This window comes from Lycium barbarum, chromosome 1, assembly GCF_019175385.1.
Source record: "Lycium barbarum isolate Lr01 chromosome 1, ASM1917538v2, whole genome shotgun sequence".
NCBI lineage: Eukaryota > Viridiplantae > Streptophyta > Magnoliopsida > Solanales > Solanaceae > Lycium > Lycium barbarum.
In genome coordinates, this window is record NC_083337.1 from 144,286,014 (window position 1) to 144,358,102 (window position 72,089).

General features: G+C 36.1%; 1 protein-coding gene and 2 pseudogenes across 1 annotated transcript; 1 reads left to right on the plus strand and 2 right to left on the minus strand.

The window, feature by feature from the left end:
* Positions 1 to 33,828: 33,828 nt before the first annotated feature.
* Positions 33,829 to 35,667, minus strand: LOC132611958 (premnaspirodiene oxygenase-like). Its single transcript, XM_060326334.1, has 2 exons — positions 34,729 to 35,667; positions 33,829 to 34,633 (listed from the first exon to the last, which is right to left on the minus strand). Exons 1-2 carry the CDS (start codon positions 35,665 to 35,667, stop codon positions 34,013 to 34,015), a joined length of 1,560 nt encoding a protein of 519 aa, XP_060182317.1. The 3' UTR covers positions 33,829 to 34,012.
* An 18,079-nt stretch (positions 35,668 to 53,746) lies between these two features.
* On the plus strand, positions 53,747 to 55,507 carry LOC132615536 (acyltransferase Pun1-like; annotated as a pseudogene).
* A 304-nt stretch (positions 55,508 to 55,811) lies between these two features.
* LOC132612026 (premnaspirodiene oxygenase-like) lies at positions 55,812 to 58,246 on the minus strand (annotated as a pseudogene).
* Positions 58,247 to 72,089: the final 13,843 nt, after the last annotated feature.

The window sequence follows — 72,089 nt, forward strand, 5'->3', positions numbered from 1 at the left end:
CGTGAACAGGACAGGTTCGTCCAAAAGCTCCTCAAACGTTCGAATTTCAAACAAGCTTGAGGAGATTTCAAACTTTTAAGTTTCAAATCCCGCCCAATTTCAAACCTCAAAAACCCTAACAACCCCCTATAAATAATCATTTTTCGGAAGTAGAAGGCAGAGTTCGGGGATAGCTGAAATTCCCTATAAATAGAGTTTGTTTTAGCCGCCTTGAAATTTCTATTTTTTTTTCATCACTATATCTCGGGTATGCATTTGAAATATCGAGGGGCTTACAAAATATAACTGGGTTTCAACAAAAATCCAATTTGCAGTTGCGACTTCCGTTAAGTCTACATTTAGTTGCATTTCTTTTCTTGTTGAGTTCAAGTTCGTCGTGTTCGAGCATCGATCCGAGACTCCCACACCCAGTTCACTGTACCCAAAACAGGTCGGCGATTCCCCCTTTTTCCTTGTAGTACATTTTCATTTTCTATTTGATGCATATGTGATTTAATTTTTGTAGCTGGTTAAGCTCTTGGGTAAATTCTATTCAGTGTAGCTCTAGGCCTGCTTAGCATGTTAATCATGTTGTTTGTTGGTAATTTAACTTAGATTAGGCACCAAAACTGCCTTATAAGCATATGACCTGTTTGAGCTGAAACATTTAAGTAATCAGTTTTGTTTGAGTTGAAGTATTTAACTTCCATTTTGGTTCATGAGAATAAGACATTTACACATTACTGTTGGAATTACCTAAACGAAATGAATAGGATAAAGACTCATTCTTAAGCAATTAGCTAAACCAAAGTTTCAATCTAGACCATGCACTCTTTAAATGATATCTAGAGTAACTATTCTAACATTTTGTTCCATGTTTGACCTGAGCTGTAGATGTTTCCCAAAACCAAAAGGCCATCGTTTCAAATATTATTTAAGTCATTCCTACTCCTGTAGTTCAAGATTTCTTTTTTCAGTACGCCTAAGTGACTTCATTGTTCGTTGACTAGTATATATTTTTGGATAAGTATAATTTTCCTTTGAGATATGTGTTTGTAACTTTCACGTGTAGTTGTTTGGTGGTTATGTTTGAATAGCGTATGTTGACACCCAATTTTGTCCCTCCTTTATTTAATTTACTCGGGTTTCTAAATTTACTGACGAGCTAAATATTTTATTTTTTACAATATTTTATTGCCACTTTTACTAATATCATTACTTTTATTATTGACATTACAAGTATCACTTTACTACAAATTTTAGATGATTCGTCATCATTTTATTTTTTGTGGTTTGGAATCGTTAAACTAATTACAAGACAACACTTTGCAAAATATTTATTACATATTAATTATTTATTATCTTTACATAATATATATTATACCAGTTATTAAATTAGAAGCCCAAAAATAATTAAATAGCGGAGGAAGGATCAATGCAATATTATTTCCCTACCAAACAACCTACATTTTAATACCCAACCCACATTTTCAACCCATATTCAAATTAATAGGCCAGCCCAAACGGACCAGCCCATACCCGAAATTGACCCGACCCGGTCCAACCTAATTCCCTTATTTCTTCTTACCCTAATCTTATTCTCTTTCTCTCCTCTTTCCTCACCCGCCGCCTCCCTCATTTCTCGTCTCTTTCTCCTGTCAACTCCTCCGCCGCTCCTCTCCCATAAAACCCTACCTCTTCCTCCCTTTTCCCTCTTCTTTGTCATCCTCTCCATCTCTCTTCCACCCCACACCCACGTTCTCTCCACTCACCTCTCTCCCACGTTTCCTTTCTGTCTCCTCACGTTCCCCTCCACTTCACCCGACATCGACCTGCCATTCCCACGTTTCATCTCTGCCATATCCACACATGTCTCCCACGCTCTGTCAGACACTATTATCGCTCATACGCTCCGCTCTTGTCGGATACAAACGAAATCCCTATAAATGGAATCGGGGATTTTCAGTTAGGGGGGAGGGAGGGATATTCAGTTGTCTTTGGGGGGATTTGACTCAAGGTTTTCAGGAGAAAAGAAAAAAAGGGGGAGGTTTTCGGTGATCAAGTCGGGGGGATTTTCCCTTTCTTATTTTTTTTGTCTAGATCTTCCTTTAAATCAGAAAAACCCTTCTGTTGAAATATACGATTTGGGATGGAAATTATCATCGAATAGTTAGCCTCAATTCTAAAAAAAATAACCACATATTACTCTACTTTCACTTTCCAGTTTGAAACTCTAGCTACTTTAATCGAGTTCGTTCGTGTTCGAGCGTAGATTTGACGACTTCGACATCCAGTTCACTGTACCACAAAAAGAGATTGTTGATTGGTGGTTGCCGTCCCGTCTACTATTACCTTGTGCTGCTACTTATAGCTGTGCTAATTGCTACGTTTGGAATTACGCTAGTGGTCGTTGTGTATTGCTTATCTGCCCATTTCTTCGCATGTCATTTAGTTCCGGTTGCAGGGATTGCGAGGAGTCTCGAATAAGACTCAACTTGGCTGCAAGATCAAACAATTATGTTACCTCCTCTCGAGTCAATCCGCTCTAAAAAAAAAGGAATTCTGGGCCAAAGCCCATCACATTGGCAGCGAATAGCAGCAGTCCAAAAGGATTGGGCCAAACAGTAGCTTAGTCGCGACAATCCTAAAAATATACTGAGCCCATTTAATTTCTTTGCTCTTCTATTTTTAATTTTTGTGTATTTAATTTGTGTTGTATGATTAGCATTTTGTTTGTTAATTTAGATGAACTTTAGCAAATTAGTGAAGTTTAGTTTAATAATGGGTAGTTAATTCAAAGAGAAAACTAACAATTAGCTTCATTAGTTTATGTCGAAATTATTTATTATCCATAATATTTATCTTTTAGAATAATTGATTTTCAAAGTATCATGACTATATTTTTTTTGACTAAGGAAACCAAATTATACTTGCTATTTTAGAAGTTTTACACTAACTTAGCTTATTCTAAGAAATAAAAAGGCAAATTAGTTTCAATGGATAACTTTCCACTTTAATTCCTTCCAACACTTGAAATACATATTTGGCTAAGATAACCTTTAAAACTTTATTAAATAACTCTTTTAAATTTTAGTCATTTCCTCCACATATAAACATTACATGTTCCGCTTTCTTTTAGTTTGTTTTTGACTAAAACTCTTTTATGCAACTATTACCTTTCCACAAGTATTATACTTTTGTTTAAAATTTTCAACAACCTTTATAAGTCGTATTTCAAAATAGCATTAAAAGTACTCTTTTATACAAATTATTATTATTTTACAAGTTCTATTTTAAATAGCATTCTTACATATTTATCTATAACTTTAGCCATGCTTACAAAATTACTTTCCTTTTTCTATAATACCATATTTAGACTTAGCCTAATTAAATTTTAGTCCGGTCGGTTAACCATTGTTAATGGGTCTTAAAGGATGCCTAATACCTTCCCTTTAGACTAATTGAACCCTTACCTAGAATCTTAAGTTTCGCAGACCTTAAACACAATCAACTTTAGATAACTACTTTAATAAACTTTAGGTGTCCTAATTCACCATAAATAATTAGGTGGTGACTCCTTAACACAGACAAAAAAATAGGAATCTCCAATATGTCGTACTTCTACTTTAACTCCCGGGTTAAAAAGGGGTGTGACAGCTTGGCGACTCCGCTGGGGAATCACTTAGGTTCTAACCATAACGGACTTAGTTTAAATAGATTTTGTGTGCTTATTTTAATTACTTTATTTGTTTGTTAACTGTTTTTACATGCTATTAATTGTTTGCTTGATATAAACTGTTTGTTTGATATAAACTGTTTATATGTTACTGCTTTAATAAACTGTCATTCCGTTCATATTTCTTCCACTCCTGGAAAACTCACACATATTCACACACTCAAAACGGCTTCGCGGTTCGCGCCCGTTCACTATTAAATTACCTTTTAGTTGGATCGATCTTGTGGATTTAGTCGATCAGCGGTGCAGTCGACGGCCACGGACTTTCCACTCCCAAGTTGTCCGCTTGGGGGAACCTTGTGTCATAGGAAGCCAGTTCTTAGTCAACCTAAGATAGAGCTAAACCAACACCCTTTATTAAGAGCATACATTTCATGACCTAGGAGGTTTAATACCCTTGGTGTATTAAATTCATTAGATGACTTTACCCAAAACGTCCAAGTGGGTTCATGACCCCGAGTGATACCAATCATACTTTATGTGCATGTTTGAAGGATAACTGTGCCTAAATATTGACTATTTGCTCTAATTAATTAAACTTTAGGAAAGAGGGAATGACTGACGTTTCTATGACAGGTATGCATTTGCGTCGGAGTACAACAAATGACGAAGGGCATCACAAATGGAACTAGAAGTTAGGCATAGAAATTTTATTTACTTTATTTAGATTAGGAAACGCCTTATGTTGTATTCATTTGACATGTAATAAATATTACATTATCTTGTACTTTATTTGAGAAATAGAATCTGTTTAATTAATCAAAGCAACGGGATGACATATTATGGCACACTTTACCCTTCAAACAAACGTTAGGCCTACCTCTGGCACAAAGAGGTCACATGCATATTAGGACGCGTTATTGTTTGATATACTTGTTTGACAACTTGTTTGACTTTATTTGATGAATTATTTGCTACATGTCTTACTTGACTTTACGTGATCTTGACTTTACCTAGAGATGTTCATGAGACTAACATCATCTATACTTTATGTTTCTTTTATTTTATTCCCAAAAAAGTTGATTCGTGTTGACACTCGAGCTGGCTGACCATCCTTACCTCACAAGGTCAAAGACATCATCATTACCGCGACGTAGTTGGGCTATTCAAGGAAAAGAAATTATTATGTCTGATCCAACCGCATCTATTTCAACTGGTGTGGAAAACATTGTGATCTCTAGCGATCCGCCCGAGACTTCCGAACACGGAACTGCTATTCAACGGGATGAACATATCGCCCGCCTGACTCAAGAAATTGAGAATCTACGTGGAGAACTAAATCGGGTTAGGGACTTGACCAATTTATCCATCACACTCCAAAGTCCACCCTCTGAACCTACAAACACTGCACCAGACCCACCTCGTTTCCCATCACTCGAATCCCCAGTTCCTGAGCATTTTCCTCCCCGAAACAATGCACCTACCAACAACAACTTACCTCCGATCACCCCCGCAAATCCACCAAATCCATCATCCGCCTATACTCCCCCACAAGGTCAACCACCCACTTACACTAGCTATACTCCTCCACAAAATCAACCACCCACTTACACTACCTATGCTACTCATAATCCATCACCCATCAACCCACCAAGTCAATCGCTAGTGCACACTCCCTATGTTCCTTTGCCCACCAACACTAATCCACTACCCACAACCACTCCTCTAAACCCACCAAATCAAACACCTACAAACACCACTTATAACACACCACCTCCGGTCCAAAACACTCCCATCGCCCAACTTTATCCAACCCAAAATATACACGGGGCACACTTTGTCACCCCTAATGCACAATGCGTTCCTCCGGTATATGCCGCAGAAACACAAGCCTTTACCAATCCAATAACGGTCAGGTTCCAACCCGAAGTAGATCAATACGAAGAAATGGAAAAGGATGCAAAGGCAGGGGCAGATAACATATTGCTAAAAGAGATCCACAGTCTCAAAGAAGCAATGAGAAACCTTCAAGTTGCTAGGGGAACCAAGAGTGTAGAATACGAAGATCTCTGTGTTCAACCTGACGTTGATTTACCCGTAGGCTACAAACCACCGAAATTTGATACATTCAATGGAACAGGCGACCCTCATACACACTTAAGGGCTTATTGTGACAAACTGGTTGGAGTAGGTAGAGACCAGAACATAAGAATGAAACTCTTCATAAGAAGCTTATCTGGCGAAGCACTTACTTGGTATACACAACAGGATGTCCGTAAATGGCGTGGTTGGAGTGACATGGCGCAAGACTTTATGGACAGGTTCAGTTTTAACACCGATATCACGCCGGATAGAGTCTACATGACTAAGTTGACCAAGAAAGTAGCTGAGACATTCCGCGAGTATGCGTTACGTTGGAGATCAGAAGCGGCCAGGGTTCAACCTCCGATGAATGATAGAGAAATGACTGCTACCTTCATTGAATGCCAGGCTGGCATATTTTACGAGAAAATGATAGGTATGATGGGACAAAAATTCACAGAAGTTGTCCGAATGGGAGAAGCCTTAGAAGAAGGAATCAAATCGGGGAAAATTCAGGATCTTATTGCTTTACAAGCAATAAACAAAGCTATTCAATCCGGTTCTATCAACAGGGTTAAAAAGAAGAAAGAAGATGTCACTGCAGTCATGAACATCCAAAGGCGTGAGCCGAGCCAAGCCATTCCATACTTAAGCCACCCACAACAACCTTTCTACCCTTACCACTACCCTGAACCCTACCAAGCTCCACTATCTCCTTACCCTGTCTACAACACCCAAGCTAACTACTACCAACCCCGAGCACCTCCACATCAAAACCCACGTCCGTATAAACCCAACCAAGCTCCAGCTTACCAAAATCGACCACATATTATACCTAGAGCCCGTCCAAACCCTGACATCAAAAACACCCGTAATTACACTCAGATCGCTGAACCCTTGGCTCAATTGTTCGAAAGAATGAAAGCAGCAGGCATAATACAACCGATTGAAGGGAAAATTCCCGAACCTATCCCAAAATGGTTTGATGGTTCCAAACGCTGTGCATACCACTCTGGAGTTGTTGGGCACGCCACTGAAGATTGCTATGGACTTAAAAACAAAATCGAAGACTTGATTAAGGAAGGAGTAATCCAGCTCGCTGAAGCTAAGCCCAATGTGGTCAACAATCCTTTGCCTGCTCACGGAGGTGCCAAGATTTGAAGGAGTCCAGTGCGGAAAGGGACATGTCATCAACTTTTGTCGTTCCCGTGAACAATCCAAAGACAAACACACATGAAGATTACTGTTACAACTACTCACAACATCGAGACACCTACCACACGAGGTGCCGAACCAGGGGAGACTCTGAAGAATTGGACTCGTACTCCGTCCCCGATTTTCCGGGAGTCTTGGTAGACTGAACATGTAGTGAACTTTTCTTTTTAAGCTTGAATCATGCTCAAAACTTTTGTTTGCTTTGCTTCATCTTTTGGAAGCTTAATCGTGAAAACTATGAATGCATTTCTGATTTTTCCTTAATCATCTATTATTGTTATTTTCTACTATAATCATCAAATCTGTCAACTCTACGATTGTGACATGAAATAAACGAACAAACAAACATACATCCCGAGAGAGTAACAACAAAACTAGGGGACAAAACAAGATTCCACTCGAGAAATTGAAATAGCCAATAGGTGATAACATAAGCCTAAAAGCTAGCAATTCAAGAAGAAATCAAAGTACGACATTAGGTTAGACAACCTAGTTTGCAACCTTTCCTTTACTGCGAACTACGCTTGACCTGATTCTTCGGTGGATACGTAGGCAGCCCACATAGGGACTCGGTCATACTGGATTAGAATTTTTGCCATTTACATGAGTAGAACTACGCTGACCTGATTCCCATGGGGGATACGTAGGCAGCCCACATAGGGTTCGGTTGCATTTAGAACAAAAATCCAAAATATCTTATGTTTTACGAACTACGTTCCGACCTGATTCCCATGGTGGGATACGTAGGCAACCCACACAGGGTTCGGTTGCGCTATAACAGAAAATCCAAAAAGTCCTTATACAGGGAAAACCACACAGGGCCTGATTCCCTCGGCGGGATTCGTACACTATCGATATATAGAACCGTCACACCTAGATAAAATCCAACAAACCTTTTTACCATTCATATAGCAGAACTACACCGACCTGATTCCCTTGGTGGGATACGTAGGCAATCCACATCGGGTTCGGTCCCTTTATTAGAAAACCTCAGACCATTCACCACTACGAACTACGTTCTGACCTGATTCCTCGGCGGATATGTAGGCAACCTATATAAGGTTCGGTCACACCGCAACATAAATTTAGTATACCCTTCAGAACCAAAACTGGGGCATATTATTTTTTTTTTGAGAAAAAATATAGAACGGGGACATTGACAAGATTAAGGCTACCAGACAGGAAATATTATAAACCAATGGCTTTAGAAATATCACAGTCCGAAGTTGGCAGAATATTTTACAACTTACATATATTTACATATATCTATACATACATTTACATTTACATATTTCACAACTTATATACATATAGTTACATTTCCTTATATATATACTTATATACCTACCTTCCGAATGAATACTTTCTTTCGATCATTTTCACTACTGGTCAGCTATCGAGATTTGTACGGAGATCATGACATCCAAACAAACATGACAAATGGAGCGCCAACAACGACAAGCTTCGAGTCAACACGAATCAACTTCCCCCTCCCAAACTAAGAATTTTTCTTTGAGTGCAGGAATTAAAGGACCGCAAGATCAATAATCAAGTCTATCAATCACGACGAAAAGCATCATCTGGCTCATTAGGGCCTCATCTCAAAAGCCAAACGGCTTTATTCCTAACCCTATCTTTAATTTTATCACAATAACTTTATGACTTCATACATCTTTTTGCAGGTTAATAACGAATCAAATCAGGATCACGCGTCATTAATTCAGCCTGCCACAATACCGTCGACATCATCAGCCAAACGGCTACGCTATCCCTTCACTCCATACTTTATTACTTTCTTTACTTGCTTTAACCACTTTGACCTGAACTTTACAGGAATTAACATTAATTCTCCGAAGACAACCGGAGGGATCTATCATCAAATCTCCGAAGACGACCGGAGACGTTGCATGGCTATACAGCCTCACATGCATAAGCCGAACGGCTACACTATGACTTTACCCTCTACTTTATCATTCATTCTACCAACTTTAACAGCTTTACCCTGAACTTTACAGGAATTATCATCGAGTCTCCGAAAACAACCGGAGACATAACATCGAGTCTCCGAAAACAACCGGAGACATAGCATCAAGTCCCCGAAGACAACCGGAGACATCATTCGGCTATACAGCCTCACATGCATAAGCCAGACGGCTACACTACGACTTTACCTCATACTTTATCATTTACTTTACCAACTTTAACGACTTTATCCTGAACTTTACAGGAATTATCATTGAGCCTCCGAAGACAACCGGAGACATCATCCACTTTACAACTTTATCCTGGACTTTACGGGAATCATCATCAAATCTCTGAAGACAATCGGAGAGATACCATCAAGTCCCCGAAGACAACCGGAGACATCACATGGCTATACGGCCTCATACGCATAAGCCAGACGGCTACACTTTGACTTTATTCCCTACTTTATCATTCACTTTACCAACTTTAACGACTCTATCCTGAACTTTACAGGAATTATCATTGAGCCTCCGAAGACAACCGGAGACATCATCCACTTTACAACTTTACCCCGGACTGTACGGGAGTCTGCAGCAAAAATCTCCGAAGACAACTGGAGATATCATATCATTGAGTCCCGACAACAATCGGAGACATCACATGGCTACACAGCCTCACCCGCATAAGCCAAACGGCTACACTTTTACTTTACCCCTTACTTTATTGTTGTACTTTACTATCCACTTTACATACTTTAACGACTTTACTTCGAATTCCGCAGATATCATTTATCATCGGGTCCCGGAAGACAGTCGGAGACCCTATTGCTATCACTAAAGTCTCCAAATACAACAAGAGATATTATTTCATCCTCGGCATGCGCATCATTCAAGTCCCTGAAGACAACCAGAGACGACATTGGCTCACTGCCTCATTATAAGCCATACGGCTTCATCCTCATTCCCACACGCATATTTAATATCATTTCACATTCTTATAACTTTACACTTTCAACATTATTATTAAATTTGACATGAATTTCAGTTTTGGCAGAATGTACAACCTGCAGAAATGCAACACAACGTGGAACTTTATCTTACGCAGTGAACTGGGGCAAATTTGCTGAAGAGGAATACCAAACTCACAAGCAAGGGTCACGAATCTACTCTCGAACTCAATCCGCCTATGTCCAAAAACATGTGATACGTAGGTTAATATCCCTTTCACATCTCCCGCTAAAACTCTACTGAACCAACTTTTTTCACAATCTCATATTCCTTTATATATCCCCAGCGTTTCCATAACTCAACACTGGGGCATCTTTGAAGAATTTACACCGTGTCTAGTAGAGTCCTACTTATGGGTGTGTTGTGCACCCCATTTATAATTAGGAGGCTATACGCATATGTTACATTCTTGAACGTTCGCGTCACCTGTCTACGATCCCCATAAGATTATGAATCCACAAAAAACTTCGGAACTACACATGGCCTGATTCTCGTGTAGCCTGAGATATGTAGGCAACTCGAAACTGAGATTCGGCCATAATATTCCTTCGGTCCTCATAATATTTCCCATCAATTTTCCTAAACCGTACTATCTTATAAATTTATATTCGTCGGTCCAAACAAAATTGGCTACTACGTCAACTTCTTCGCCCGGAGATTATTACATCACCTCCGGTCGAAGAGGGGCATCTATTGACACCCAATTTTGTCCCTCCTTTATTTAATTTACTCGGGTTTCTAAATTTACTGACGAGCTAAATACTTTATTTTTTACAATATTTTATTGCCACTTCTACTAATATCATTACTTTTATTATTGACATTACAAGTATCACTTTACTACAAATTTTAGATGATTCGTCATCATTTTATTTTTTGTGGTTTGGAATCGTTAAACTAATTACAAGACAACACTTTGCAAAATATTTATTACATATTAATTATTTATTATCTTTACATAATATATATTATACCAGTTATTAAATTAGAAGCCCAAAAATAATTAAATAGAGGAGGAAGGATCAATGCAATATTATTTCCCTACCAAACAACCTACATTTTAATACCCAACCCACATTTTCAACCCATATTCAAATTAATAGGCCAGCCCAAACGGACCAGCCCATACCCGAAATTGACCCGACCCGGTCCAACCTAATTCCCTTATTTCTTCTTACCCTAATCTTATTCTCTTTCTCTCCTCTTTCCTCACCCGCCGCCTCCCTCATTTTTCGTCTCTTTCTCCTGTCAACTCCTCCGCCGCTCCTCTCCCATAAAACCCTACCTCTTCCTCCCTTTTCCCTCTTCTTTGTCATCCTCTCCATCTCTCTTCCACCCCACACCCACGTTCTCTCCACTCACCTCTCTCCCACGTTTCCTTTCTGTCTCTCACGTTCCCCTCCACTTCACCCGACATCGACCTGCCATTCCCATGTTTCATCTCTGCCATATCCACACATGTCTCCCACGCTCTGTCAGACACTATTATCGCTCATACGCTCCGCTCTTGTCGGATACAAACGAAATCCCTATAAATGGAATCGGGGATTTTCAGTTAGGGGGGAGGGAGGGATATTCAGTTGTCTTTGGGGGGATTTGACTCAAGGTTTTCAGGAGAAAAGAAAAAAAGGGGGATGTTTTCGGTGATCAAGTCGGGGGGATTTTCCCTTTCTTATTTTTTTTGTCTAGATCTTCCTTTAAATCAGAAAAACCCTTCTGTTGAAATATACGATTTGGGATGGAAATTATCATCGAATAGTTAGCCTCAATTCTAAAAAAAAATAACCACATATTACTCTACTTTCACTTTCCAGTTTGAAACTCTAGCTACTTTAATCGAGTTCGTTCGTGTTCGAGCGTAGATTCGACGACTTCGACATCCAGTTCACTGTACCACAAAAAGAGATTGTTGATTGGTGGTTGCCGTTCCGTCTACTATTACCTTGTGCTGCTACTTATAGCTGTGCTAATTGCTACGTTTGGAATTACGCTAGTGGTCGTTGTGTATTGCTTATCTGCCCATTTCTTCGCATGTCATTTAGTTCCGGTTGCAGGGATTGCGAGGAGTCTCGAATAAGACTCGACTTGGCTGCAAGATCAAACAATTATGTTACCTCCTCTCGAGTCAATCCGTTCTAAAAAAAAGGAATTCTGGGCCAAAGCCCATCACATTGGCAGCGAATAGCAGCAGTCCAAAAGGATTGGGCCAAACAGTAGCTTAGTCGCGACAATCCTAAAAATATACTGAGCCCATTTAATTTCTTTGCTCTTCTATTTTTAATTTTTGTGTATTTAATTTGTGTTGTATGATTAGCATTTTGTTTGTTAATTTAGATGAACTTTAGCAAATTAGTGAAGTTTAGTTTAATAATGGGTAGTTAATTCAAAGAGAAAACTAACAATTAGCTTCATTAGTTTATGTCGAATTATTTATTATCCATAATATTTATCTTTTAGAATAATTGATTTTCAAAGTATCATGACTATATTTTTTTTGACTAAGGAAACCAAATTATACTTACTATTTTAGAAGTTTTACACTAACTTAGCTTATTCTAAGAAATAAAAAGGCAAATTAGTTTCAACGGATAACTTTCCACTTTAATTCCTTTACTTGAAATACATATTTGGCTAAGATAACCTTTAAAACTTTATTAAATAACTCTTTTAAATTTTAGTCATTTCCTCCACATATAAACATTACATGTTCCGCTTTCTTTTAGTTTGTTTTTGACTAAAACTCTTTTATGCAACTATTACCTTTCCACAAGTATTATACTTTCGTTTAAAAATTTCAACAACATTTATAAGTCGTATTTCAAAATAGCATTAAAAGTACTCTTTTATACAAATTATTATTATTTTACAAGTTCTATTTTAAATAGCATTCTTACATATTTATCTATAACTTTAGCCATGCTTACAAAATTACTTTCCTTTTTCTATAATACCATATTTAGACTTAGCCTAATTAAATTTTAGTCCGGTCGGTTAACCATTGTTAATGGGTCTTAAAGGATGCCTAATACCTTCCCTTTAGACTAATTGAACCCTTACCTAGAATCTTAAGTTTCGCAGACCTTAAACACAATCAACTTTAGATAACTACTTTAATAAACTTTAGGTGTCCTAATTCACCATAAATAATTAGGTGACGACTCCTTAACACAGACAAAAAAATAGGAATCTCCAATATGTCGTACTTCTACTTTAACTCCCGGGTTAAAAAGGGGTGTGACAGCGTATAAATTTAAACCATTCAGACTCCTCTTTTCTTTTTGTTTTAAATTGGTGACTGTCCTTCCAAAACAATCTGTTGGGCCTACTCGTTGAAGTATATGTGCAACTTTGGTTTGCTTTGTGTCTTGCCCCATTTTCTTTCCTTTATGGACATCTAATCCGAACATGGGTCTGCTACATTTGTCTAATTCCTTTTCTTGTTGCTTGTTTAGGAGTCATTAATATATTAATCATGGGCAGTCCCCTGTTCTAGTTAAAAGCTGTTGGCCTGTTTTAAATTTACATTGTACATTGTTTAGCCTTATTTATTGATTACATACTAATCTTTTCTTTTCGTTTTTATGCTTGACCATCGCATACGAGTCCAAGGGACTCGTCATCTTTCGCATTCGGTGTTGGGCTAAAAGCCCAACAAAATCCTCCTCTCGAGTCAGCCCACCTGCAGCAAAAAAAAAAAAAAAAAATCTGGGCCGAGGCCCATAATAGTGGCAGCGAACAGCAGCAGTCCAAAATGGGCTGAGCCCATTTAAATCATTTTACTCCTCTATTTTATTTTATTTTATTTTATTTTGTGCATTTAATTTGTAATTACACGACTAACACTTTACTTGTTTTATTTGCTTAGATTAGGTAAACCTTAGCAGAATTAGTAGTTTAGTGTAATGGATAGTTAATTTAAAAGAGAAACTAACAGTTAATTCGATAGGTTTCATTCTTGTTTTTTTTTTTTTACTTTACGTTAAAATTTATTATAATACTTATAATATTTATCTTTTTTTAGAATAATTGACTTTCAAAACGGCATGACTACATATTTTGAGTTAAAAGAATCAAGATTCACTCTTACTATCTTAGAAATTTAAAACGTTACATATTTTACACAAACGTTAACTTATTTGAGAAATAAAAAGGGCAAACTAGTTCTGTGGATAACTTCTTCACTTTAGCTCTTTTAACACTTTATCTCTTTTAACACTTGAAACATGTATTTGTTAAAACAACCCTTACATTGAACTAATAGTCTTTCTATAAAAACTTTAAACTTTATCGATATTAATCTTACAATAACGCTTTTAAATTTGTTAGTCGGCATAACCTACTTTCTCCAAATACACGTAAACGTTACACATCCCGCTTCTTTTGGTTTATTTATAACTAAGCTTTTTTTATGCACATCATTATTTCTACAAATTTTATTTAAAATAGCATGTTTATATCTCTATTATAACCTTAGCAATACTTATAAAAATATCTTCTTAAATATTATAAAATATTACATCTACATTCTTAGCCTAATTAAATTTGAGTCCGGTCGGTTAACCATTATTAATGAAATTTAGAGGATGCCTAATACCTTCCCTCTAGGTTAGTTGAACCCATACCTAGAATCATTTGGTTTCGTAGACTTTAAAATAGAGTTGACTTTAGATAAATAACTTTAATAAACTTTAGGTGTCCTAATTCACCGTAAATAATTAGGTGGCGACTCCTAACTTTAATTAACCCCGGAATTACCGGAATGTTATAAACTATTTTGACTCCGGTTAAAATAGGGTATAACAGCTTGGCGACTCCGCTGGGGATACTTAGGTTCTAACCATAACGGACTTAGTTTAAATTAGGTTTTGTGTGCTTGTTTTAATTACTTTATTTGTTATTAACTGTTTTTACATGCTATTAATTGTTTGTTTGATATAAATTGTTTAAGTGTTACTGCTTTGATAAACTATCATTCCGTATCATTTTCCTCCACTCCTGGAAAATTCACACACTTAAAGCGGTTTCGCGGTTCGCGGCCGTGCACTATAAAATCACCCTGGTTTGAATGTATCACTTTGATAAATAATGTAGCATCCACATCCCAAAAGGAGGTGGCACAAGTGAGTAGTGCAGTGAGAGAGCTAGAACCTAAACCACCCAATATATCTCAATGAATTTAATAACATGGAATGTAAGGGGTTTCAATAAGTTGTATAAGCAAAGGGAGATGGTAAAGTTTTTGAGAACTCATAATGTTAGTCTTATAGTAATAATTGAGCACAAAGTAAACAAAATATTTGCACCAAAAATAGTTAAGAAGGTTTTTCCAGGAAGGGAATGGGTTGAGAACTATGATTCAAATGGACAAGGTAGAATTTGGCTACTCTGGAATCCTACCAAAGTAGCAGTAAAAGTGATCCAAAGTCATGAGCAATTTATTCATAGTGTGGTGATAATTGGGAATACTCAGTTCCTGTTGACTGCTGTCTATGGGTTGCACACTGTCATCACTAGAAGATCATTATGGGATGCACTAGAAAGGTTGCAAGTTAAGATGCAGGATCCCTGGTTAGTTATGGGTAATTATAATGCTATAACAGAGGCTGAAGATAGAATAAATGGTATAGAGGTCCAAGAAGTGTAACACCTCGTACCTTAAACTAGCTTACGTTCATGATTCGAGACTTAGAAACCAAGACGGTGTATGTTGAGATGGAAATTTCCCTCGGAATCGATGGAAGTACGTTTTACGACCAAAGTACGGGCCATACAATGATGTACGAGCCGTACAATGGTGGACGTACATAGAGGGGCACTGGCAGAGAGCACTGAGAGTTTGCAACCCAAGTACGGGTCGTACTTTGATGTACGGGGCGTACCTTGAGCCCGTACTTACCCCGTCGAAATTGATTATCACTGGAAGTTTGACCCAATGTACGACCACGAGGTACGGGACGTATATTGAGGCCGTACTTCTCCCGCGTCGGCCAGAACCTATAAATAGGAGGGTTCAGTTCTATTTTTCACATTCCCTCCAACCCTAGGACGAAATCTTCTCCTCCATCCATTGAAATTCACCAAGGTAAATTATTCCAAGCCATCCCAAGTTAATTCTAACGTGTATCCACGATCCCTAAACAAGAATTCATCCTTCTTAACTTAGGGTTTTCAAGAAAACCCATCTCAAGGCTCAAAGGTTGATCTTTTGGAATTCTTCTACAAAGTTCATATTTTTATTACGATTTTGGAGTATTACCAGGTATGTAGGGTTACTATCTACGTGTGGGAACGTCTTTGTTCTTCCCCACGCCACTTCTTTTCATAAAGTATGAAGTTATACGAAAATTAAGGTTTTAACCATGCTCATGATAACCCTAGGTCCGAGTACCATGCTATACTAAGTATTGAAGTATTATTAATCCATTATTGAGTTCTTTATATTTCATTATGATTATTAAGAATCCGTCTGTAATCTATGAAAACCCATACTGTACATTTCATGGGTTCTTACATGCAAGTTATAATTTATTATGCTTATTTTCAAGAAAATTCTCTACATGCTTTACACGTTTTCGTGAAAGACTACTATGAAGTGATATCTATGTACATGCAAGATATGATTTATGAAAACCATGCGCTCAAGTGCCACCTATTTTCATGTTCATGTTTTGGGAGTTGCACAGATTACCGAGAAGGCTTCAATCAGCCTGAAACTACATTAGCCACCATAGGATGAGGATCGCTCCGCCTAAGTTTAGGACGATTCCTTATTTATGATTAGATCCTTTCATGTTATATTTATATCTCATATCCCTGGCAAGGTATGGGATCTCTGCTGGTAGGGTGCAAGTACCAGAACCATGTTGTCAGTTATATTTATGCTCTCCCTACTTATAATGTTTTTACTCATGTTATATCTATACGTATTCATGTTCATGACCAGACTTCAGTTTCAGTTTCAGTCTTTATGATGTTATTTCTATGTCCCATGTTATTTCATCCATTTGCTTTACATACCAGTACATTCAATGTGCTGATGTCCCCTTTTTATTGCCTAGGGGCCTGCATTTCATGATGCAGGTACGGATTTATAGGACGACGCATCTGCTCAATAGGATTTGCTCGTATCAGCCTATTGGTGAGCCTCATATCCTTTGAGATTTAGCCAGTCATTTATTCGATAGTAGTTATGCATTACAGGTATACTGGGGGCCTTGTCCGAGAGATTATGATTTCCATTTCAGATTCATGATAGAGGTTTCATAGACTAGACCAGTCATGTCAGATATTCAGAGTTGTATAGCCATTTTTGGCTCATTCATGTTATTTCCGCACTCATTTTTAAACAAGTATTTTATTGAGTATTGTGACTTATTATGTTTTATAAAGGCTCATCATATTTTCACGTTATATTCAGCTTATGATATGCCTCATAATGATTCAGCAAGTCATGTGGTTTGCTCGGTCACATGTAGTAAGGCACCGAGTGCCGTGTTTCGCCCAGGCTATGGTTCGGGGCGTGACAAGAAGGTGAAGTAAGAGACTTTAGACAGTTCATCCAAAACAATTGATAGGGCACTTGCTAACTTAATTTGGATGATGAACAACTCTACTACTAATGTGACTGCTCTTGAGACAATGTTCTCTGATCACTCTCCACTATGCAGTTCCATTGTAGAACAAAGAAGGGACCATCACAGATCCTTCAAGTTTTACAATTATATGGCTGAGCATCAGGATTTTAAGCATATTGTGAATGAATGCTGGTCCAAACATCTTCCTTATCCCTCTCTCAAACATATGTGGTTGAAACTTATAAATGTAAAATATGGAATGAAAAAACTGAGAAAGACAGAGTTTCAAGGGATAGTGGAGAAGATAGACACAATAAGGCTGAAGCTGACATACATACAAAACTCTATAGCAGATGGACGAGCTAGTACCAAAAGAAAAGATATTGAGGAAAGAATTTGAGAAATGGACTAATATTGAAGAAAGTATCTGGTATCAAAAGTCTAGAGTGCACTAGTTAAAACTGGGAGATTCAAATACAAGGTTTTTCTTTGCAAGTATGAAGAGCAAGGTAGCACAGAATAAGATCAACTGCTTAAAAACTGAAACTGGTGGATTGCTATATACTGATCAAGAAATTGAGAAGGAAATTTGTGGTTTCTAAGGCAAATTGTTGGGGTCCAGAGCTGAGTCAATACCAGCAATTGATCCTGGGATTATGAATATGGGAAACATTCTTGACAGAGCAGACCAGCTGAAGTTGACGAGGCCTATCACTGCTGAGGAGATAAACCAAGCTATCCAGGATATTGATGATGGTAATGCACCAGGCCATGATGGATTTAATGCCTATTTTTTCAAGAAGGCTTGAGGAATCATAGGAAGGACATTACAGATACTATTAAACTGTTTTTTTCATGATGTGGTACTACCTCCTGAAATGAACTGTTCTAGTGTCACTCTCATTCCAAAAGTAAAAAATCCATTATCAGTGAAGGAGTACAGGCCCATCTCTTGGTGTACTGTCCTCTACAAAATTATCTCAAAAATCATCACTAAGAGGTTGCACTATGTTATAGAGAAAATTGTTGAAAATGACCAAACTGCTTTTGTTCCAGAAAGATTAATCAATGACAACATTATCTTAAGCCATGAGTTAGTTAAAAAATACAATAGGAAAAACATTTCTCCTAGATGTATGATTAAGATAGACATGCAAAAGCCATATAATTTCATAGAATGGCCCTTCCTAGAACAAGTTCTCATCAGCTTAAATTTTCTTGATCAGTTTGTAAGATGGATCATGGTGTGTGTAACAACTCTTTACTATGCTATTGTGGTAAATGGAAAGCTATCAAAGGCACTCCCAGAAAAGAAGGGACTTAGACAGGATGACCCCCTATCCCCTTCCTGTTTGTGATGTGTATGGAATACCTAAATAGAAGCCTGAAACTATTGGGTACTGATTCTGATTTCAATCATCATCCAAAATGTGCCAAATTGAATATTGTTCAGCTTGGGTTTGCAGATGATCTACTATTATTTTGTAGGGGTGATGAAATATCAATCAGCAAAGTTTATGACTGCTTCCTCCAGTTCTCAACAGCTTCTGGTCTTATAGCAAATACCAGTAAGAGCTCTATCTATTTTGGGGGGCAAACAATGTGACACAATAAAAAATCCTAGATAAGATACAATTCACTAAAGGAACGTTGCACTTTAGATATCTAGGAGTGCCCTTAAGTACAAAAAGACTTACTGCTATGCAATGTATGCCACTAGCAGACAAGATGCTGGCAAGAGTTATACATTGGACATCAAAGTTGTTGTCATATGCTGGCAGGTTACAATTTGTTAAGACTGTGCTATTTGCTATACAAACATTTTGGGCAGAAGGTACTAAAGGCAATAGAAATAATTTGTGAAACCTTTTTATGGACAGGGGACACAGCAGCATCCAAGAAAGCATTGATAGCTTGGGAACAATTATGTCTGCCCAATGTTGCTGGTGGACTGAACATTCTGCATGCTCAAACAAAGAACAAAGCTTCCATATGTAAATTACTTTGGAACCTATGTAACAAGGCAGACAAGTTATGGGCTAGGTGGGTGCATGTATATTACCTCAAGCAACAGAGCGTGTGGAGTTTCTTTCCCAAATAGACCTCATGGATGCTGAAAATGATATTCAAAGCAGTGGAAACCTTGGAAGCAGCAGGTATTGATGAACAATAAATCACCAGTATCACCACCTTCTCAATTAAACAGGTGTACTTGAAGCTTAAGGGAAACCATCTAAAGGTGACTTGGAGGAGATTGGTGTGCAATAACCAAGGTGCTCCTTGTAGCGGGTCATATTTTTTCGGATTTGTATTTGCACTTGCCTCATTTAAAAAGGAAAGTGCTCTGTGGAAGTACGGTTGTCAATCGTATCGGGAAAAAGGAAAAAATGTACTTCTACGTGGATGGTGCTCTAAATGGACATTGTTTTAGAGTCGCCACCTAACTTATAGGTAAGTTAGGAAAGCCAGTTTGAAAGGGTTCATTTAAAATGATTAAATCTTAAAAGAAACCAATCCATACCAAAGTATGGGTAAGGGTTCTGCTGATCCCCCGGGGAAGGTGTTAGGCACCCCGGTATTAAGGATCCGTAAAATACGGTTGACCTACGGGTTCTAATAGTATGCCTTGTGAATATAAATTATTTTTGATAAAAACTGCTTTTGTCTTAGATTCCCGCAATAAAAAGGTTAGTCATTCATACAAAAAATACAACACTTTCAAGAAATAAAAGTGGTAGGGTTTTTCCCAAAATTGGGTGTCTTGTGTTTCGGACTAGAACACCTAGGTTAAAACCAGAAGGCGTTAACCTAAGTAGAACACCACATAAGCCCACCTGAGTTTTTTAGAAAAAGGTTTTTTAGTTTAAGTTTTATAAAATCATTTTTTAGCATACTATTATTATCCATATTTTAATCATATTTTATATTTTTATGATTTTTAGTCTATTTTAAGATAACCAAAATAGGCCAAGTTATTAAATTAGTCAAACAGTCCAAAAGAGTTTAGATTAGTTCAATATAAGTTAATAATCCCCAGGTTTACATCAGTCCACAAGTTCCAAAAATATCCAAATCAGACCACAATTTTATAAAATCGGTCGTTTTAGTTCAATTCTCATGCTAAATCAGTCCGTTATTTTTAAAAATTGCAAGTTGTATTAATTTCCCAAAAATCGGTTTTGCATAGCATAAAAATTGAGTTTTGGCGACTTTAAACGTGGGATAATCTCTTAAAGGTTCCAATAAACACATTTCATCAATTTTTTCCAAATAAATAATAAGAGATAGGGAGTTGGGCCTACCAAGCCCAACAGAATAAATGCATATAAAATTTATCCGCTCCAAGTTATGCTCGAAATGCTTAGTCCATCCATTGTTGAGGTCGACTCGATCTAGGAAAGTTAGTGGGCCTCGTTGGGGCCCACCAATAAGTTTGGGTGGACAAAAATACAAACGAGTCTACATAATATTAGAATACATCCACAAATTAAACTCGACTAATAAAATTAAAGCCTACAATTATTAGATAGCCAAAAAAGGAATTACAACTCATTGGGCCTAGCCCATCAATAATAATCAACAACATTTAATAATCGAAGTGGCCCAGATAGGAGAATGGGTCAAAAATACAACAATGACCGATTAGGTGTACGTTTGTAAGCAGCAGGCCCAACAACAAGCCCAAAACCACTCTTTTATTCTCATATTTTCTAAGTGTTAAGGCTTGATATACATAGTATACCACAGATACACTCCCCGATTTTCCTTTCGATTACCTTTAAGTGTTAAGGCTACATAGTATATTGCTAATATATGAAGAGCAAAACTTCCTAAAAGGGGCATACCCTCCTTACATATACCTGATGTACTTTACAATATTCACTGGATGTTAAACTATAAAACACTCACACAAATCACTTAAAAAGCTCCAAATTTTTTCCAGAAAACCTCACAATCTTAATGCTGAGAACTTATCTTAACAGTTGAGGTTAGCAATCAAACAAAGCCCTCTATAATATACCAATTTAATGCCAATTTTCAATACATACAAAGTGGAAATGTCACAGGAAAGTTTACTGGATCAAGAAGAGAGATCAAGCAGCCTTAAAACAGAGTGAGAGTATGTCAAATGTTGCAAGTTCAGAGGCACACAGCGCAAACAAGGGCAGTATAATATACTTTTGGTAACCATATCAAGTGGTAGTCGCAGTAAAGGGACAAGAGACAAAGCAACACAAGATTAAGAGACGCAAAAAGAAGAAACAAGCTATGGCATCAGTTATATATTCATAGTTCTGTTTATTTTTCCTCATTTTTCAGAGGGGAATCAACTATTAACAAAGGCACAGTACCAAATTATTCTATCAAAAGTGCCTTTCAGTAAACAAGAAGGCTTAAACCAGTGTCAAAATGTCATTTTAAGCTAGTTTTATTAATCAAGAAAACACTGAAGCAAGTCTTAGGATCCAAAGATCACTTTTATATCAAATTTTAGCTCAAATAGTCTAACTATTGAGCATATTCAGAGTTGCAGGTTTGCAAATATTCCCCAGGTTCTCAAACTCTAGTTTAGGTTCAATCATAAGTCACAAAGGTCCCAACTAGTCTCAAGATCATCTCGGCATATAAGCAGTCCCATAGGAAACATTGCAAAACTTTTAAAATGACAGTTTTAACTTAGTTTCATTCCCAGAATTAAACAGATAGGTCCAAACACAAATGTAAGATCAAGCAAGGTCCTAATAGGAGATAAAAGGTAATTAAAACAGGATCAACGAGTCCACAAGGAGGTAAAAGGGCAGCATGAAGCTGTCCTAGGTGTAAACATGATTCAATTACAGCCACAACAAGTCCCAAATAATAGAAAACTCATATGGGAACAATCACAGGTCTATGGGAGCCTAAACAATGACTAGGAGAGGTTCATGACACTGTCCTAAGTTCAAAACATCATATTAAACATGTCTGGGTTACAAGCAAGCAAACAGTGGTGGGAAATCATATATATGAACCCCAGAAACTTACAAAAAAGTTACAAAGACATGCACAAATAGGCAGATACTACATTGGTTCTTTTAAAGCAGTTTTGACTTCAGTTTTTGGCTTTACACTAGGTTTAGAAAATTCTAAATTTTACAGGTTCATAGTATGGCTTCAAACAGGGAGATTTAGATCAAGCTTAGTCTAACATAGTGGTGTAAGTCAATGTAGGAATTTAAGCTATAGCAACTATCACAAATTCCAAACACTTAGGTAGAACCTTAAAGGGAAAGTTTGATCTAAACCAACTCTCAAGTCCTGGCATGGTCCAACAATATAAGCATAAGAAGCATTTGACAGCCTATGTAAAACATATAGCTAAGGATAATACACAAAAATGGTCAAATTTTTACAAAGTGCTCAGAAGGTTCATGTCACTTCTCCTAGGTCACAAAATGGTGTATTCAATAGCAGTATAGGCAGACAATGTATAGGGATCAACATATGCAAGTTGCAGGATCCAATCATAGGAAAGGAAAGAAGGAGGGACCTGAACTATCACCTATACTTAGTTTCAGAATTCTTTTAAAGGTTCAAATTGTAGTTTTACCTTATATTCCTAACCCCTATGTAGTTTAACAGATAAGGACACTCAGAGTTTTGACCAAGGCAAATTCAACAGAGCATATAGTAGCCTAGACAAACAGCAAATTGGAAGGAAAGGGTAGATCATAGCAGGATCATAAACAGCATGCCACTACCTCTGGACACTAACCTAGCCTTCTATCTCCTAAGTTTTTAAACAAAGAAAACAACTTCTCCCCTTCCTTATTACTTTATTTCCCATAGCAAATCTCCAAAACAGGTGATTAACATACATACCAAAATCAAACAGGACTCAAGCTATCCTTAAAAATAGCAAGACAAGTTACAGATTCATCAAGTTCCTATTTTAACAAATTCTCAGTTTTAGAGGCTTCAATCCACACTTAACAATTTCAGGATCCACAAAGCAAATTAAGTGAATGATTTTTACTTTTCAAGTGCTTAGTAAGATCTAAAAATGACAAAATGTATACAAGTGAAGCCAAACAGTCACAAAAACATACAAATCCCCTTCTTGTTATCTTAACATTCATTTAGTGAAGAATAGAAAAACCAGAGGTTTGAATTTTTTTTAAAGGTTCATAGGATTTCACAGACAGACCAGTTGGTTTAGGGATAGGAAAACTATTTTTAAATCTTTTGAAAAGAATCAATCTTAAAGGAGTGAGAACAAGTTCAACATAGATAAAACAAGCAAACCAAAAACCTAAATACCTTCTAGTTCAATATATTTAGACAGTATAGGAACAAAAAAAAATATTTTAGGTTTAAGAAATCATTTTTTAGTTCAAACTCAGTCCAAGAGGGCCATATAAGATCAAAACATATTACAGCCTCTAAAATTTCAATGATGTGCACAAAACAGACTTATTATCAAATGGAAACATAGACCCAAATTTCATTTTTAGGAAAAGACAATTCTTATTTGAGATCATTTGGTCTTTTCAAAGAGTGTTCACATCATTCAAGACAACATTTAGACTAGGTCTTAGCTTTTGATCAACAAACCAGAAAACAAAGACTATCTCTTAAGTTTTAGAAACAATTTTAGACAAAGACATTGGTAACCAACTATAAACCAACATTAATACCTACACCTTATTTAAATCTTTGTATCTAAGACCAATAACTCAAGCTGAGACCAAAACAAGCCAACACAAGACTAAAAGAAATACAGAATCCATAAAACAATAATGAAACACACAAAAAATGGAAAATAATGCCTCAGAATCTTCAACATAACAGTACCAACTCAAGCAAGTTCATGTCAAAGTCTACATTCTATCGGATAATCAATGTAACAGTAAACAAAACCAAACAAACAACCTACTTTATTTTAAACCTTGTTTTGACCTTAATACCTACTAGGTAATACTAAAAAAGACCTTTAACCTTCGTCATTTTAGTATTATAGCATAGTAACTTAACAAACTCAATAAAACAGTAACTAAGCAGCTTTTGAACAGACATAAACAACATTAAAACATACAAATAAGCTAGACTCTATGGAACAATAACTAAATCAACTTTAAACAATCATAAATGAGTTAAGCATATAAATAAACCAAAGCAGGGACGAAATAAACTAAAATAGAGTATTACCTTTTTGTAGGACAACCTAAAGATCAAATGGATTCAAACTCCAACTTCAAGCAAACAAAAACCTTTTTTTTTATCTTCAAAAATCCCCTTTCTAATACTTCCCTTTATATATATATATATATATATATATATATATATATATATATATATATATATATATATATATTGATTGAATATTTCTAGTATTTTATAGTATATTCATTGACTGCTTATGTATAGTGTATATATACAGTATATAATTTGGTATAGCTCTTAGATTTTTAGGTCTTATGCTCTTGAATTTCAAAAAAAGGCCCTCCCCTCTTCATCTTTCTCTTTCTATTTATAGACTTCACATTTAGGGAATCCTAGGAATGGAAAAATGGACACCTAGCCCTAGATTTTCCCCCCAAAACCCCCAGATTTTTTGTATCTCCCCTAAAATTTGAATTTCCAATAGATAAGACAACAAAAATAACAACTAATTGTACCCTAAAATCCACAAAAAATCTAATAAAAATCAGAAATACTAGGATAGTACGAATACAACAAATTTTGTACCACTCTAACCGTACAATTGTACCAAATAGTACAATGAAGATAAAATCCCCAAATTTACACCTTAACCGTGAAGCATCTAGGAAGTTTCCCTTAGATTCTTTATTTTAATGCATATGGTGCACAAGATGGCTAAGGGCTCTAGGCCCTGCCCATGGCATAAACACATAAACACATAAACAATCCGAGTAACAAACCTAGTAATTCAATTTAGGTATGAAAAAACGAAATTCGAATGAAAATAAACCTGAAAATCGTGAGTATTCATGATTGGGCATAAATGCCCTCAAGAATCTGGCCAAAAATGGCTGCAAATCGCCATGAATTAGTCGTGGTTAAGGAAACCCTAGAAATCGCGAATCGCCTGATGAAGGAGACGTGGGAGTCGGGTGGAATGACACGATAATGTGGCGGTGTGAAATTTGTTTTAACAAACTTCAGACCCCCCCCCCCCCCCCCTTTTTTTTTTTTAAAACATTAAACCTCCCTTAGTTTTAAAATAATAAATAGGAACCTCTCCCAAATTTAAATCAATTAGAAACTATCTCTTACAAATACGCGTATTACTAAGTAAAGTAATTATTTAGGCTAATTAAAATTTAAAACTCGCAAATTTAAAATATTAGCTTTAAAACAAGCCTAATATTGACATAGTTCCGAGGAATATTTTAAACGTGAAAAAATGCGGTCAAATGTTACACCTCGGATTTTCGCACATTAAAGTCGCATCATGAGTTAGTCGACGTAAGTTCAAAAAGAAATTATGTTGAGGATAAAAGGGATTTATTTTATTAATAAAAATGGTTGCAAGAGTCTATAAATAATATTAATAAGTGATGAAAGATTTGGAGGGTGAATGAATCAAAGAAGCATGAGTTTCGTCAAAAGTCGGCAAGTTGGGAATACGATAACTTGTACTTTTGGGTGACATTAGGAGTGCTCCACATGCTAAGAAAGTAATGATACGAAGTATTTGAATTGTATAATGGTATCTTGTTAAGTTTGGAAGTCAAACGAGTTGTAATACGAAAGTCGACAAAGGGCGTCGCAAGTTAAATTTGTAAATTTCACTGAAATTTGGGTCAGATGTCTCGGAGCATTTCCCTCAGTATACTTGGAGTTACGGGGTGATCCACCTATCAAATAGAAGGTATATGAGTCTAGTTTCCAGCGGATTTTACCGTTCATCAATATGACATCGGAGTAGAGAGATATTCACATTTCCGTCCAAGGATGTAAACTGTCACGGGACAGAAAAGCCCAAGGTCGGTGGCAACATAACTTTACTTATATAAAAACACCCCAAATCAGATTGGAACCTCATTTCTCTTCAAAGAACAAACCCTAAACACTCCCTATACTCTATCAAACATTTCTCCATCAATAATAAGCAAATCCAAAGGATAATCAAGTAACTTTAACGTAAGGAATCACGTGGTAATCGTAGAATCATTGTTTCTTCGTTGTTTCGCTTTTCGAAAGAAATCTTCAACTTGAAGAAATCTCTGTTTTGGATTGATTCTGGGAATCTAAGGTATGTTTTATCCTCTTAATCATCTCCTTATGATTCTCCAAGTATTTAATCTAAGACATTTGGAGGAAATCCCATGTATATGAACCATATGAACTAGTATTGATGAAATTGATTGGTTGAGCTGATTTATGTGGTTTAAATGTATTTTCTTGGAGCTGTGAAGGTATGGATGGATTGATAAGGAAGATTAGGATTAAAGGAGAAGAAATATGGTAGTCTTGAATGAAGAAATTGAACTATAAATGACCCTACGAACTTACGCCCGCAAGTTGTTCGACGAAATGTCTCATTGAGTATTTCCATAAGCTATGAACTTGGAATTGATCCCATATTGGTCGTATGATGTATAAAATCATTCATAAGACGTTCGAGGACTCGAGAAAATGTATATAACTCCATCGATGAGGTATGTAGGACTTTCTATTCTCTTTGTGGCATGACTAGATTTCAAATGACCTTTCATTGCAAAGTTATTCCGCTAACTTGGATCGATCGCGTTTCATGATAATTGAGCTGACACATACTCATCTATGACTTGTACCAAATTATGTTCCACATCTCCTTTTGGCTATCGATTAAAAGACTTTCCGTTCAACTTGTGTCGATTATGTCCCAAAATGGTTAAGCTTACCCTCTTCTCATGAATAGCTTGTATTGAAGTACTTTTCACATTTCGTATCTCTCTTGTTTATCGAATGAAGAATGATATTAGTTATGGTGCTCTTCACATCGAAGTTGAGTTGATTGTACTTCCTTTAATTGAGTTAATCCTTATCTTCTTGTCTATTGCTCCAAAGTGACGAACCTCTCGTTAGCACACTCTTTCCGATAAAAGTTGTGTCGATCATATTTCATAAGAGTTTGGCTAACTTTGGCTTCATGAATAATTCATAACAAAATGTTTCCTTGTACTTTTACTTCTTTGGCCTAATGATCAAATAATGATAAACGTAGCGATAATAGTGATAGTCGGAGGATAACGACGATAGATCACTCCAACTCTTTCCATGATATTTCTTCTGAGGTTAGTCTTTCATTGCACTTATATATATGTATTTATTTTTATTACCGAGCCACGCTATAGTCGGCTGGGTAGGCACTTATATGTGCACTTAGACATGTTTCTTTCTTTACCGAGCGTGTTGTAGGTGGCCGGGTAGGCACCTAGATGTATTTCTTTCTTTACCGAGCCGAGTTGTAGGCAGCTGGGTAGGTACGTAGCTGTGCATTGCCACTGATCAGTTGGGCAGAGATGATGTTATGATGATGAGCTCACCCCACAGAGGGATTTATTATTGTTATATGATATGATATATGCCTCCACAGTGAGGAATGATTTTACGGGCATGCATTTACATTTATGTCATGATTATGGTCGCCCTCAGTGGCCTCGTTCAGAGTTTTGGGTTGTCTCTACATCTTTTCCCAAGTTATCTGTATCTCTTATGCTTATGTTATGTTTATGCTTACTGCCTTACATACTTGGTACATCTTTCGTATTGACGCATTTTGTGCGCTGTGATAATGCCCACAGGAATGGTAGATGGATTGTTGTACCTTTCTCAGCAGGATACCAAAGTTCAGCAGGGCTGTTCGCACTCCATTCCCCGGAGTTTCTGGTTAGAGTCATTAAATAGGATGCGTGCATATATATAGAGAGAGAGTATGGCTATGGGTACGTCGGGGCCACTGTCCCGACCAGTTGATGCATATTAGTGCTCTTAGAGGCTTACAGACTATCAGTCAGTGTACAGGTATTGTGTTTGGCCTTGACGGCCTTCTGACTAGTTGTCTTTCTTGGTTGTGGCATTGTTGGCCCTTGTAATGCATATATGTGTTGTTGGGCCTTTTCTGCTTGCAGGTTGTTATGATATACATCTTACTATTGTTATTCAGTGGCCTCGTCGGCCTATGATTCACGTTACACAGTTTAGATATCACAGTTGGTTCACTCAGCCCTTCGGGTGCCGGCCACACCCCCAAGTTTGGGGTGTGACACAAAATGAGCCGTAATTAATACGTTGTTTAAATGAACAATTTTCCCGGACTAGACAGAGCGGGATGAAAGTAAATAACTCGCATTTCTTATATTTGTCAATTTTTCAGGAATAATAATTAAATGTCATTTTTGCAATTTTCTCGGGATTTTTGAAATTTTAAAATTGAAAGGAAGTATCCTTACTCCGTCTTTGACTTGGGAAATTTGAAAAATTAAAATACGCATCTTATGATATGAAAATTAGGTGTCAACACTCCTAAGTGGATTTTTATACTATATTTGGCACTGAACAAGAGACTCTATACCAGAGATAGACTGAAGAAATGGGGGATAACTGAACAAATTGTTTGTCCCTTATGTGCTACAAAAAATGAGACAGTGGAGCACTTGTTTTTCAAATGCAACTATTCAGCATGGGTCTAGGAGAAAATATTAGAGCGGCAAGGCTATCATTGACATGCAATGGAGTGGAATGATGAAGTAAGGTGGATGACTACACACATAAATGGAAAAGCAACTCAATCTCAAATCTTCAGACTAATAGCTGCAGGTTGTGTTTATTTCCTATGGTAACAGAGGAACAACCGAGTTTTTCAAAGCAAACAGAGGGATCCTGGTGCAATCATCAAGATAATTGCTCAAGAGCTAATGGTGAGAGGAAGTATGCAATCAAGACTGGCAAGCCAACTAGCCCGAATGGATTACTCTACTTCTTAGTTTATTTGTTTGTGTGGTTTATTTGTTACTATAGTGAAGCAGGACCATGGGACGTTGTCCATGCGCCGGTCTCTTCTAAGCTCTGTACTTAACGCTTATTTGGTTAAATAAAATCTTTATTTACCAAAAAAAAAAAAAAAAAAAACTACTCCCTCCAATTTCTCTTATTCTATAATACCTTAAGAAAAACATTAATTAAGGGGCTCGTTTGGTAGCTAGTTAGAGTTACGCAGATATTAGTAATACATAGATTAGTTATGAGGGAATTTATATATTATTTTATGTTACGCCCCGTATTTTTATACATTGGAACAACCCGGATGAACTATGATAATTTAAGGCCAAGATTATTCCGGGATTTGAAGTCGGGACTTTTGATCATTTGATTTTATTTTGAGATATAAGTTATATATGAAATTGACGGCATTGAACACTTAGGAAAAATTGGGACCAAAATCTATAATATTGGAATTTAAAATGTTGTACAAGAATGCCATGGTGGCCATGTAAATGGGATTGGACCCACACATTGTGTGGCCAAATTTAATTGGTCCAACACATTAAGTGGGCCAAAGTTAATATAGACATTTTGTGGGACTAAATAGATGACTAAGTAGTCATCTTCTCTCATTTTTCAACACTTACAAAATATCAAATATTGAGAGCTCCACCTCCCCCCACTGTTTTCGGCCAAGGCAAGAGCAAATCAACCCCCATTTTTAGCTTCTCTAAAATTGATTCCTTGGTGTAGATCAACTATATTGAAGTCCCTAAGTAGCGTGGAAGAGTTGTTTGAGTCATCCAACCACTAGTTGTGCCCAATTTCAAACCCTAACTATTGAAGGAAGTGAATAACAAAGGTAAGATTTCATCTTGTTTATGTACTGTGAATCTTGTATGCCTATAGTAGTAGGTTAAAAAGGATGAATATCATGAAATATAGTGTGTTGGAAGTGAGTTAGGTGTGTGGTGCTTGAGCCGTGTAAATGGGTGTTTGTTGTGTTGTGTTGAAATTATGAATTAATGCCTAGTTAGTTTATTATGATCATTGTAGGGTGAAGAACGATTGAGAATCATCCATATATGTACGTTTGTAGTGTTGGACGAAACGGGTCACATTATATGACAATGGACGAATTAATATCGCTTAATGTTTTAGTCGTCGTCGTTGTGAATTCTATGTTGGAAATAAACGTTTATTAACTCAAATTGATATTGTGATTGTTGCGGACTGATTTGGGTGCTATTGTACATTTAATGTGAATTATTTATTGATGAGAATAGCTTTGTTAGAATGTGAATTTTTGGGTACAACTCATGGTTTGGAAATGAGGAGCATGATATAGGGGTGTCTCGGGTTGGGGGCTGAATTCGGCTGAATTGGAGAAAAAATTTGGGTTGTTGGGAATGTTGTATGAATTTCTTAGAATGTCTTTAAATATTGTTAGTATGTGGGCGTATAAGCGTCGATTTTGGCTTGAAGGTAAGCCGTCGAAACAAATAATTGGAAAGTTGTGGGAAGATGTAAAAGAAAGCTATAAATGTTGTTTTGCCCTTCGAATTGGTTATCGATGTTACTAGGATGGTTATTGTGGTTGTTGTTGTTGATTTTGAGCGAGTTAAATTCTCGGGGTAGCCTATTTACAGGGGAAATGCTGCCCGGATTTCTGTAGAATTAAGGGCGAAATTGGAATTTAATGCCCAAAAAGTCTTTAGCTAATGTTTGGCATTTTATGGCTTGTTTGTAGACCTTGGGCAGCCCGAATCATAGGTTGGACTTAGCTTGAGTTGGATCATATTGGAGAGCGTTTGAGGTATGTAAAGCAATCTTCCTTCTTTTGGCATGCCTTAGTTTCACATAGGCTAGATTAGAGCTTTAAGGGAATTCCAAATTCGAGATCTGAGCATGTTATGATCCATATATATATTCTTTGGCACTCTTATGTATGTTTTTATGAAATATGAACCATGATGTATTTGAAGTAATCGCTTTCCGAAATTCGCATAGAAAATGTTCACTTTAAGGAATTTTGTAATCTCTGAATGCCATATTTTTCGCATAGAGGCTCGGATCGCTCCAATAATTTTTATAGGAGTTTGCTTGATGTATAATGGGTATGTTTTTCATAGGCGGGCTCAGTTCGGGTCTATACTCGTCCGTGGGTCCCGCGACGCCCTTTTTGTAAATTCGACAACTTTGAATCAAAAAGTGATAATTATTATTCCGATTTCGAATATGACTATTTTACTTATCCTCCGGATTTATAATAATGATTTTATGCATATGATTCCTCACTACTCCGCTCGTGCCTACTATGATATCGTTCGCCGGTTCCCGGGCCGGTTCTGTTGTCGTGCGCTTTTTGATACATTCCGGTGTTATGCTGTGTTTATGGTTCACCGTGCTCCTCGCTCGAGGGCCGGGTTCCACTTATGTTTGGCGTTATGCTGTGTTTGGCGTTATGCTGTGTTGTGATGTGTGACGGGGATTCAGAGATTTGAAACTTTCTGGTGTTATGCTGTGTTGTGGCGCCATCGACAGGCGGGCGACCACATTTTCCAGTGCCCTATGCATAATTTATACTTTGGAAATAAACATTTTGATATGTATTATTTTCTATATATCTGATTTGATTATTATTCAGATTTAATTCTGTACCTTCTGCTTTGCATACTCAGTACATATTTCGTACTGACCCCCTTCTCCGGGGACTGCGTTTCATGCCCGCAGGTATAGACGCACAGCCTGGTGATCCACCTGTTTAGGACACCCTTTCTGCTATTCGGAGTGCTCCTCTTTTTCCGGAGCTTATACTTTTGGTATATATATTTATTAGTGCATTTGTATATATTCGTTCATGGGTACGGCGGGGCCCTGTCCCGTCATATGATTCTGTCGGTCTGTTTAGAGGTCTGTGGACATGTTTGTGGGTTAGGGTCTTTCTGTATGGATGTATGTACATGTCGTTTGGGCGATCCCATACGCCGAGGCGGCCGGTCCGCATATGTTGTTTGGGCGATCCTATACGCCGAGGCAGCCGGTCCGCATATGTTTATATATTGCTTGGTTAGCCCTGTGTGGCTTTTGTTGGTATTTTCTGCGTGCAGGGTATATTGGATAATCCGTAAAACAAAGGAAACTCTGCCGAAATTTTCTGGAAATTACCTAAATTTGAAATAAAGTCTTGTCGGCTTCCGCCATATACTAGAATGAGTTGATAGAATTTGAGATAATATTTGATAGATGGGTTCGGGTGCCCAGATCGGGCACTAGTCACGGCCTACGGGGTTGGGTCGTGACATTTTATGTATAGATTAGTTATTCAGGGTTTAGTTATTCATCTTTTAGTTATTCCATTTTCTATCCTGTATAAAATAGTACATAAATTTTCTCATAATTTTGCGGGTTTTTAAATTGCAAACCAAACACTGTATTAATTTTGTACATGAATAACTTACCTCCTAACTAGCTACCAAATGTGGTACTCCCTTTGTCCCAAATTATATGACACTCTTTCCGTTTTAACCAGTCCCAAAAAGAATGTCATCTTTTTGTATTTAGTAACAATTGATCAACTTTAAATGTACTTGTTTTACATTTAATGAAATGATTTCTAGCCACAGAAATTTCTATAGTTTGTTTTACACCACAAGTTTCAAAAATCTTCCTTTATTTCTTAAACTTCGTGTTCAGTCAAACACCTTACATATAAAATGGGACGGGGGGAATATTACTTATGTAGGATTTGATACCTGCATAACTCACCTCCAAACCAGCTACCAAACAACCCCTTATAGTTTTTATTTTTCCATATTCTATGCTGTCCTTACTAACTATGCTTTAAAAATTTAAATTTGACTACTAATACTTCAATAAATCTGAAAAATGCCCTCTTCCTTGTGTGTTTATTGAGTACTATTGTGGTGTATGTATACAGTAGAGATCTAGTCGAACCCCAAACACTCCAGCCTCCAGGTAACCCAACTTGGGTGATTGCTTAATTTTTAAAAAAGAACTAACATAAGTTTCATGGTTGTGGTGGTTTCAATCCCCTTCATTATATTTTGAATGTTAATTTACAGTTTAGGGTCTACCTAACCCCATAACAATGATGACTTTTGAACGAATATAAGATTTGAAACGTATGGGTTTCTATACAAGGATTTCAAGTTGAATTCCCATGAACCCATAAACTATGTTCTAAATCCGACACTAATTACAATGGAACTGTGTATTAGTAGAACAACAACGACTTTGAGAAAATAAAAGCAAAGCTACAAGTATTACAATCTTCATTAATAAAATTGAGGAACATATTATTAATCAAGCATCGGATTAAACCAAAACCGTATAACCAACAACTAATGCTACTACATCTCAATCTCAAACAAATTGGAAAAACCGTACAACCAACGATGAATCTTATTATTTGGGCATTTCCATTCAAAGATAGAAACAAATACAAAAACATAAACCTGGTGAAAGGAGAAGGAGAACAGCATAGATTGAGCTGACATTTCACCATTTCAAGTCAAACATCAAAATTCTTCATCGTTTCTAGGATTTGTGGCAACTAAATATAGATCTTCTTGTTTCGCTCCAGTGACACCATGTGCTTCAGTCATATCCAAATCTTTCGGATTAGTTTCATATGGGAGTTCCCAGTCAAAGTGATAGAGTAACTGAGCCAGAGGATGTGCAACATTAGCTAAACCAAATAGCATTCCTGGACACATTCTTTTTCCTGCACCAAATGGAATAAACTCGAAGTTATTTCCCATAAAATCAATAGAAGAGTTCTCAAATCTCTCTGGTATAAAACTTTCAGGATCATCCCAACTTCCTGGATCTCTACCAAGAGCCCATGCATTAACTAGTATCCTAGTCTTAACAGGTATGGTGTATCCATCAATATCTATTTGCTCGCTACATTCTCTAGATCCTATGAAAGGACCAGGATGTAGCCTTAATGTTTCCTTAATTACTAACTTTAGGTATGTCAATTTTTCAAGATCTTCTTCATCATAATTCTTCTTTCCGTTCAAGACTCGTCTCACTTCACTTTGGGCCTTGGCCATAACATTTGGCCTCTTCATGATTTCTGACAATGCCCAAATAATCATTGTAGATGAAGATTCACTTCCAGCAAGAAAGATGTCCTACATAAACAAATAAGTAAATTAAGTTAACAGATGTCCTACACAAACAAAAGAAGGGAAACACAGTATATGAGGTGGAAGCAAATTAAACTTACAAAAAGAACAGCTTTTAAATGGACATTTGTGATTGGAAATTGAAGTTCAGCATTATCCTTAATCCTTAGAAAAACATCAACCAAATCCTCATCACCGAAGCGACCATTTCCCAGGTTGTTCCCAGCTGCTTTATTTTTAGTATGCCCATTGATGATGTCCTCCATTAATGCATCAATCTTCTTATGCGCTTTCACCATTCTCGATTTCTCACCACTTATGTTGTGAAGTAACTTCCATGATGGGAACAAATCAGCTACAAAAAATCCTCCTGATAATAACATTACTTCCTTCAATACTGTTATAAACTCGTCTCGATCTTTGCATACTTTCCCGAATGCTGCTCTACAAATGACAGAGTTCACACACCAAAAAACTTTTTCTGACATATTGATCACCGTAGAAGTACTAGAACCGGACATGGAATTACGAATTGATGAAATGAGAGTTGAAAGCTCATCTCCTCGAATTGCGCTAAATGACTTGACCATCCTAGCACTAAGAAGTTCAACAATACAAATTTTACGCATTTGTCTCCAGTAGTCACCATATGGGCTAAATGTAATGCCTTTATTATTGTAAAGTAGGATGTTTGTGGATGTATATTCTGGCCTACTAGCAAAGACAGGGTCATGAGTTTTTAGAACTTGTTTTGCAAAACTAGGAGATGATATGACTACTGTAGGAACTTGCCCAAGTTGCAAGTACATAACAGGCCCATACTTTTGGGCTAAATTTCTAAGAATGCGATGTGGAACTTCAGCTCCCATCAAGTGATGCAGACTTCCAATAAGGGGAAGTCTCCATGGGCCTGGAGGCAATCTAATTTGTTTTTGGTTTTTTGTTTTTGATTTTCCCCAATGTCTCACTAGAATAATAAAGAGGGAGGAGAACAAAAGCAATGAAATTAAATTGCTGGAAAGAGAGGAGTAAATCTCCATTGAATAGTAAGGGAAAGAAAAGAAGAATTAAGCTTATGGTGGATAATGCTCTTAATAATTTTAGCTGCTTTTATAGTGACAATACACCCAAATCACCTATTATTAAACAAGCCGTAATCTTCTCTTTTTTGGTGCTATATAATATAATACCACCACGTACGTGGTCATGTGGTAAAGGGATTAACCACATGGTCAATTATTTTAAGTATCTCCTACATTCACACGCAGTACACGCACACTTCATCAGTTATTATTATTATTATTATTATTTTTGGACGACAAGATTCATATATTTATGTAAAATTGTAAACCAATTGGTTCTCTCCCCGAGTGTCACATGACTCACATGTATGACTTCCATGAATATACTAGGTGTAAGATGATCAGAGTCTACAGATTGTTAGTATTAAATTTACTATTCCCATGCCCCAATTCTGTATAAATAAAGAAATTTGTAGTCTTATGCTATAATTTGGAGACTAGTGCATGAATTATGTTCTGTAATTTTGAATAAATATTCTAACGATAATTAGGCCAAATACCTAGATAATCTCTAAAAGTTAGCGCCATACGTCAATTGCATACCTTAACTTTCCTAGTTAAAAAACACTTCTATTTGACAAAGATATATGTCTTGGAGTAGCAATATAATAGTGTTTTTTTTTTTCAGATTTTCGACTGCATACCGTCGAGAAAACGCAAAAAAAAAAAAGCAGAATATTGAGCGGACTGACGACAATTCGTCAAAGATGTGCAAGTATGTACTAGGATAAGGATCTATTCGACCATTTCCCGATTTCTTTTTAAATAAATATTTGGATGGGTAGTCGTCTATGTTGTGATTAAAAATATTTGCAAATTATATTTATTTTATTGTGCGAGCATTGCCCGTTGGCCGTCATAATGTCTGTCGGAAATGTTACCAATGGCTTGCTGTTGAAAAAATTTCCACCGGGTAATCTCCGGAGGAGCTAAGTCTTTTCACTAAGTGCTTTGACCGTTGGAAAGAAGATGAACCCTCTAATATGGTGTCTCTTTGCAAGAAGAGACTCAACCGGGCACACCATACTCTTCAGAGATGAGGAAATTTCAGTAATGTACAATTTAGCACACAAAATTACATTTGGGTAGCCATATTTTTAAATTACAAACCTATGACCCAACAAATTATGACTGCATCTTGTATATACAACATTATACAACAATATACAACTTTATACACCTACTGTAAATAATGTATAAACCTTGTATAAAAATGTATAATAACGTATAAAAGGTGTTTATACACACTTTACAGTGTTATACAGTGTTTATACAGTGTTAAAAGTGTAACATAGTGTATGTGTTTTATATACACTTTACCCTTAAAAAAACACCAACATTAGAAAGAGATTTGGAAAGAAAAAATAGCATCTTGGAGTTTGACATGGGGGGAAAGAAGGGGGGGGGGGGGGGGGGGGGAGGGGATGGCTATCTCGGTTAATAAGTTTTTAAAAAAAATGGGATGAAGGCTTAAAAATGTAAGAAAAAAAAACTATGGGCATTTCGGGTAAATACTTTACCCAAAATGCCATAGCGTGTTATTTTCCCTTCAGGGATTGTGTCTTGTCCATTTTCATAGTGAATTTCTTGTTTATCCACCTAGAAAGCGAGAGCTCGAGGCAGTAGGAAAGGAGAATCAACAAGATAGGATGCTCTGTCCCAACTATCAAGAGTAGAAAGATTCCAACTTTGAGTTGAAACGCACCCAATAATTTTCGATGGGTCTATTTCATTGTTATAAAAAAAAAATTGGCAAAATACATAGACAAACACTCAAACTTGGCTCCAGATGTTCAGTTTCACATTTAAACTTCCCAAGTGATCAGCTAAAAATCTCAACTTAGCACAGGTGTGTCTCGTGGATACCCCGGTCAACAAAATCCTAGCGGATCAACTACCGATAGTTGCCTGCAAAAATCCTGACTTATCCACGGATTTTTGACTGAAACAACGGACAAATTAAAACTAGTAAAGATCTCTCCCAAATACTAGATCAATTAACTCGCAATCAAACCAAGTTAAGCAAACTACAAATCGACCCCCAAGAGTCATCAAAAGATAGTAACTGTATTGATTAATTTACAAAAGGTTCCATCATCAATCCCTCGATTGAGAAACTTAGTTACTCACTGTTGAATAATTCATCGGATAAAATCAACAATAAATAATAAAAACATATATAGGAGAAGATTAAACAATATAAAACTTTAATGCTGAATCTTGCTCTAATATTTGGATGAAATATTGATCTCCTTCTTCAGTAATTGAACTAGGATTCTAAAGAAATCAGGTGCTCATCAATGGTAAAATGCAGAAATGAAGTGAATGAGGGAGAGTGAAAGGAAGAGAGAAGAGTGAGAGAGGGAACAAAGATCAATTTCCATTCAGCATGTCTCCTTTTCATACACTGTCCACTATTTTTTTCATTTCAATTTTATGGGACACTTTTTATTTTTTTAGAGATTTAAATTATATAAATTTCACATGAGAAGATAATAATGTATTTTTTAATCATATTGACATGAGAAAATTATAATGTATATTTTTTTTAATCATATTGACATGAGAAATTTTCAACTTATAGTATCTAAATTTTAATTTGAAAATATATATTACATTTAATCTAATTCAATTTAAGTTCAAAATTAGTCAAATTAACTCTCAAAAAACGAAAAATATCACATAAATTAGGATGAAGCGAGTATTAATACTAACGACAAAGGGTCAGATTTGCCCTTGTACTCTCACAAATAAGTTATAATAGCCCTTTGTTATACTTTTTCGCTATTTTTGCCCTTGACATCTAACTTTAGGATTATATTTGTGTCACGACCCAATCCCGTAGGCCGTGACTAGTGCCCAACTTGGGCACCCAGACAGACAAACATATCAAATCGTAACACACTTATCCAAATCGAATCACATACAGATAGCATATACGGCCATAAACACTATATGCCGTCTCAAACTATGTCGAACTGTATCAGACACATTTCGACGCAAACATATACATATACTTATATCAAAAAGCCGGCAAGGCTATCAAATGTATCAAAAGCCGACAAGGCTAACAGATGGCGCAACGGCCCAAAACATATACAAAGTGCACGCCGACAAGGCTGCCATAACGAACAGGGTCATACAAACACATCTGTACAGAAGTAGGCACACACACCCACAAATACGTCTACAGACCTCTAAACAGACCAAACGGATCATATGGCGGAACAGGGCCCCGCCGTACCCCTGAACAAATATATACATATGCATCAAACAAGTATATATACCAAAATGTAGGCTCCGGAATAAGAGGAGCACTCCAAACAGCAGAAGAGGGTGTCATAAACTGGTGGATCACCAAACTGTGCGTCTGTACCTGCGGGCATGAAACGCAGCCCCCCGAAGAAAGGGGGTCAGTACGAAATATGTACTGAGTATGCAAAGCAGAAAATACAGAAACAAATCTGAGGCATAAACGAAATAGTAGTACAGAACATAAGTATAAATCCAACATATCAAAATTTGTTTACTTTCAAAAATATGTAAGTCATGCGTAGGGTACAGAAGAATATGGTCGCCCGCCCGTCGATGGCGCCATAACACAGCATAACACCAGAAAGTTTCAAATCTCCGTATCCCCGTCACATATCACCTCACAACATAACGCCATACACAGCATAACACCAAATATAAGTGGAACCCGACCCTCTTTTGCGAGTAGCTCGGTGAACCATAAACACAGCATAACTCCGGAGTATATCAAAGCGCGCACGATAACAGAACCGGCCCGGGAACCGGCGAAAGATATAACAGAACGCACGAATAGAGTCGTGAGTAGTCATATGCATAAAATCAATATCATAAATTCAAACATAAGCAAAATGATCATATTTGAAATCGGAATAATAGTCATACCAAATTCTTTCAAAGATTCTCCGAATTACATAAAGGAAAGTCGCGGGACCCACGGACGGGTATCGACCCGAATCGGGCCCGCTCATGGAAAACATACTCATTATACATCATGCAAACTCTTATGAAAATATTTTGGAGCAATCCGAGCACTTATGTGAAAGATATGGCATTCGGAAATTTCGAACTTCTTTAAAGTGAACCCTTTTTATGCAAAATTCGGAAAACGATTATTTCAAAGACATAAGGGTTCATATTTCATCAAATCATACATAAGAGTGTCAAACAACATATACGGATCATAACATGCTCGGATTTCGGATTTGGAATTTCCTTAAGGCTCTAATTTAGCCTATGTAAAACTAAGACATGCCAAAAAGAAAGGAAGTTGCCTTACATACCGTTTGTCGTCTGTACCAATTCAATAATTTAAATTCGTCTCGATTGGCACTTCAACCTATAACAATGGTAGCATGTCCGTCAAATTGGTGGTTGCTAGTAAACGATAAGTCGTTCTTGTATAAAAACAAGTGGGCAGCACTTCCACTACTTTCACACATCCACAACTCACATACGAGGTCAACAACATCAATAACAAGACACAACTCAAGGACATAACAAAATCAGCCCCATATGCACTACATACACCATTGCTATCATTCTTTCTCTTTACATCCATGGAGTACAACAACCACAACAACAAAGTGATTAATACACTAATTCCTTATGTTTATCCATCCCCTTTAACAATGTTAGACCAGCCACCAAGAACAACCCATACTCCAGCAAATATGCTACATATATTGTACATAATCATAACTATAATCCCTGCATTTCGACTCAACAAGAGCAGCCACGAAAATTACAACAAACAGCCCCCAAAATGTCACCACAAAACAGCCACGAAATTTATAACAAGCAGCCCCAAAACAGCCCCAAAATTCATCACAAAACAGCCATGAAATTCATCACAAAACAGCCACGAAATTCATTACAAAACAGCCCCAAAACAGCCCTTAGTTACCACATAACAATGACCGATAATCTCATGAACATCTAAGAATATACCAAGCAGATCGCACACACTTCGCATACGATATTTTATACGCTTCTTTCCTCCAAGTTTGATGATTCACATCAGCAACAACATCAACCTCTATATGCAAGAAAACTATCGTAACATTACAACAAGTTCTAAAACAGCCCCATCCATTATAACGTCACAATACAATTATTAACTATCCATAGTTCTCCAATTACTCAAGAACAGCCCCTAACTACAATTTAACCATAACAATGACAACCTCAAATAGCCATATAATCACATGAGATATTCCACCAAAAACCTTATCAAAACAGCCCACGACAACAACAACAATCCACACTTTAACAACTTCATTTACATTATAAGGATCGCAACAACACAACTAACATATTAAACAAAATTAATCCATTTCCATTCTACTTCCATACACCACACGCCCACACCCTATATTTCTAACTTCCACCAAATTCATTCAGCTTTCATTTCCAATATAAATTCCACCATAACCACAACTAGAATACAACATAAAATTCAACTCATATTGTCTATACAACATCACATATATACGGCCACCTACATACATACACACCCACTTTGCAAACTTCCATATTTCCATAAATTCTACTCATTTCTACATATTACAACATAAACAAACCTTCATAACATAATAAAAATGAATTGATTCTTACCTTTTTCTACAATCTTCTTCCATCTTACTTCGCTTTGCTATAACCCGGAGGGAATAGACGTTTGAATCCTTTAAGTCATAAAGGAGTAACCAGTATAAAACCTTGACTAGCATCAAGATCAAGTCTTGGCTGAGAGACCACTCATTTTCGTGATAGCTACTGGTTTTCGTTAGAAAACATTGCAAAGAATGGATAGAAATACTTAATAACCAAAAGTTAATCCTTATATTTTTTTATTCACTTAATGGATAAGGTTTTCCCTTTATGATGTGGTCAAAAACGTGGCAAGAGGAAGCATGCATTCTAGTTGGTTTGCCTTTATTTATTATAAATACAAAATGGCAAACATAGACCATGTGCACTTTCGTACTTACACTGCATTCTTCTCCAAAATGTGTCCACTAAATAAATTTACACCTAATCATATATTGAATAAATATCATGATGCCATGTGGATGACTACCGTTTGGACTTTTCCCACTACTCTCCCACTTTATCCAATATTTAATCGGTTACGCACATAATTAATTTCTTGATCCCAATTCACTTTAATAACAATTATTTTTAATACATTTCATATACTTATTGCCACGATTATGTGACATAGCACTAGTCCATAATCCCTTTTGGTACCCATAAAATGTTATTTTCAATCACCGTCATTCACTTTCGAGTCTTAAATAATTTTGGGACCTCAAACTTTTATACCATGATTGTAACACCCCGTACTTTTAATGAAAGTTTTGACCACGATCCTAGACTTAGAACATCAGATAAAGAATGTGGGAATTGAAAATTTTCCGTTAAGTTGTGATATGGTGGTTTACGCCCATGAACAGTGGTCGTATTTCAATTTACGACCATGAACAGTGCCCGTAAACTGAAACCAAGAATTTCTGAACATTCTGGAATTTGACATTTTGAGGTCATATGGTTAAATACGGACCGTATTTCACTTTACGGCCCTTATTTCAAAACGTGTTTGGAATTTGGGAAAACTTCCTTGATGAAAGTTGTAGAGCATTGAAATACCTTTCCAACGGTATCTTACGGGGGTCAAACGGACATCTGTGCAAAGAGTTATGACCATTTTACTGAAGAGAGGCAGTGCAGTCCATATGGCAGAATACGGACCGTATTGCAGTTTACGGCCCGTAAACTTGAAATACGGCCAGCACAGTGCTGGACGTAAACTGCATTTTCCAAAACATTATATGTTCGTTTATATCAGTTCAAGTCATTATTTTTCATTCCCTCAAACCCTAGAACGACCTCCTACTCTCCTCCAACATCAAGAACACCAAGGTAAGTCCATTCCAATTATTCCAACTCAATTCTAACATATATCCTTGTAATCTAAACAAGAAATAATCATTCCTAATCTAGGGTTTTCAAGAAAACCCATCTCAAGATTCAAGAATCAAGATTTAGGAAATCTTCTTCAAAATCCAAGTCTTTAATTCAAGTTTTGGAACAACTAAGGTATGTAGAACTTCCATCCACATGAGGGAATCTCTATGTTCTTCCCCATGCTTCATTTCATTGATATCCATGAAGTTCAAATCTTAGGGCATTAAACCCAACATATTGGTAGCCCGTATTTAAGTATTTATGTACATGAATTTTGTATCTATATTCGTTGTTGTATTCCTAATCTTCCATTACGGTTATTAGGAACCCTAGCTTAATCCATGAATCATGAATTCTTCCTCATGTGTTCTCATTATGTTTTATATGAAACTTTATGATTTCATCCAGCAAGTTACAAGCATGTTTTCAAGTCAAGTATATATATATATATATGATTATGAACTATTGTTATTACTCATGCATCAAAAACATGTTTTGCAAGACTATGACAAGTTATCTTATGACACTATATTTACAAGTTATGATTCATGATACCATGTACAAACAAGTTATGATTTATGAAAACCATGTACAAGCAAGCTATGATTTATGAAAACCATGTACAAGCAAGTTATGATTCATGAAAACCATGTACAAGCAAGTTATGATTCATGAAAACCATGTACAAGCAAGTTATGATCATGAATACTATGTACAAGCAAGTTACGATTCATGATATACCATGGGCAGCAAGCGCCACTATTTTACATGTTCATGTTTTGGGAGTTGCATTAATTACCGAGGAGGGCTTCAGATAGCCTGAAACTACGTAGCCACCGTAGGATGAGGATCGCTCCACCCATGTCCCGGACGATCTCTCATAATGACTGGATCCTTTCATATTTTATTAAATCTCATGTTCCCTGGCAAGGACTGAGTGTTCTGCTGGCGGGACGCAAGCACCAGACCATGGATCGGTTATAAGTTATTGCTCTCCCTACTTATGATATTTTTACCATGTTTTATATATATATGTATTCATGCTCATGCTCATGCTCAGGTTCATGTCCAGGTTTTCAGTTTCAGTTCTTATCATGTTTTTCCATGTCCCATGTTGTTTCTTTCAGTTGTTTTACATACCAGTACATTCAATGTGCTGACGTCCCCTTTTTATTGCCCGGGGGCCTGCATTTCACGATGCAGGTACTGATATACAGGACGACACATCTGCTCAGTAAGATAGCATTCGTATCAGCTTATTGGTGAGCCCCATCTCATTCGGGGTTTAGTCAACTTTTGTTTTATGCTTAGTTATGCATCTAAGGTATGCTGGGGGCCTTGTCCCAGTAAGTATGTTTTCCAGTCAGATCATGATAGAGGTTTCATAGACTAGACAAGTCAGTTATGTTATGTCAGACATTCGGAGTCGTATAGCCATTTTTGGCTCATTCATGTTATTTCCGCACTCATGTTTAAACAAGTGTTTTTATTCAGTATTATGACTTATTACGTTTTATAAAGGCTCATCATGCATTCACGTTATATTTCCGCTCATGTATGTATCATGATGATTCAGCAAGCCATGTGGTTCGCTCGGTCACACGCAGTCAGGCACCGAGTGCCGTGTTACGTCCAGGCCATGGTTCGGGGCGTGACAAAGCTTGGTATCAGAGCTTAGGTTCAAGAGTCTTTAGGGAGTCTATGAAACCGTGTCCAGTGGGGTCACTTTTATATGTGTGAGGGCCCCATACATATAAACAGTTGACCACCAAGACATTCAGGATTGTCTCATTTCTTATTACTCTAGATCGTGCCATGAAGCTTAGAGCGATAAGTAACTTCTCTTCTTCTCGAATTACGTACGTTTCGAATGCGCAAGAGATGAACAAGTAATTCAAGGTCCAAGTAAGGATGTTTACCCATAGAGGGTACAATTGTGCAGTACTTACTGGTAACGAATGAGACTTCAAGTGCTATTGAAAGTGGAATACAATGTAAGTTGCCCAAGAAGGGGTGTAGTGGAATGAATGGTATGTTGAATGATAATGATATTCTTGAGAAAGAAGAATGAAATACAACAGGGAGAGAATATCAGAGAAATTAGAAAAGGAGCTAAGTCAACAGGAAAAAGGTAAGTCATGGAGGATCTCAAGGAAGTAGTGGCACACAGTTTTCTACCGGAGGGCATCAGGACCCACTCTATCTGCAGTTAAAGATTGAAAGGGAAAATAAACAGGAAAGTGTAACAAGTACAGTTTGAGTTGGACATATAAGGTAAGTTCATCATTTTTATACTGTTGTTGAAATTGGGAGACCTGTGTGGCTATGCTATGATATGATATGATATATATGTTTACATGTTGGCCTTGTAAGGCATTGTTGGTATTTCCTGCGTGCAGGTTTTTGGGATAGTAAGAAATACAGAGGAAACTCTGCCAAATTTTTCCTAGAAATAGAAGGAGAATAAGATATAAGTTCGTAATTTGTCTGGAAAATCCATGTCAACAGTAATGATAAGATTTGACTAAGTTATGAGTACAACTGACTTTGAGAAATATGATTTGATTTCCTATTTAGATGAACACCTTGAGTAGGTGACAGTTCGGATACATCCGAACGTGTGTTAGAAACCAAGGGCTTACGTTCAGCGTGGAGTATAGTGATTAGCGAAAGAAGAAATCAGCTAAACTGTAAGAGAACAAACTACAGAAGAATAGCCTTTAAGAGTTGTCCAAAGAGGTTTTCCTAAGATTTACAAGTGTGAGCAGAGTTAAGTCGTTAAGATGGAGTATGTCAGTTATGAATATAGTAGCAACCAGTTCATGTAAGTAAGTTTAGTTCTTTTTCCCCATGAGAAATTGCTCAAATGTGAGTAAAAAAAAAAAAAAGGTAAGTGTTGTAGAGTACGAAGGAATTGCAGAAGGTAAGGAATGCTAATTGGATCCCATCAAAAGAGAAGAATTTGTAAGTATAAGATGTTAGCCTTGGTCTAAGGGGGAGATGCATAAATCGCCAGTAAGTCCAGCGAGATAATTGAAGACCCGAATGGTTATTATGAGATATGAAGAACCTTAGTTCAGTTAAGTTGGCATAATGAGATAGTCTTCATAAGGAATATGCCTCGTCTTAGAGGAAACCTGAATTGAGTAGAATGATCATCGAACGAATATTATCAAGTTCAATTACTATCGATTAGGCGATCACAGAAAATCTATAAGATCATGCCCAGTTATGTGTCAAAAGGGTAGTGCCATTGCACAAGACTCTAACCCTTAAGGTGCTAGTCATAGACTTAGCGCACAACAGTACTATGAGTATTTTAGGAAGTATCAAAAATCAAGTATGGGAAGTATGGTTCATGATTTAGGCAGACAAGATAACTAAGGTGAAAGAAGTTCACTGCTTATCCAAGATAGAAATCTGACTTTCAGACTCTTAAGTAGGTGGAGTTATTGCCCAGAACATGGCATTCCTGCTTAGTCATCGAAGTTAGAGAGAAGCAGTTTGGTGATTCCTACTTACTGCAGATGAAAGAGGAGATTCACGAACAGAAAGCCTTAGCTTTTGAACAAGGGGGAGATAATGGTACCTTGAGATATCGAGGCAGATTACGCGTTCTAGATGTAGATGGGCTTAAAGAGCGAATCATGTCAGAAGCTCACAACTCTAGGTATTCCATCCACCCAGGTTCCACTAAGATGTACCATGATCTTAAGGATATTTATTGGTGGAATGATACGAAGAAGAATGTGGCAGAGTTCGTAGCTGAGTGTCAGAATTGTCAGCAAGTGTAAGCCGAACACCAGAAGCCTGGTGGCTTGGTTCAGGATAATGATATTTCTGTCTGGAAACGGGAAATGATCAATATGGGCTTTGTATCAGGTCTACCTCATTCAGCTAGGAGGCATGATTTAATTTGGGTGATTGTGGACAGACTTACGAAGTCAGCGCACTTCTTGCCAGTTAAGACCACAGATTGAACATAAGATTATGCCAAGTCATGTGTTAATGAAATTGTTGGATTGTATGGGACCCTAGAGTCCATTATTTTAGATTATGGTGCTCAGTTCACACCGAACTTCTAAAAATCCTTTCAGAAAGGATTGGGTACAGAGGTGAACCATAGCACAACTTTTCATCCTCAGATAAATGGTCAGACAGATACGCTATTCAGATCTCATGTTATGATATTCATGTTAGTTCAATACTCAGATATTTATGTCAACTTAGTACTCAGATATCAGTCCAGTACTCACGTATTCATGCCATTCCAGTATTCAGCTAATCCAGTATTCAGTCAGCTCAGTATTCAGCTAATCCAGTATTCAGTCAGCTCAGTATTCAACTAATCCAGTATTTAATTAGCTCAGTATTCAGTCAGCCCAGTCTTCAGTCAGGACAATAGACATTCAGTTTAGTATCTCAGCAGTTTAGTAATCTTGTATTCATTCAGTTCAGTAACCATGTGTCCTTGATTTCAATGGTAATTGGGATGACCACCTGTCTCTTATTGAGTTTACTTACAATAAAAGAAAAAGGATTACCATGCTAATATTGGTAAGGCACTATTTGAAACCCTTTTTGAGCGAAGGTGTAGATTACCAATTGGTTGGTTCAAAGTTGGTGAGGCAGAGTTGTTAGGACCATATTTTAGTTTATCAGGATATGGAGAAAGTCAAGTTAATACAGGAGCGTTTGAAACGGCTCAGAGTCACCAGAAGTCATATACAGATGTGAGGCGAAGGGAACCTAGGATTTTCAGTTGATGATTAGGTGTTCCTTAAAGTCTCACCCATGAAAGGTGTTATGAGATTTGGCAAGAAAGGGAAGCTAAGTCCCAGATATATTGGACCTTACAGGATTCTACGAAAGGTCGGTCTAGTGGCATATGAACTCGAGTTGCCACAAGACTTGGTTGCTGTACATCCCGTATTTCATGTGTCCATGTTGAGGAAGTGTGTAGGAGACCCATCGTTGGTTGTTCCTACTGATACTATAACAGTTAAGGATGGGTTGACTTATGAGGAGATCCCCGTAGCCATTCTTGACCGTCAAGTTCGCAAGTTGAGAACTAAGGAAATAGCATCAGTGAAAGTCCTGTGGGGGAGTCAGAAAGTTGAGGAAGCTACATGGGAAACCGAGAAGGATGTGAAATCCATGTACCCGTACTTGTTTCAGCCCGCAGAAGATATTTATGATGAAGCACCAGTATTTTGAGGTATGTAAGCTTTCTTTTCATGCTTTTGGTCGGGTGTGGCCAATTGATAGTGCTATTGTGATGTAGCCCTGTGAGGCAATGATATTATGGGTTGTTGTGACAGGTTGGTAGTGCCATATTACAGGGGAAACTCTGGCAAAACTTTTGTAGAATCCCGAATGTTTAACATTCGAGGACGAATTCTCCAAAAAAAAAAAAAAAAAAAAAAAAAAAAAAAAAGGGAAGAATGTTACACCTTGGAAATTTCCCCGTTAGCGTACTGTGAATAGACCCACGAAGGGTATTACGTGTACGACATGTTGACGAGTAAGAAGTAATGACTCTAAATGAGATTTCAAAGACATTTGTGGTAGGAGACGAAAGTTATTAAGGAAAACAAGGTATATGTTGTATGTCGGGCAAGAATCACGAGTATCGGATTAATGATGGCTCAATGACATTTTGGAGAAGAGTTATAATGTCCCTTATGTATTCATGCCTCACGTTTCACGTTCAAGTTCATGTATTCGCTATTCATGTCTCATGTTTAGGCACTGACGTTTTCATAAAACTATGTCATGTCAGTTTTCCTGCCCCATGTCATGTTATGTCTCATGTTTCACGCTCATGTCATGTATCCATCGCTCATGTTTCATGTCTCAAGCTCCAGTATCCATGTTTCCATGTAATCATCCATTCAGTTCTTATGTTCCATGATCATGCCCCCACGTAACCATGTCAAGCTCTTATGTTTTATGTCGTCTTTCATTCATGTTCATGTATTCAAGCCATGTCCAGCCATATCCTTAACCATGACCCATCATTCGAGGACGAATGATCCCAAGGGGGAGATATTGTAACACCCCGTACTTTTAATGAAAGTTTTGACCACGATCCTAGACTTAGAACATCAGATAAAGAATGTGGGAATTGAAATTTTTCCGTTAAGTTGTGATATGGTGGTTTACGCCCATGAACAGTGGTCGTATTTCAATTTACGACCATGAACAGTGCCCGTAAACTGAAACCAAGAATTTCTGAACATTCTGCAATTTGACATTTTGAGGTCATATGGTTAAATACGGACCGTATTTCACTTTACGGCCCGTATTTCAAAACGTGTTTGGAATTTGGGAAATCTTCCTTGATGAAAGTTGTAGAGCATTGAAATACCTTTCCAACAGTATCTTACGGGGGTCAAACGGACATCTGTGCAAAGAGTTATGACCATTTTACTGAAGAGAGGCAGTGCAGTCCATATGGCAGAATACGGACCGTATTGCAGTTTACGGCCCGTAAACTTGAAATACGGCCAGCACAGTGCTGGACGTAAACTGCATTTTCCAAAACATTATATGTTCGTTTATATCAGTTCAAGTCATTATTTTTCATTCCCTCAAACCCTAGAACGACCTCCTACTCTCCTCCAACATCAAGAACACCAAGGTAAGTCCATTCCAATTATTCCAACTCAATTCTAACATATATCCTTGTAATCTAAACAAGAAATAATCATTCCTAATCTAGGGTTTTCAAGAAAACCCATCTCAAGATTCAAGAATCAAGATTTAGGAAATCTTCTTCAAAATCCAAGTCTTTAATTCAAGTTTTGGAACAACTAAGGTATGTAGAACTTCCATCCACATGAGGGAATCTCTATGTTCTTCCCCATGCTTCATTTCATTGATATCCATGAAGTTCAAATCTTAGGGCATTAAACCCAACATATTGGTAGCCCGTATTTAAGTATTTATGTACATGAATTTTGTATCTATATTCGTTGTTGTATTCCTAATCTTCCATTACGGTTATTAGGAACCCTAGCTTAATCCATGAATCATGAATTCTTCCTCATGTGTTCTCATTATGTTTTATATGAAACTTTATGATTTCATCCAGCAAGTTACAAGCATGTTTTCAAGTCAAGTATATATATATATATGATTATGAACTATTGTTATTACTCATGCATCAAAAACATGTTTTGCAAGACTATGACAAGTTATCTTATGACACTATATTTACAAGTTATGATTCATGATACCATGTACAAACAAGTTATGATTTATGAAAACCATGTACAAGCAAGCTATGATTTATGAAAACCATGTACAAGCAAGTTATGATTCATGAAAACCATGTACAAGCAAGTTATGATTCATGAAAACCATGTACAAGCAAGTTATGATCATGAATACTATGAACAAGCAAGTTACGATTCATGATATACCATGGGCAGCAAGCGCCACTATTTTACATGTTCATGTTTTGGGAGTTGCATTAATTACCGAGGAGGGCTTCAGATAGCCTGAAACTACGTAGCCACCGTAGGATGAGGATCGCTCCACCCATGTCCCGGACGATCTCTCATAATGACTGGATCCTTTCATATTTTATTAAATCTCATGTTCCCTGGCAAGGACTGAGTGTTCTGCTGGCGGGACGCAAGCACCAGACCATGGATCGGTTATAAGTTATTGCTCTCCCTACTTATGATATTTTTACCATGTTTTATATATATATGTATTCATGCTCATGCTCATGCTCAGGTTCATGTCCAGGTTTTCAGTTTCAGTTCTTATCATGTTTTTCCATGTCCCATGTTGTTTCTTTCAGTTGTTTTACATACCAGTACATTCAATGTGCTGACGTCCCCTTTTTATTGCCCGGGGGCCTGCATTTCACGATGCAGGTACTGATATACAGGACGACACATCTGCTCAGTAAGATAGCATTCGTATCAGCTTATTAGTGAGCCCCATCTCATTCGGGGTTTAGTCAACTTTTGTTTTATGCTTAGTTATGCATCTAAGGTATGCTGGGGGCCTTGTCCCAGTAAGTATGTTTTCCAGTCAGATCATGATAGAGGTTTCATAGACTAGACAAGTCAGTTATGTTATGTCAGACATTCGGAGTCGTATAGCCATTTTTGGCTCATTCATGTTATTTCCGCACTCATGTTTAAACAAGTGTTTTTATTCAGTATTATGACTTATTACGTTTTATAAAGGCTCATCATGCATTCACGTTATATTTCCGCTCATGTATGTATCATGATGATTCAGCAAGCCATGTGGTTCGCTCGGTCACACGCAGTCAGGCACCGAGTGCCGTGTTACGTCCAGGCCATGGTTCGGGGCGTGACAATGATCTCTTTATTTGCATACTTGAATGTGACTAAAATTCCATATAGTTCGTTATAACTTGTTCAATTTCTAAACTTTGACCAAACTTATTTTCTCCGATTCATTTAACCTCCACGACACTTACTTATCACTTGTTAAACATAGCATAAATACTTATAACGTCATAAGTAATATTGTCCTTGAACTTATGTCAATTAACTTACGACCAAGCCAATGCACAAAAATGTGAAATTTAACAAATTCACGCACTAATAGTACGAAACACTTATCCTATCAATGTAATGTTCCTTATATTTACTAAAATTAATGCCTACCATTAATCCACGTAGTCACTACACCTTTTAATAGTAGCTATTCCATCCTTGCTGTCCCACTTAGCATTTAATATATAATACATATTTTTTCCAATTAAAAGGACTTTCTATCTGTTACACTTGTAAACAAAAAGCACCATATGCTTCCTTCTATATTTTCATCTAGTAATCACTATATCTAATTGGTAACATAGTATTCATACGGTAATCATATAGCAATGGTGCAGATATAAATATCTATCATACGTATTCTTCAATAATTCTCATAATAGAAAAAGATAGATTTTCATAAGAGAAAATAATTTATGTACCCATAACAAATAAAATCTTATTTCTAAATGTCCTCATACCGCACACATAATTAGAAATGTATCCCAGAAGTAGTAACAGTAATAACTATAGAAAATCATACTTATCAAATATTTACTAAAAGGGGTTTACTTTAAAAAAAAAATACCATATCAAGACCATATATAACAGTTTCAAAAATTCATCAAACTTATTCCGTTACTAATGTCACTGATCTCGTACGCCTTCCGACTTGTGAAAACGCGGGACGTAACAATTTGCTCCAATACTCTATTTTCGATCATATTATACCTCCGTCCATTAAATTCCCTTCTCCCCACCTTTATTTTGGCGCCTAATATTTACAGCTGTCCCTAATGTGACATCCCACTAACAACTCAAATTAAAAATAAGCACGTGATCACCAATTAACAAGTAACGTACTAGCTGTTTGTGGCTAATTTGGATTGACTAGAAACTGAGGACTAAAAGCAAGACTAACTAGTAAATTTTAAATTAAATACACACCACTAAATCGTTACATATCCATGTCGTTGAAAATGTCCCATATAATCGTTATTTATTCTTAATTTGAAGAAATAATTCTTCAACGCTAGACTGCTATGTATATTGGAGAATTGAGAGCGGAGATAATTGTACCCTTTAAATTTCAACACTGGACTGCTACGTCTAAGTATTTCAAATATTCATATATTTTAAAAGATATTCCAATATTTTGACTTTCATAGGCAAATTGATTAAACAGGTGTTGTAAGAGTACCACATCTATGAGTTATAAAGGATACATGGTCTTCTTATATGAACTTGTACAATTCTTCCCTCATAAGCTAACAATCCTTTATTTTATTTTATTTTGCACGGATTGCCCTTCAAAGGCATTGGTCTTTAATTTGTCCCCAAATTGCTGATCTTTAATTTTTGCCATTCGCTTACAAAGTGACCGAAAATACTCTAAGGTTCTGAGTTTGAACCCGCGCTCAGTAAAATACTCTCTCTCTCTCTCTCTCTCTCTCTCTCTCTCTCTCTCTCTCTCTCTCTATATATATATATATATATATATATATATATATATATATATATATATATATATATATATATATATATATATATATATATATTACTCTGCTGAAATTCTACAAAAGTTAACGCCTAACTTTTGCCCGAATAGGCCTAATTTTGCAACGAACCTTTGTCTTACGATTTTTTTTTTAACTAAGCCGAGGTTCGAACTCAGATGTGTTTTAGGAGAAGTGAAAAAAATTAAAAACCAGCAATTTGAGGGGCAATAATTAAAGACCACCTCGAATAACAGAGGCGAGGCTAGGATTTGGAGCTTGTGGGTTCGGGGTTCTAATTCTTTAAAGTTACTGAGTTCTAAATTAATAATTTGTACATATTGACCAAAAACTTTAATACAAATCTATGGTTCGGACCAAAGCTACTGGGCTCGGCGGAACCCACGTTCGAAGGCCTAGCTCCACCCCTGCCGAACAAGGGCAATCGTGCAAATTGCCCGCAATACTTCTCTCATAAGCTAGCTTTTGGGGTTGAGTTAGCCCAAGATTTATTCTTTACAAAATCCATGTTACTCGAAATGTCAATTGGATTCTTTCCCGTGTAACTTTTTATTTTTAATTTGATAATCGTTCAGCACCTTACTGCTGTGAACAGTACGAAGAATGCATCCGCATAAGAAAATTAAAAGATCGTGCAGCATGCATTTTATAGTTTACTCCACATATATGTCACATTTCACGTGGTTCTAGTCTTTTGCTATTTTTATTTTAATAATGTCATTGTCATCTTTGAGCAGAGCTGGAAGTACTCAAAGACTCTATCTCTTTAATATTTTTTGCTGTATTTAGAGGCTCGTGTGTGTGTGTACACATTGAATGAATACGTTAAGAACGTATAATTGCACTCCGAATGATATTATTTCATAAAATTAATGAATCTTTTTTACAAGACAGGTTCACTAGTATATATACCATTAAGTAGTACTCCTGCAAGTTAATTAAACTGAGAAGAAATTAAAGGGTCATTAATTGGTGAGGGTTCTCTTGTGTAAATTAAAGATGGTGAATGTATCAATTATTTCGAAGAAGACTATTAAACCCTTGTCTCCCACCCCATCTACTCAAAAGATTGCACAAGCTTTCCCTTGTTGATCAAGTGGTGAGTCATAGTTATATACCCCTTGTTTTTTTCTACACTAAACATCAAGTAGCTACCATCCCAAATGGATCTAAACAACTATCACAACTCCTAGCAAACTCTTTGTCAAAAACTTTAACTTGTTACTATCCATGGGCTGGGAGTCTGAAAGATAATGCCACCATTGAGTGTGATGATCATGGGGCTGAGTTCTTTGAAGTTCAAATAAACTCTCCCATGGACAAAATTGTTTATCACCCCGATTCACGTATCAAAGACTTGACATTTCCTCAAGGTACACTTTGGGGGAGTTGTATTGGTCGTGCATCGACTGTAGCTCAACTCAGCCATTTTGAGTGCGGAGGAATAGCACTTAGCGTTTGCGTGTCACACAAGGTGGGAGATGGATGTAGTGCTTACTACTTCTTGAGGGATTGGGCTGCATTAACGCGGAACCCTAATGCAAAATTAGCTCCATGCTTTGTTGAGGATTCCCTAATACGATCACCCTTTGATGGTGCTCTTGTCTTCCCATTGGTTGATTCAAAACAGGAAGAATGTATCCAAAAGAGGTTTGTTTTCTCCGCCTCTAAGATATGTGCTCTCAAAGCCTTGGTTGCTCATGAATCTGGAGTAACAAATCCAACGAGGAACGAGGTGGTCAATGCACTTCTCTATAAATGTGCTGTCAGTGCTAATGACAACTCGGGTTCGTTCAAGCCATCTCAGTTGATCCAGTGCTCAAATTTACGAGCATCAATGTCACCTCCTCTACCACCAACCTCTATTGGGAATATCCTCACCGTATTTTCCACACCAATATATCACGAAGAACAAGACCTCAAATTGCCAAAATTAGTAGCTGATATAAGAAAGTCCAAAGACAACCTCTCGGGCAGAAATAATGTGGAACAAAATGAGTTGGTTTCGGAGATGCTGGATGCATATAGAAACGGAGAAGCGCCATACCAGCAAAGGAACTGTGATGTGTACACTAACACTAGCTTTTTAGGGTTCGAATTCGAGAAACTAGACTTTGGATGGGGGAAACCTGCTAGAGGAAGTATAGCAAGTGGTCCAGCTAACAAGATCTTTATATTGATGAATACACCTGATCGCAGAGGAGTTGAAGCGTTCGTGAACTTGAATGAACAAGACATGTCTGTCTTCGAGAATGACAAGGACCTTCTCCAATTTGCTACTCCTATTGAGCAGGCACATGATTTATTATGAACAACAATACATATTCATATTATGCATGATCGATGAAATTGGACAATTTCGATTCTTGCATGCCAAAGTGACAAGGAGCTTCTTCAATTAGTAATATGTACTGCTTTGCTTTCTGCATTCAGATCAGTGTTAAGTTTTGAATTTCATTTGTTTCTGATATATCTGTTGTGTTTTTTTTTTTTTTTTTTTATTTCTCTCGTTTAGCAAAAGTTTTTAATATTGATTGTTAATGTTTAATTCCCAATGCTTGGGACTTGTCTTCTCTATTCTCTTTTATATATCCCTGATGTTAACTTTCTTCTTATGGCAAAGAACTAATTCTGTTTTATAGTATCTTCGTATTAATTTACAGCTTTCTGAAAAGGAACAAAAGATATAGAAAGGCAGGACATTTAAGTTTTTCTTTATTTACTCTATTTTGGACAAGCGGTGCACCTGACAAGTGAAGGTTGCCCAGTTGGTAAAGCACCTCCAACCACCGTTAGGTTCAAGGTTCGAGTTACGCTGGATGGAAAGCGTGGAAACATTACAGATCCTCCAAAAATGGGGGAAAAAGAAAAAAAAAAGACCAGTGGTGCACCCGTTAATTCGAGGGAGGAACAACGAATATATCGAGAAGACATTCTTGGGTAAATTTTGGACTTTCTTGAGGTGCAAAATAGAGTTCATTGTTATCTTGTTTTTATTAAATTAAAGTAGCATAATTTTAAAAACTAAAAAGATCATTACATATAATACTGCTCTTCAGAGTAAATGAGATTCCAGATTATTTGGTCTAACGGATTGAACCGGGTAAAATCGTGCATCCAATAAACTATGGATTTTATTCTTTGGGCTTTTACAAGGGATTTTTCAAAGATGTAAAGGGATACACATAATTAAACCAAGCGAAAAGGAGATGAATCAAAATTCGTCATCGTTTCTATGATCTGTGGCAACTAATAATAGATCTTTCTTTTTTCTCGCAGTTATTCCATCTGTTTCAGTCATATCCAAATCTTTTGGATTAGTTCCATATGGGAGTTCCCAATCAAAGTGGAGGAGTAACTGAGCCAGTGGATGTGTAACATTAGCTAAACCAAATAACATTTCTGGACACATCCTTCTTCCTGCACCAAATGGAACAAACTCAAAGTGATTTCCTATTAAGTCAAAAGAAGATTTCTCAAATCTTTCTGGTATAAAACTTTCATGATCATCCCAACTTTCAGAATCTCTCGCGAGTGCCCATGCATTGATCAGTACCCTTGTCTTAAAAGGTATTGCATATCCATCAATTTTTGTTTGCTCCATACATTCCCTAGGCCCTATAAAAGGAACTGGAAAATGTAGCCTTAATGCTTCCTTAACCACTAACTTCAGGTATGTCAATTTTTCAAAATCTTCTTCATCATAATTTTTCTTTCCCTTAAAGATATGTCTCACTTCACTTTGGGCCTTGGCCATAATATTTGGGTTCTTCATCAGTTCTAAAAATGCCCAAATAAGAACTGTAAATGAAGTTTCAGTTCCAGCAAGAAAGATGTCCTGAATCAACAAATAAATAAATTAAAATCAATATATAGATTCCTATATTTAATAAGGTAAAAGATAAAAGAAAAGGAGTACTAAAATGCTTAAGGAGAAACCTTTAAAGGGGTGTGGAGCTATAAACTCCCAACTTTGAGATTGCACTGTGACATCGATTTACTAGATACAAATAAATATTGTCCTTCCATTTTTTATGATCTTGCAGGAATAAACCAATTAACCAGGACAATTTCGATATATATTAATTGATGGGGAAAAGGTAAACACCTTACAGCAATTACTCAAACACTCCGGAATTAGTTGAAACAGACTCGTTAGAGGTCGTTCGAATGCTTAGCTATAACAATGAATTTAATGTTTTCTCTGATTGCAGGCACTTCTTCCTCCAGCGGAGTAGAACAAGGATCACCCACGTCTACAGGGAACAAAACTTATTGGCAGATAAACTCGCAGACTATGGACGGAATCTAACAGATGAAACTCATCTGCTTCTTTTTGATGGACCCTTAGCTTATGTAGCAGCCTACTACCACCGTGATATGGAAGGGCGAGTTTCTGGGCACTCTTTTGTCAACTCGACACCAACTGGTGCAGCTACAACACCTTACCTAACTCGAAGTTTTTGTAATCTCCAGGACTGTAGCCTAAATATTTCTTTTAGACTTTGTAATAGCGAACTAAGTGGCAGTAATATGAAGCACTCCCCATCTATGATTGGAAACTGAAGTTCTGTGTTCTCCTTAACCCTTAGGAAAACATCAACCAAATCTTCGTCTCCAAACTCACCATTTCCCCTTTTACCAGCTGCTTTATTTTCAATATGCTCGTTGACGATTTCCTCCGTAACTTCATCAACCTTTTCATGGGCATTCATCAATCTAGATTTGGAGCCACTCATTTTGTTAAGTAACTTGCAAGAAGGGAACGATCTGCCACATCAAATCCTCCAATTAATAACAGTACTTCCTTCACTAATGTTATAAACTCGTCTCAATCTTTGAACATCTTTCCGAAGGCTGCTCTACAAGTGACAGAGTTGGTAAACCGAAAGATTTTTTCTGTCATGTTGATTGTGGAACCCCTCGTGGAACGAATTGATGAAATGAGACTTGAAAGCTCATCTTGTCGAATTGCACCAAAGGACTTGACCATCTTCAGACTAAGAAGTTCTACAATACAAATTTTACGCATTTGTCCCCAGTAGTCACCATATTGGTGAAATATAATGTCCTTAGTGTTGTAAAATATGATTTTTGTGGATGTAAGTTGTGGCCTAGTAGCAAAGGCGAGATCATGAGTTCTTAGAATTTCTTTTGCAATAGTAGGTGATGATATGACCACCGTTGGAATTTCCCCGAGTTGCAAGTACATAATTGGCCCTTATTTTTGCGCTAAACTTCTAAGAGTGTGATGTGGAAGTCCTCGTCCGATCAAGTGATGCAGACTTCCAATAAAGGGAAGTCTCCATGGACCTGGAGGACGGAACCTGATTTGCTTCTTGTTTTTCCATTGTCTACTGATTAGAATAAAGAGGAAGAAGAAGAAAAGAAAAAATGAAAGTAAGTTGAAATTAAGAGTGGAGTATATCTCCATTAATGGTCAGTAATTAAAGAAAAGGAAGCTTATGAGGGATATTGCTGCAAATAATGGCCGAATACCCAAACGACTTAATCCCACCAAGGAAGCCACATGGCTGCTTTTATAATGGCCCAATTCCTAAATGATCTAATTCAAGAAGGAGTCATATTTTTTTAAGTTAATAGAAAAGTCACTTAATTATGTCTATAGCATCACTTAATTTCGGATAGTTAGGTCATCATTTGATCTTTAATGTACTCATAAATGATACTCCATTGCAGTGCGTTATCATAAATAGAATGTTTCACTGCACGTCGTGACTTATCATAAAGTGTTCATTGCACATAGATATTATTGGTCACCACAGTCGTCCATTGCACATGGTTACCAGAATCGTCCGCTGCACATGATATTATTAAACAAAAAAACAAACAAAGGGGAAATAGACAAATTTGGCCAGAAATGGAAAATATTTATCCCTCGTTAATAGTTGAATTCAAATATGCCTTTGCCATTACTAGTTGGGGACAAATTTATCCATGAACTATGCGAAATAGAACAAATTTGTTCTTATTTTTTAACGGTGGAAGTTTACCACCCGGTGAAGTCATGTGTCATGCAATAAAGGATTAGTTTTTTAAAACAGAGGGTTATATTGAACCTTTTGCATAATTCAAGGACAAATTTAACCCTTTTGCAAATTTGACAAATTTCAGTTCATTCTGATTAATCGATTCAATTTTTTTATTTTTTATTTTAATTTTGGGCTTTCTTTTATGACCAAAAGATCGAAAGATCACAAATTTTTTTTTTTTTTTTTTTGGGAAATCTACATGGTGTGGCAAACTGTATAGGTAATTATATTTAGTAGCTATAATTTACATTAATTACTCCTCATAGCTAAAAGTTGTATGTTAATGACACTTATTAGCTACTACTCCTTCTCCTCCTCTCTCTAACGTTCTCCTCCACTCTCTCTCTCTCTCTCTCTCTCTCTCTCTCACGTCGTCTTCTCTCTCTATCTCTAACGTTTTGAGCCGCCACCGATCATCTTTTCCGGCGGAGCTCTACCGGAGCCCAATCAAACGACCGTCTCTCTCTCTCTCTCTCTCTCTCTCTCTCTCTCTCTCTCTCTCTCTCTCTTCCTTCTCTCATCTCCCTCTATTTCTCTCTCTAAAATTCTAAACTCACGCATCCACCGCTGCTACTGTTAAGTTGTAATTACAGTTTGATTTGAATATCTTATTCTCGGATTTGTATGGATCTGTGTTGATTTTTGGATCTTCAACAGATGGCCAATCTACACTTTGTTGTTGTAGAGTTCTTGTCACACCCCATTTTAACCGGGATTAAAGTAGAGGTATGACGTATTGGAGATTCCTGTTTTGTTTATTTTAAGGATTCGCCACCTAATTATTTATGGTGAATTAGGACACCTAAAGTTTATTAAAGTTATGTTAAAAGTTAACTCTGTTTAAGGTCTGCGAAACTTAAGATTCTAGGTAAGGGTTCAATTAGTCTAAAGGGAAGGTATTAGGCACCCTTTAAGACCCATTAACAATGGTTAACCGACCGGACTAAAATTTAATTAGGCTAAGTGTAAATATGGTATTATAGAAAAAAGAAAGTAGCTTTGTAAGTATGACTAAAGTTATAGATAGACATGTAAGAATACTATTTAAAATAAAACTTGTAGAAAATAATAATTTGTATAAAAGAGTACTTTTAATGCTATTTCGAAATACGACCTATAAATATTGTTAAGACTTTAAACGAAAGTATAATAGTGTTGTTTAAAATAATACTTGTAGGAAAACATAGCAATTCGCGTAAAAGAAGAATCTAAATGTTAAATGAGACTTAAAGATATTGCTAAGGCCTTAAATGAAAAATATAGTAATGTTATTCAAAAAATAAGATTTTGTAGAAAATAGGGTAATTTGCCTATGAATAATAGCCTTTTAAAAGATGATTTGTTAAATGTTATCTTTAGATGAAATGATGTTATATGAATATGGTGGTGTAGAAATGCCTAGACTTCTGTTCTTAAATACGATGAAAAGTCCGTAAGTTTCTTTCTATTGTTTTTTTATCACTCTTTATTTAAACAATTTCGACTAAAAATATGTATAATTGGATAAATCTTGTAAATGTTTATAAAATATGATTGAATTCCTATTTAACGATGTTTTGAAGTTCATGAGATAATAGGAATAAAATATGATTCACTTAACTTAAAAAAAAAAATATAGTCATATTATTTGAAAATCAATTATTCTAAAGATAAATATTGTGGATAATAAATAATTTCGACATAAACTAATGAAGCTAATTGTTAGTTTTCTCTTTGAATTAACTACCCATTGTTAAACTAAACTTCACTAATTTGCTAAAGTTCATCTAAATTAACAAATAAAAGTGTTAGTCATACAACACAAATTAAATACACAAAAGAAAACGAAATGGAAGGGCAAATAAGTTAAATGGGCTCAGCCCATTTTAGGATTGCTTTGACTAGGCTGCTGTTGGGCTTTGGCCCAGTCATTTTGGACTGTTGCGGCTGGATAGAGAATGGAATCATGTTGGGCTTTTAACCCAACGCCAAATACGGATGAAAACGAATCCCTCGGACTCGTGTGCGAGATGATCATGCACAAAAAATGAGAAGAAAAAGGATTAGGATGTGGTCAATAAATAAGATTAAATAGGTAAAATACAAATTCAAGAAAAATAGCAAATCAGTAGGCCATATGTATATCTAAGCATATCTCATGCGTATATAAATTCAGCCGCCATGCGCCACATATAAACAGGGCAACAACCAAACATAGATGAATCGAATCGTATGATATTTACTGTGCATTAGACATGGGAGGGTTCGGACGTATGCAACGACTGATATATGCGCAGTATCCAGAGTATATCTAGCGTAACTGAAGGATATGCACTGATATACGACCCCTATATACACCAAGTGCATATTAAGGTTCATATATTCATGTATACTTCGAGGTATGCCATACAACAAACAGAAAATCCGATAGAAAAAACAGGCAAAGATAAACCAATATGAACACTCTAAGCGTAAGTATAAGATAGATAGTCGGCACAACGTTGATTACATAAACAGGATTTGGCAGTTTCCTTTCACATGTTAACTGGGCATGGCAATCCTCAACATTCTTACAAATCCAACAAACAACATAGGAGGATGTATACCCTTCTAATCTTATCACTCTTTTTAGTAAGCCTAACCAGATTCAAATTTAAGAAATGATGAAATAATGCTCAGCTAATGTGTTTTACCAACAAAGAAATTTCGAACATCTTCTCACGACTCAACAGGTCACGTGGATAGATTTAAAATTGCTAAACTAGGATTTTAAATGTTTAGTCGCTTTGAATCCATTCTGATTTTTATAGCACCAGAACCAACAACAAATTAAAGGTAACAGCCATACAGTTTTCGAACCAAATCACCAAAGAGGGAGCATCCCAAGGGTCAGGGTCAGTTTATAGATCAGCTTGTATCTCATTTAACCAATATTTATTCCCCACTGATTTAGATACTCTATTCCTCCAATTTGTCTCCTAATTTCAGTTCCTTTTAGCCTTTTATAACATACCAAGAAAGAGAAAGAGCACTTAACAAACACAAGAAAGCAAATCAGAAGAGAGCTGGAGGGTCATGCTGAAATCAGAAGGAAACAATAACACAAGATAACATGGATATGTAACAGTCAAGATGAAAGAGGACAGGCAGGTTACAATATGTTTGAGAAGTAGGTGCAAAATTCACTTGATGATACATAATGACCTATCTAGTAAATAGTAAATCAGTCTTAATCAGTTAAGCTAAGTATAACTAAACTTTAGGTAGATATGTCAAGTGTGCATACTAAGATGAGAAAGGCATAAAAAAAAAAGACTTATTTCAGAAGAGTGTAAATATCAATCATGATCACGAAATCAAACAAGTTGGACAAGGTAGATAAGCACAATAAGATAGCATTTCATAGTATGGCATCTCAGGGATGGCTAAAGGCAAATCAGATTGACACCAACTTAAAACATTGATGCAGGGCTAAGTGGAATGTTTTCATTCAGTAAAAACACAGAGGGAATATCTCAAAGTGGGAAGGCACAACAGCAGACTTATCAAGGAGTTAACATCAATAATGACATTGCATCCATGGTTGTAGGTTCAAGAGGAGCATGAAACTAGTTTAAATAGACTAATGTGGTAACTGAAACCAATTTGTATAAAACTATCACATAATGAAATTAGGCCTAGAAAATAAACAAGCGGACATAATATGATGCTACCATTAGGACACACTAAGCAAACACATGCTAGGTCACAATAAAACTGAACAGATTCAAGGTTGTACAACATCTGACCCAAACATGCTAATAAAACTTAAAATTAGCTGAACTGAATTAAGGAATGAGCAGACAGATTCTGCTAGTAGCTAGGCTGGAAAACTAAACCATATTAAAACACGAATATCATTCAAATAAGGTGCTGGACAACATCTACAAACACATAATCAAACAATGCTCAAACTAAACAAATTTGCAAACACCACTGCTTCACTAATTAAAAAAAAACTGACACAATCATCTATTGATATTAACAAATATCAAACCAACCTAACAGCTAACTATCGAACCAACGAAACACTTCGACATATGAAACAAACAGAAAGTACTGAAACTGCTAATAAACAGATAACGAAGGGAGATTTACCGACCTTTTGTGGGTACAGTGAAGTGGGGCGTCGACGTCGTCGAATCTACGCTCGAACTCGAACGAACAAACGATGCTTTCGATTAAAACCCAGAATTGATTGTGTGAAAATATGGTGATTTAGAGTAATCCGGCTAAAGTTCACCGGAAAAGTGAGAACTATGGTGGGAAAATGGTGAGTGTCCCTAAACACTGAATCAATTCCTAAAATCCAAAAATCCCCCCCTTCAACTGAGTAACTCGGATTATATTTATAGGGTTTCATTGGTATTGAAGAAATCGAGGAGCGTACGAGAGAGAGGAGCGGCGTGGGGAACAGCGACGAGTGGGAGTGTGGAGGTGCAGAGGGAGCACGTGAGGGAGACAAGGAGAGGTGTGTGGAACGTGAGAGGCAGTGAGATGTCGGGCGAAGTGGAGAGAACGTGGGTGTGCAGAGGCGTGGATGACGAAGAGAGAGAAGCGGGAAAGAGAGAGGGAAGGGGAGCGGCGGCGAGAGTGGAGAGAGGAGAAAGAGTGAACTGAAGAGGAATGGGGTGAAGGGTTAGGTTTTAGGAATTGGGTCGGGTCGGGTATAAAGAAAATGGGCCGCTGATGTTGAACGAATAGTGGGCTGAAAATGTGGGTTGGGTATTAAAATGTGGGTTATTTATTTGGGTAGGGAATAATATTGTATTGGTATTTTGGGCCATTAATTTGGCTGAAAATTGTTGGTCCTTCCTCCGCTATTTTAATTATTTTCAGACTTCTAATTCAGTAACTAGTACAATATTTATTATGTGAAGATAAATAGTAATTAATATGTAGAAAAATAAGGATTTTAGAAAGTGTTGTCTAGTAATTAATTTAACGAATCCGAACCTGAAAACGAAACGATGACTAACTGTTTAAAATTTATGATAAAGTAATGCTCATAATGTTGAAAATAAAAGTAGTGATATTAATAGTAGTAGCAATAAAATATTGTGAAAAATAAAGTATTTAGCTCGTTAGTAAATTTATAAACCCGAGTAAATTAAATAAAAGAGGGACAAAATTGGGTGTCAACAGTTCTGTGTTGTTGTTGTTGGCCGTGGTTGTTGTTGTTGTTGTTCCCGTCTCTCTCTTCTGACGGCGACGACTTACAACTCCGCAGCGGTCATATCTGGATGGAAACAATTAGATCTGGCAAGAATTTGGCCAGAATTTTATTTCTTGTATTCAGTTTTGAGTGTATTCGTTAATTTTATTTCTTGTATACAAATGAATACATTGAATTTTGAAGTGTATACAAATGAATAGAGTGAAATTTATTTCTTGTATTCAGGTTTTTAGTGTATTCATTAATTTTTTTTAGTGCAAAATTCTGTGTTTTGGGGTGTATTTTGAAGGATATTTTTTTTGTATACAATCGGTTTTAAATATAATAAATTGAATATAGTGTAAAAATAGTTACAAATGAATAAAGTTGAGTTGAATACATTTGATTTGAATACAACTTAATTGAATACATCTGACTTGAATACAACTTAGTGAATACAACGAAATTTAAATTGAATACAGCGAAATATGACTCAACCGAATTTTGAATATACTCCGATTTTTTAATACAATTTACTGTAGCAAACTACTATAGCGTGCACTGTAGCTACGAAATGTAATTAGCTAAAATGTAGCTATACCCAATTTAAAACCCCTAAATGTTAGTCATTTATGTAAAATTCCCATTTTTTTTTCCACAATGTTTGTTTATTATTTGGGCTCTTTTGTTAAAAAATGTTCAGCCCTTTCATGTTGCACTTGCTCTTCATTAACGTCAGTAGGCGAATCAATCGAGTCAACTTCATCAAATGACCTTAAGGTTGCAAGTTATCCTTTATATTATTCTTTCTCTCCTGATCACACATGAAAATGATAACAAGAATTGATGAACAACAATAATAAGATAATTACACAATAGGGTTTAAAGTTATTTCATCAAATTAAGTTTCGCAGAGAAAATTAAACTAACTAGAAAATTAAACTAACTGAAATTTGCATCATAGCTAAAGAAAGTAACGATGTGCTCATAACACATAAGTGGTGGAAACACGATTTTACCTTCGATCAAACTATCTAATGGTGTGGGTTTGACAGAAAGCATATTTGAATTCACTGAGTTTCGACACTTTCATATGAGATTTGGAACATCCTAATTTTGTCAGAAATGAACTTTCAATTTCCATGTCCTTCTATAAAAACCAAAGTACCAGCAATAGTTAGTCCTTTGTTGTTTTTCAAATTACTGAGCCTGAAACCACGAAGTTCAAAAATTGTGATTTTTCGGTTAACCGAAAAATTGATCGAATAAACCGAAAACTTAGAAACTTTTATTCAATCGTTTTGTTTTATGCTCGCCCCCAACAGTAGTAACTCTGAGAAATTTATTAGGTGTGAGGCCCATTAATATCAGGTGTGTGAGATCTTTATTCACTTTAGTATATCGAGAAAAACAATCATGTTTTATCTTGATATTAATTACTTATTCCCCCGAATCTTTTTCTAGAGTTAACACTATTTACCAACCAATATGAATATTATGATGAAATATGCTCCCCCGTTTCAATTGTAAACTCATTTGATTGAGTACGAAATTTAAGAAAATAGATAAGACTTTTAAACTTATAATGTTAAATAAGTCACATATATTTTGTGCGGTTATAAATCATTGGATAAAAATAAATTATTTTCAGCTATAGAAAGAGATCATTCTTTTTAAGATCGACTAATAAAAAAATATGTTCACATAAATTGAAAGGGGAGCGTACAAATTCTTTGTTATTTCCTGCGGTGGGTGGAAAGCCCATGGTTCATCCTCGACAAATAACGACGGAAAGAATCAACAAAAGAAAGTTTCACTGCATATATCTTATCATAAGTGTCCACTGCACCTGATATCGCAATTATTAATTGCACATAGATAAACGACAAACTTACAGGAATAATTATCTTTTAAGCAGTGTTTTAAAAGGCAGGTTTGAGGCTCATCTCGGGGCTTGCCCCGGGATGGGGCACTGGCAAAACGCTTTGGAGCTTACGTGTGGGGTTTAGTTCTGTGAGGCTTACGCCCTAACCGCCCGACTGTACGCCCTGAACACGCCTAACACTCGGGGCTTGCCTAAAAATTCTTTTACAAATTATGTGTCAAATCCCTCAGTTAACATTATTGTACCTCATAATTCTTAATTAAATGAATGATGCTTAATTGTTTTCTTCATCTATAGAAATAAGACGATTAAAAGTAACTCAAATAACAAACCGTAGTATTGCATATTTATTATATGAGAACACTGTGAGGGTGAACATCATTTAACATTTCTTTTAAGAATACATAGCCGAATTTTACATCTTCACTTGCCATTAATCTTCACGTTTCTGTCCTATATCGTACTTTTTTAGAGTTAATTCCTTAGATGGTCACTCAAGTTTAGAGAATTTTCTATAAAAATCACTTTTATTTCATTTAGGATAACAAAGTCATTCAAGTATCACTATTTTCCTGAAAAAATACTAAACACCTCAAAAACCTCCTTCTTGTTATAAATATTATTTAATTATGGATGTCTATCTTTAGGAGAAACTTTAGGGTTTGTGACTTTGGTACCAAGTTAATTTTCTCCTATAAATAGAGATGTATAATTCATTGTATATTATCCCTCAAGAGAAATAAAAGGATTCCTCTCTTCTCTCTTTGTCTACAATATTGTTCTTGCTTGCTTTATTATTTTATAACACGTTATTAGCACGAGTCTCTAGCCAATTGAAAAATGGACAATATTGTAGAACTGCCAATTGTTTTTCTGTCCGCTATCTAGCAATTACAAAGCTTTGAATTGTAAAATAAATAAATAAAATGTGAAATATTGCATCTTTAGGTAAAGACACAAATAAATAAATATAGCCAATGATAAGAAGGATGATCCAGTACAAGGGATATGGCAGCCGCATATATGCGGGCATCACGGTTTGGTTTTAATCAGTTTTCAAGTTTGTTTTACACTTTGGCAGCCAGGTACGTCCTTAATATTATGTTACTGCATGTCAAGGACTTCAATGTTTCCCCTTATAATGAGTTGCTTAAAGGTTCTGTTAGATACATCTACTATTTGTATTCATTCATGATAATCATGAAGATTTAATTACTCCCGTGGAAGGTGAAAGTGCAATGACTCAGATATTCAATATTCACAATATTTAAATCATGTTTTTACTTGATAATTTTATATTTGTGCATGTGATTATCAGAAGTGACAGTATTTCTTAAGTTACGTTATGAATAAATTTATCTATGTCTATAACCACCAGAAGTGGTAATATTTTCATAGGCTTATTTTGATTATAAGGCAGATATATCAAAGAAAAAAAATCTCTATATACATGTTTCGATTTGCTCCTGAAGTAGCAACATCTTAAAAGAGGAGGTTCTAAGCTATCATAATTTGATATGGTTAATGCACATTCAGATGATTATCTTCTATTCCTGAAGAATAGAACTATAAATAAATATAACATTTATAGATCCATTCCCTAATGTGAATGTGACAATATTTAGTAAGGCTAATAAATACAAACCTGCACTTGATTATGGAGAGATATAATAATTGAGAAGTACTATTCTATGGTTTACTCCTGAAGTAGTTAAATTTTGAAATTTACTCTCGAAGTAGTAAAACTTTAAATTTTACTCCCGAAGTAATAAACTTTTGAACTTTACTTCTGGAGTAGTAAAACTTTAAAATTTACTCCCGCAGTAGTAAAATTTTAAAAATAATTTCTAAAGTAGTAAGACCCTAGAAATTACTCTTGAAATAGTAAACCTGAAAGTTACTCCCGAAGTAGTAAGACTCTGAAACTCTTTGAGAGCTAACAATTAAGCCCTTGTTGGCATACATAACCGCTTGATAGTATGTAATGTATATGAATATGGAACCTTCCTCAGGGAACACATTGCCTTTCTCTGTGCACCTTCTTTCCGGAATAATATTTTCTTTGTAAGAGTAGTGTTGCTGCAAATTTAGATGGCAGCAGATTCTTGACAGCACATTGCCTGTTTTGTGCATAATGTATCTAAAAAAAAAAATCTTCTATGTGTTACATGCAACACATTTGGTGGTACTTATGTAGGAGAAAAACACCTGACGTGTTAGAGGAGATGATTTTTGGAGGTAACTATTTTTGGATGATTCATGATACCACCAATAGAGTCTAAAAAAAAAATTCTTTCATGGTACCAATAGTACATATCTAAGTAATATTCGATATTACAAAATTAATGATCAAGGTCTCCAGAAGAGCCTAATTATTTGTCTACATGAATCATGACACCAGTAGTGTACAAACAATATCTGATTATGGAAAATAAATCAAAAGCTCCCGAAAAGTTTATTTATTATTATGCATTCATCCTATATCATAATATACGAAGTTGTTATGATCGAAACAAAGTTGTAGTAAACCCAAAGTTTATTAAAGTAAATGGCTATCATATTGAAGCTATAAATGATTGGAGGATTAAATATCTTGAAAATTATAGTGGGTAAGAAATATGTATATGAATTGTTACCCTCTTTATTCTCAAACTGTACTACACAAATATAAGCATGATGAATCACATGGTAAACCAGAAGTTTATTGGTGCAAAAATATAATTCATGTCATAGTAAACCAGAAGTTTATTGGTGCAAAAATATAATTTATGTCATAGTAAACCAGAAGTTTACTACTAAAACATATAGCACATGGTATGGTAAACCTGAAGTTTACTAGTATAAATAATTTTATTAGTCGGCATGAGTGGTTTGGTCATCCCGATTCAAATATGATGTGGAAAATGAGCATTTGGCATATATTGAAGAACTAGAAGATTCTTCAAGAATTTATTTTGTTGTTTGTTCTTATGAAAAGTTGATTATACTAGCAAATGTTGGGATTGAATTCCCCAATTCTGAAAATATATAAAAGGTGAATATGGGCCCGTTCACCTGTTATGCGATTTCTTAAATAGATGCATCAATGAGATGGTCACATGTGCATTTATTGTCAACCTGCAGTTTGACATTTACAAAATTAGTTGCTCAAAATAATTGAGTTAAGAGCATAATTTTCAGATTATATAATCAAGACAATCCATCTTGATAAATGCTAGTTTATATCCAAGCTAGTTTGGCGTTAAATGCCTCCACTAAATAGTTAAACCATTGCTTAAGAGAACAAAGCTTCATGTGCTGGTCTGAGATATGATATATTGTATACAACATCACTTGTATGCTTCAGACCAATAAATTATGATAAATTATACCCTCACAATTGGTTCAGGTTTAGGAACAAGATATTTCCATCTAACAGTTTTTTATGTGTGGTATACGATTAATTAATCTACCATGATGCATAAAGATGGATTCCCCAAAGAAGATGGGATGTATGTTAGTTTTTTCAACATAAGGGGGAGAGAATAAGCAGCTGAGGAATATGTTATCAATTATCATTAGTATGATCCTCATTCAAAAGATAATTCAACTCAAATGTTAGAAGCTTTTGCTGACCCAAAATTAATTTCTAACTTCAGCTGCAAAATGCTCCTATTAAATTCATGTCCCTAAAGGACAGAGTCTATAGCATGCATGAAGCGTGGTAGACTAATCGGTTCCAAACGCAATAATCATTGAAAAGAAAAATGAGCAAATGATCAATGATCATTATAAAGAGGCAATGTGCTCTTGAAGAGCCTACGACATAACACTTCATGAAACCTCGTGAGAGGTTTAGGTACCTAAAATAATGGAAGTGATGAGATCTCAATAAGTTATGTCACATTGCGAACCGATACATGGTATATCGTCGACGATATCTATGGTACAATGTCGCGCAATATTGTAAGAGATTGTGAGGATCTAAATTCTACGTCTATTAAAGCATGCTAACATAGAAATTATTATCAAGTGAAATGACGCATCTTGGTAAGCGTAAAGATTATCGGACCTGCTGTCCAGGCACCAGAAGATGTCACATATTTAAATAGAAATAGATGTTGTCACAGCCTATATGAATTACTTGACAAAATTATATGAAAATTCCTGAAGAATTTTAAATGCTTGAAGCATATACAAGTTGTAGAAATTTGTTCATAATTCTTATATGAATTAAGTTAAGCAAGGTGAACGCGATTTTATCACCTTAATAAATATTTACTGACTAAGAGCACAAATGACTCAATTTATCTTTTCGTCTTTGTGAAAATCAAAATATATCATATTGTTGGTGCAAGTTGATTACTTGAATATTATTAAAACTGTTGAAGAGTTCTCAAAAGCAGTATATTATCTGTTGAACGAAGTTGAAATGAGAAACTCGCAGAATATTTTGGTCCTGCAGTGCCATATCTTTATGCAATTGATGCATTTATATATCTTGTTATGACTATGAGATATTATAGTCATACGATGTTGATCTACATGACAGTCAAATCATATAAAGATAACATATGTTTATAAAGTAAGTCAGGAATGCACTTGGAGTAATTTCAATAATATTATATGCCGATGCAACTCTATCCAAAGACTGAAGATGCAGCAACATACATAGTCCAACTAAAGAGTGGATTCATAAAAGGACAAAACTCATTTCACCAAAGTTGTTCTTCACAAACAAGCTCCAAAAGAATGGTGATGTCAACGTGCAACAAATTGTTCGAGTGATAATATGACTGAATTATTCACCAAGTCTCTATCAACTGCAACTTTCGAGAAGATGGTGTATAAGATTGAGATGTGAAGATTCAAGTTTTTGGATTGAAGTTCTCATCAGTGGGAGTTAATACGCATTGTACTCTTTTTCCCTTTCAAGGTTTTTGTCCCACTGGGTTTTTCCTTGTAAGGTTTTTAATGAGGCAACCAAATGGCGTATTATTAGAAATGTGTACTCTTTTTCCTTCACTAGAATTTTCCCACTAGGTTTTTTCTAGTAAGGTTTTAACAAGGCACATTATCTATCACATAGACATCCAAGGGGGAGTGTTATAAATATTATTTAATTATGGATGTCTATCTTTAGGAGAAACTTTAGGGTTTGTGACTACCAAGTTAATTTTCTCCTATAAATAGAGATGTATAATTCATTGTATATTATCCCTCAAGAGAAATAAAAGGATTCCTCTCTTCTCTCTTTGTTTACAATATAGTTCTTGCTTCCTAATTGGCATGCCACTTCATTAGAGCCCCATATTTTTTAATAATAGACTTATTTTATTTTATATCTAATCAAATATGACCCGATTAAAAAGCGGAAAAGGAACGTTTACATGAAATTTTTCCTTTGAGCTACTAAATCAACTTTATCTTCCTTTTTTGTTGGGTTTTTATTGAATATGTTTGCATGGAATTTTTCCTTTGAAATTTGATGCTAAAGAGAAAGTTAATGATGGAACTAAGAGTTTTTCAACTTCTATTAATTGATTACGCAAAGAACTATCAACATTTCATTTGGTTGATTCCTTTAAAGTTTAAACATGATGTGTTGCTATAGTTAAAATTGTAAGGAAAAAGAATTTTATGGAAATTTGTGACGCTTCTAAAAATTTGATAGCTCCTGCTTAATGTACCATATATATGTATATATATATATTTGATAAATTGTTCTTTCTCATTTAAGTTTAGTCACCTACAGAGCAATGACATCAATTTTATTTGTAGAAATTTAATAGTAGGTTTTGTGATACATCGCAACACAACTATATATATATATATATATATATATATATATATATATATATATATATATACACACACAATCAAACCTCTCTATAGTGGCAGCGTTTGTCCGGAAATTTCATGGTTGCTATAGTGAGGTGTTGTTATGCATGTATACTGGCATTCGATATTTAGATCTCATTTAGCTGTTATAAATAAAAGTACGCAAACAATTAAATATATATATATATATATACACACACACACACAATCAAACCTCTCTATAGTGGCAGCGTTTGTCCGGAAATTTCATGGTTGCTATAGTGAGGTGCAGTTATGCATTTATACTGGCATTCGATATTTAGATCTCATTTAGCTGTTATAAATAAAAGTACGCAAACAATTAACTTTTTGTACTTTTTATGTTATAAACGAAAACAATATACTTGTAAATTTTAAAATCTCAATTGATTT

Coding starts and splice junctions, on each gene's coding strand:
- LOC132611958 (XM_060326334.1), bottom strand. CDS start 35,667: ATGGAGATTTACTCCTCTCTTTCCAGCAATTTAATTTCATTGCTTTTG. Junction 34,634..34,728: donor ATTTAAAAGCTGTTCTTTTT/GTAAGTTTAATT, acceptor TTGTTTATGTAG/GACATCTTTCTTGCTGGAAG.